The following is a 71,346-nucleotide window of genomic DNA, read 5'->3' as shown; positions in this document are numbered from 1 at the left end:
ACCGGTGCCTCCCTGTAACTGCAGGTGGTCCTGGAGGCCCTTCCCACCTGTACAGCTGGCTGCGGCTGACTGGGCCGCACAGGCATTGACGGAGTTTGGGGCGGGTCCCCCACAAGCAGGGCCCCTTCCCCGGATTCCTCTAGCTGCAGACCACCCTCAGAGCCTTGCCCCTTCCCTTCCTGCACCAACACTTCCTGAGGAGTTGTGCCTGGCTCCTGACAAGGTCAGCTGTTCTCAGACCTTCTGAGGCTTGGGCTTCAGGAAATGCAAGGTTTCCCACATTTCCAAGACAACTTTAAGACCCAAATAGTAATGCTCCAAGTGGGAAGAAGTTCATTTTCTGGTCTCACCCATGGAGTGGATAGTGCTTCTTAGACCTTCAAAGCACCCTTCTAGGATGAGCCCATTTGTGATGGAATATATATTCCCAATTAAAAATCTTCAGAGTGTAGGGATAGAGGAACATTCCTCAATTTCATAAAAAACACCTATGAAAAGTCCATGGCACATGTCATTCTCAATGAGGAAAAGCGGAGAGCTTTTCCCTTAAGCTCAGGAACACAACAAAGATGCCCCATTCTTGCCACTATTTTTCAACATAGTACTAGAAGTCCTAGCATCAGCAATCAGAAAACAACAAGAAATAGAAAGCATTCAAACTGACAAAAGAAGTCAAACTCTCTCTCCACAGATGACATGACACTATATGTAGAAAACCCAAAAGACTCCACCCCCATATTACTAGAACTCATACAGCATTCAGTCATGTGGCAGAATACAAAATCAATGCACAGAAATCAGTTGCTTTTCTATACACTAACAATGTAACTGTAGGAAGAGAAATTAGGGAATCAATTCCATTTACAACAGCACCAAAAACCATAAGATACCTAGGAATAAACCTAACCAAAGAGGTAAAGGCTATATACTCTAGAAACTACAGAACACTTATGAAAGTAAGTGTTGAGGAAGACACAAAGAGATGGAAAAAATATTGCATGTTCATGGGTTGGAAGAATAAACATTGTCAAAATATCTATGCTGCCCAGGACAATCTACAAGTTCAATGTCATCCCTAGCAAAACACCATTGGCATTTTTCAAAGAGCTGGAACAAACAGGAACCAGAGAAGACTCCACATAACAAGGGAAAGGTTGAAAAAGAAATCCGACGCTGAGATCATCACATCACGATGCCTGACTTCAAGCTGTATTACAAAGCTGTGAGCATCAAGACAGCATGGTATTGGCACAAAAACAGAACATAAATCAATGGGACAGAGTAGAGAACCCAAAAATGGATCCTCAACTCTATGGTAAACCCATTTTGGCAAATCAGGAATGAATATCCAGTGGGAAAAGAACAGTCTCTTAAACAAATGGTGCTGGGAAAATTGGACATCCACATGCAGAAGAATGAAACTGGACCATTCTGTTACACCATACACAAAGATAAACTCAAAATGGATGAAAGACCACAATGTGAGACAGGAATCCATCAAATTCCTAGAGGAGAACATAGGCAGTAACCTCTTTGACCTCAGCCACAGCAACTTCTTTCAAGACACGTCTCTAGGGGCACCTGGGTGGCTCGGTCATTAAACGTCTGCCTTCAGCTCAGGTCATGATCCCAGATTCCTGGGATCAAGCCCCACATAAGATTCCCTGTTCAGCAGGAGGCCTGCTTCTCCCTTTCCCACTCCCCTTGCTTGTGTTCACTCTCTCCCTGTGTCTTTCTCTGTCTAATAAATAATTTAAAATCTTAAAAGGAAAAAGACATGTCAAAGGAAACAAAAAAAGAAATAAATTTTGGGGACATCATCAATATGAAAAGCTTCTGCACAACAAAGGAAACAGTCAACAAAACTAAGAGACAACCCATGGAATGAGAGAAGATATTTGCAAATGGCATTACAGATAGAGGGCTCGTATCCAAGATCTATAAAGAATTTATCAAACTCAACACCCAAAAAAACAAATAATGAAGTCAAGAAATGGACAGAAGACATGAACAGACACTTCTCCAAAGAAGACATACAAATGGCCAAAAGACAGATGAAAAAGTGCTCCACATCACTAGCCATCAGGGAAATTCAAGTCAAAACCACAATGAGGTGCCACCACATTCTAACACCAGTTAGAATGGCAAAAATTAACAAGACAGGAAACGACAAATGTTGGCAAGAATGTGGAGAAAGGGGAACCCTCTTACACTCCTGGTGGGAGTGTAAGCTGATACAGCCACCTTAGAAAACAGTATGGAGGTACCTCAGACATTAAAAATAGAGCTACCCTACAACCGACCAATTGCACTACTGGCTATTTACCTAAACATATAGATGGAATGAAAAGAAGGGACATGTGCACCCCAATGTTCATAGCAGCGATGTCCACAATAGCCAAACTGTGGAAGGAGTCAAAATGCCCTTCAACAGATGAACGGATAAAGAATATATGGTCCATGTATACGATGGAATATCACCCAGCCATCAGAAAGGATGAATACCCGCCATTTGCATCAACATGGGTAGAACTGGAGGGGGTTATGCTGAGTGAAGTAAGTCAACCAGAGAAAGACAATTATCATACAGTTTTACTCATATGAGGAACGTAAGGAATAACATGGAGGACCATAGGGCAAGGGAGGAAAAACTGAGTGGGAAGAAATCAGAGAGGGAGACAAACCATGAGAGACCCTGGATTCTGGAAACCAAACTGAGGCTTACAGAAGGGAGGGGAATGGGATACCACAGTGATGGGTATTTAGAAGGGCACGTGTTGTGATGACCCTGGGTTTTATACACAACTAATGAATCATTGAACACTACATTGAAATCTAATGTACTATATGTGGCTAACTGAGCATAATAAATAAATAAATGTGCTTTCTACATGAAAAACAAATAACAATGGGAACAGAAGTTCAGATTTGTAAGATATAATGTTCAGATTGTACGATGAAATGCTCTCAAGATCTCTTTCACAGCAGTGTAAACACACCACTGCCAACTTTATACTGAAAATGCTTAAAATGGCAAAATCAATGTTCAATTCTTTATAATTTTTTAAAGTACATTCTGTATGATGCCATTTTTATATTTTACTCATTTATTTCAGAGAGAGAGTGTGTGGCATGAGAGTGGTGGGAGAGGCAGGAGGGGGAAGGGAGAATCATGAGCCCAAACTGCACTGAACACAGACCCTACACTGGGCTCGATCCCACATCCTGAGCCAAAATCAAGACTCCGTGGCTTAATTGAGACACCATCCACCCCCACAAGCACTGGCGTTGTTTACTCCGCTATCTCCACCACCGCTGTGTTGAACTCTGTTGGAAATACATCTATGAGGGGCACCTGGGTGGTTCAGTGGGTTAAAGCCTCTGCCTTCAGCTCAGGTCATGGTCCCAGGGTCCTGGGATCAAGCCCCCTATCGGGCTCTCTGCTCAGCAGGAAACCTACTTCTCCCCACCCCCCCACCTGCCCCTCTACCTACTAGTGATCTGTCTGTCAAATAAATAAATCAATCTTTTAAAAAAATACATCTATGAAAAACTGTGCCAGAGCTTACAGGGGTGAGTCGGAGTATAAGCACTGCCAGGTGACGGGTGCCCCTGTGGCCTAGGAAGGATGCTGCTCACCATTCTCCCAGACAGGGGTGTCCATCACTCTTCTCTCCGGGGGAACTGCAGGAGACCCTCTGTCCTCAGGCACCTGAGCTCCACCTGACCCAGGAATTCACCTTCTCTAGCAGAGGACAGATGGGACTTCCTTCTGTGATGTGTGCAAAAAGAGGGAGGCAGGGGTGGAGGCTTCTAAGCCACACCAGTCTCTCCCTTGGTCCTGAAACCAGCAGGAAAAGAGCGCTGAAGACAAAGACTCCAGGGGGATTCCCATCCAGGGAAAGGGGGTCCACTAGAGGGCACTGAAGCTGCCAGGCCCGCCGACCACAGGCCATTTGCACAGGATCACCTCTGGCACTTCCTTAGCATACTGTCCGTGTTCATGTGTGGCTAGTGATTGACCCACTGGTGCACTTCCAGAGTCAGACTGGAAAACTTCCAGTGCCTGCTCATGGGTCAGAGGACCCCATGCCCAGAGAAGCAGAGGATGTCCCTCTTTCTCCAGACCTGGAGAAGGCAGCCACCACCCTGGGGCAGGACCTGGTCCAGGCATATGTTCTTCCTGAAACCCCCACTTTCAGTGGGCATTGCTGCACCTGAGAAAGGCCCCCTCAGCCCCAGAGTCAGGAGCTGTAAGGGGCTGTCTCCCATTCTGGCCCAGGATCATGACGAGAAACAATCCTATCTTTGAGATGATGGGTCTTCTTCAGGAGCCAGAGAGAGGACTGGTCCCTCCCCCTTCCCAAGTCCAGGACGCCCAGGACCCTGCGAGAGCTCTTCATTGAAGGAGGAGGCATGGAGAGCGTGTGTGTCTTGTCAGCCCAGCAAGTGAAAGAACCAAACCCCAGTTCTCAGGTTCTAACAGAAGCAGATTTTCAATGTCCTGCTTGGGGGCAGCCACCTCCCCTCTTACATGGCCTTGGGGGACCCCAGGGGAAGTCTTCCTTGCTCTCCTGCCCTCAGAGTGAGGAGATGACCCCGTGTTCCAGGGTCCCACCCTGTCCCACTGCTGAGGAAGAGCCACGCATAGGGACCTGGTGTCAGGAGTGTGGTCTCCCAGGGGCCTGGCAGCTGTGTGGAATGGCTTGGGGAGGAGGGGTGCTCACTGGCAACACTGTGCACCATCCCCCGCAGCACTCTGCAATCCAGACCCTGTGCCCACAATAGGTCAATCACCAGCATCCCATATGTTCCTGCCACAGGAGTGATCGATCACTCAGGATCACTGCATTGCACAGAGGCAGAGAGTGAGGCCCAGAGAGGGGAGGCAAATGACTCCAGTCACAGGGCTGCTCAGCAGAGGGGCTGGAAGGCCAGCCCTCCCGAGCCACCATTAGCCCAGCCAGGGATTCCCTGAGCCCAGGGCGAGCTCTCCCCTGCCTGCCCGGCCACACACTGGCCCCTGAGCTGGATGATGGGCTGTTCTTGGCTCTGAGGGTGTTGCTGACCAACTGGGAGAGGGAGTCCCGCTGGCAGGACAGGCTATAGTTAAAGGACAGAGTGACAGTCTGAGCTAGCACAAGCCACACTCTGGTTTCCCTCCCAGAGCCTGCCTGGGAGCTGGAGTATGGGTGCCCTAGGGGCCAGCACACAACAGGGTCTGTGCAGACCAGGGAGCCATGGCCCCCAGGGAGAGTCCATTCTGCCCTCTCCCTGCTCCTGTGCCACATAACCTCTCCTCACTGTGGGACTCCAGGACCTAAAATCAGGCCCCATAGGGCTGGATTGGCTCCAATTTGTAATGAGTTTAAAGCCTCCTGGAGCAGCAGAATTTCCTGGGGCTGGAGGGAGGGCTGGCTGCAGACAAGGACTGGGCTGGGGGAAATGCGGGACCTCATGGAGGGTGAAGGATGGGGCAGGGGCCGAGTCCTGGGGCCACTGCTCATGGCTAAAAAGGGCTGAAATCCATGAGTGTCCACAGGGTCCCTCATTACGGTAACAACACCCTCACACTTGGGCATCCTGGTGGTGACCCCCTCCTTCCTGCCCTCCTTCCCACCCCTCTGACTCTAGCCAGGGCTGAATCCAGGGACAGGCTAGAACTCTGTCCCAGGCACAGCCAGGAAGACAAGCAGAAGGAGGGGAGGAGAACTGGAAGGGGTAGACTGATCTTCGCCCTGCCCTGACTAGGCCTCCACTGATGTCGCCAAGTCCTCTGGCTCAACCCCGCATTTAGCTGGGCCCTGTAATGGAGTCTGAATTCCAGACCAGCTAGGTGGGGGGAAATCAGTGACTTTTGCATCCCCAGATGTCCAACTGACCTGGCCTTGCACCCTGAGCCTTGCTTCCCAGGGTAGGCACGGTTCTGATGCTCAGCAGACTTTGAAGTCACAGAGCACTTGGCAGTGATGAGGGCACATGAGGGACCACTCAGGTACAGAGCCATGGGTCGCGTACACGTCCACTGCAAGGCTGGGTCATGGTACAGGGACTGTGTGCAGGTCTCCTGGGTACACCTGGCCCTCTCGGAATGGAGGTCTGTGTACCTGGTGCACCTTTCCTCCACCTCCGCCTACCCCTGGAGCAACGGCCAAGTTCAAGCATTTCCATGACCAATTCTCAGGGATAGTTGGGAACCTGGGCTCAAGAGAGGCAGGGACTGTCCCAGGACAAAAGACGGGTACAGAGTCCAAGGAGCAGAGCTTCCCTCCAGTCCTAGGCAAGCCCTGACCCTCTCATGAGGTTTGCTTTGAGGGTGAGAGCTCCTCAGATCCTTGGGGAGAGCTACCCACCCCATCGCATGTGGGGACATGACCTCGGGCATCTCCAGACAGCTAGAGGCATATGTGTTTGAGCACGCCCACGAGCGCACGCGCACGCACACACACACCACACTGCCCAGCTAAGGGTCAGAGGGGGAGACACCCTGGGAAAATGGTGGGTAACAAGGGGGAAAGAAGAAAGAGGTTGGAAACAGCTGGACCATGGGGTCAGGGGCTTCAGGACTCCTGGCAAAAACCGAGATCCATAGCATGGAGAGGGGAGACAGGAAGGGTTGATGGTCAAGAGGCCCAAGGGGCCCAGGGGCTTTGCCAGGGCACTGGGTGGGGACAGGGTCTGGGGCCTGGTGTCCATCACCACCCTGGACTACTGGAAGTAGGAAGAGGTACCCCCTCCCCGTGTGGACAGGGCTACAACACCGAGGGCCTCCCCTTACTCTTCTATCAATGGGGCCATAGAGACAGGGTGTCCCTAGTCTCCCACAGGCTTGTAGAAGAGCCTGTTGTCCTTGAATCTCTATCCCTGACCCACTGTGCTCCCAGTCTTGGGTACATGCTTTGGACTCCCTCGAGGTCCTTCTGAGCAGAAGACAGCCTGGAGGCTCGGGGGGCTGACCTTGTGGGCTTGCAGAATGTAGCAGAACACTAGCCCCCTGGTCTGGGGACCAAGGGCAGGACCCTCCTTGTTGCAGCCTCAGGGTCCCCACTGGGAAGAGGTTCCAGAGTCCGTGCCCTGCTCAGGATGAGAAGGCCTTACTTAGCAAGGAACCAAGCACCAGCCCAGGAGAGGGAAACAGGGACAAGGAAGACTTCGGAGGTTTCTCCCATCACCCCTGGAGCCCACAGATCCTGCTCCTGGGAGACACACACGAACAGAGACAGACGCAGGCACAGAGACAAAGACAAAGACAGAGACAGACACTGAACACAGGAGAGAGGGAACCAGAAGTCCCAGACTTTCCTCCATTGGCTGGGAAATGACAGCCAAACATTTTGTCCCCTTCTCAGTCCCACAGGCCATCCACCCTGGGAGGACGGATTCGGGAATGCCCGGGGTCCCCTGTGGGGGCTGGCCAGCACATGGGCGCAGTCGAGGCCCTTGGACCTCAACCTAATGGGAGCCCCGGGAAGTCTGTGTCACCAAGGTCAGAAGCCATGCACTGCAACCTTGCCACTGGGGATGGGACACAGGCAAGAGGAGGGTGGCTTTGCCTGGATCCCAGAGCAGATCCAGGCCCCTCTGGGCTGTGTTCCATGCCCCCGCCCAGCCCCTGGCTCACCCGTGCCTAGCCAAGTGTGTGCACCAGCCTCCTGGGAGAGCAGGGATGGAACGAATGGAGAGGTCCTACCCCTGATGGCATCCCTAGAAGGAGAAGCCAGAACAACCCCAGTGTGCAGACGTGGAGACTGGGGAGGCCCTGAGAGCCGCAGGGTGTGTGCGGGCTCACGGTCCTGGGCAGGAGCAGGAGCCCGGTCTGAACCCAGCTCTGTGCCCCCCCAGCGGGGACAACAGCTGCACCCAGGCCTCCCAGGGGCTGTGGGGAGGCTGTGTGGGGGTCACTGGATGGACAGGGCATGGGGTGGAGGGGGAGCCTTGAGCAGCTGGGGGAGGGGCGCCCTCAGGGAGCGCTGGTGGGAGCAGGAAGTCGGGTAAGGAGCCCCCAGGCAGTGGTGACCTCACTTCCTCGACGACAGAGCCCAACGGAATTGGAACCCACGTATCCAGGCACCCACATTCCAGAGCAAAGCCCCCTGCCCAGCTCATTTCTGGGCAGATCCTGAAGGAAGCGACATGTTCTGGTGCTGCCTACCGAAGCCCAGAGGATGCAGGCAGAGGAGAGCTCGCCCGCCCGACACGTCCCCTCACTGGGCGGGTCGTGTCAGGCTTCCCCGACGACTCTGGCCCTTTGGCAAAAAGAATCGAAAGGTGACCCCGGGAGGCTCCGAGTCAGACAGCCCCACACCTTCTGACCGACCCGTGTAGGCCTAGGTCTCCTCCCCGTGTGTGTGTGTGTGTGTGTGTGTGTGTGTGTCAAGAGAGCTCGTCGGGGGTGGAGACGTCCCGAGCTGGAGCAGGCTGATGAGGGTCAGATGCCTGGTGGGCAGGTCATGTTCACACCCCAGGTTAAAGCTGGCGAGGTGGGACGGGGTGTGGGGGCTGCACCCTTCTGCCCAGGGTTGATCCTGAGACCCTGCAGGGACGGGTCACCGACCCAGGTGCGGGGCTGTGCACACACAGGTCTGCTGCGTGGGATCTGGGAGAAGCAGGGGCACTGGGCAGCAGCACGGTGGGTATGGCCGGGCAGGGCTCTGACGCCTCTTGCACACTCCCCGTCTCTGCCTTGGCAGGCCACGGATGAACGAGGAAGGAGGCGGGAAGACACGCACTCCTCCCCGACCCCGGAGTCCCCGGTCCTGGGAAGGCCCCCGCTACCTCCCAGACCACTGCCCGCGGTACTCCACTGGACTGCGGTCCTGGACACGGAGCCCACGGAGGCCAAGTCCGAGGGTGAGAAGGCTGGGATGGGGTGCCTGTGGCTGTGTGGGGAGGGGTCGGTGCTGGGCCCCACAGGGAGAAGCCCCCACGGGCTGGTGTTCGGCCAGGAGCCCCGACTTGGCTCGGAGCACCCAGGGGGTGGACTGCAGTTGGGGAGACGTCCCCGGGAGGGTTACTTCGTGGCTGCGGCTTCTCCGGGAGGCCCTGGGCTGTGCTGTCTCTGCAAAGCCACAGGGAAAGGCAGGCCAGCGGGTGACCTTCTCTCCTCTCCCAGCTTCTCCAGCAGAGGAGCTAGACCCACTCCCAAATTCAGCCAATCCGGAGGGGCAGATGGTGTCTGGAGACACTTCAGCAGGAGACCGCGAGCCGACAGGTGCCCGGGTGCCTGCCCACGGAGATGCTGATGCTGTCCAGGGAGAGCTGGCTCCTGCTCCTGCCCCCACCCCTGCTCCTGCCGCTCCCCCTGCCCCTGCCCCTGCCAGAGCGACTCCCACTTCCCCTGCCCCTGCCTGTGCTCCTGTTCTGGCCCTTGACCCAGATCCTCCCTTGATCCCACCCCTTCCCCGACCCCTCCCTGAGCCCCTGTTCCTGCCCCAGACCCAGCTCCTGCCCTTGACCTCGCACAGGCCATCACCCCTGCCCTTGCCCAAGCTCCTGCCCCTGCCCCTTCCCCTGCCCCTATCCCTTCTCCTTTCCCTGCCAGGGCCACTGCCCCGGCACCTGCTCCTGCCCCTGCCCCTGCACCTGCCCCAGACCCAAGTCCTAACCCTGTTCCTGCCCTTTCCCTTGCCCCTTCCCATGCCCCTGCCAGGACGGCCTCCCTTTCCCCTGCCTGTGCCCCTGTTCCTGCCCCAGACCCAGCTCCTGCCCTTGACCCTGCACCGGCCATCACCCCTGCACTTGCCCCAGCTCCTGCCCGTGCCCATTCCCCTGCTCCTATCCCTTCTCCTTTCCCTGACAGGGCCAAGGCCCCTGCACCTGCCCCGGCATGTGCCCAGACCCAGGTCGTGCCCCTGCACCCGCCCCAGACACAGGTCCTTCACCTGTTCCTGCCCCTTGCCTTGCCCCTTCCCGTGTCCCTGCCAGGACAGCCTCCCCTTCCCCTGCCTCTGCCCCTGTTCCTGCCCCAGGCTGAAATCCTGCCCTTGACCCTGCACCGGCCATCACCTCTGCCCTTGCCCCAGCTCCTGTCCGTGCCCCTTCCCCTGTCCCTATCCCTTCACCTCTCCCTGCCAGGGCCACTGCCCCTGCACCTGCCCCAGACCCAGGTCGTGCCCCTCCACCTGCCCCAGACACAGGTCAGGGGCACACACAAGGCCCCTTGCCTTGCCCCTTCCCGCGCCCCTGCCAGGACAGCCTCCCCTTCCCCTGCCTGTGCCCCTGTTCCTGCAAGCCGAAATCCTGCCCTTGACCCTGCACCGGCCATCACCCCTGCACTTGCCCCAGTTCCTGCTCCTGCCTTTACCCCTGCCCCTGCGTCTGCCCCTGCCCCTGCCCCTGTTTTTTCTCCTTTCCCTGCCAGGGCCACTGCCCCTGCACCTGCCCCAGAACCAGGTCCTACCCCTGTTCTTGCCCCTGCCCCTGCCAGGAAGGCCTCCACTTTCCCTGCCTGTGCCCCTGTTCCTGCCCCAGACCCAGCCCCTGCCCCTGCGTCTTCCCCTTCAACTGCCGCCATCCCTTCCCCTGGCCCTGCCAGGAACACTGCCCCTTCCCCTGGCCCTGCCTAGGCCCCTGTTCCCGCCCCAGACCCAGTCCCTATCATTTGCTCCTGCTCCTTTCCCTGACCTTGCCTGTGCTCTTGTTCCTGACTCTGACCCAGCTCCTGCTCTGGATCCTGCACTGGCCACTACTGCTGACCCTGTCCCCGCCCCTAGCCCAACCCCTGCCCCAACACCTTCTCCTGCGGGGCCCCCAGACCCGCATCCAGAGCCCACAACTCTGCGGGGAGATCTCCCATTAAAAATGCCGGCAGTTCCATCCCCTGACCCCAACATCCCCCCAGAATGTTTCATGCCTTCTCCTTGTGTTCTTCCTCTCCTGTATGGAGTCACCGTTATCGTCGCCGTCCATCTCCTGTATGCCGTGTATTATTTATTTTAAGTAAAAGTTCTTGTTTTCCCTTGAACACGTCATGAGCATGAAGTGCATTCCCAGCGCTGGGCCACCACGCCACGGAACATCGTTGCAGGCTATCTCCTTCCCCAAACGAGACCCTGAGCCCAAGCCCTCCTGCCCTTTGTTCCCCCAGCCTGGCCCCTCGCAAGCCCTAAGCTGCTTTCTCTTTCTGTTCCTGCACGTGTTCTGGAGGTTTCTGGAAGTGGAATCCCTCAATAGGTGCCTTTGTGTCTGCACCTATTTTCAAAGGGCCCTTGTTTGGGGTTTGGTTTGGTTTGGTTTGGTTTTTGTTTCTTCTCTGTTTGACATAGAATTTCCCTTGTTGGATGTTAGAACGCCCAATGGATTACAGAGGAGATGATATCCTAGGGACCCCTTTAGGAATTCTGGGCACAATCTTGGGGCCAAGGCCCCTGTTCCTGCTGGGTCACCACAGTCGGTCCCCAGACAGGACACGGCTCTTTCCTCCTGTGGCCCACACAGAAACCAGGGAAATGCAGAAAGCTGGAAGACACTCCGCAGAGGGCAAAAGCATCGCTCACAACCCTAGGCCAGAGAAAGGTCTCCCATGGGTCTGCTCCAATCCATGCTCCAAGTCACTGGGTCCCACAGGGACAGAGACAGGGACAGAGGCTAAACATGTGCAAGTTCAAGGGGGAGGAGAGGCACACAGGGAGTATGTGTCAGGAGATGCGGGAGCTCCCGGGAGAGGACTCGGGCAAAGGAAACCCTGGGGAGGTCACCCTCGGACTGGCAGGTGTCTGGTCTGGGGACCAGCAGCCCTGGGCAGACCGTGAGGAAGCAGAGGTCCAATGCAGGACCCCTGGAGAGAAGGGGGACACGCACCCCTGTCTGGGACAACAGTGAACGGCACCCATCCCAGGCCACAGGTGCACCTATCACCTAGCAGGGCTCCGCCTGGGACTCACCCCCCAAAACTCTGGCTCGGTGGGTCACAGATGTGTTTTCAGTAGTATTTGGCACAGCAGTGGTGGAGACAGCAGGGAATGGAACAGTGTTCATGCCGGAGGAGATGCAGGGGATCCTCATCCCAGTCCTCATGACACAATGTCCTGGGGCTCCTTTCTCAGTGTTGTCTGGGGCACAGGATCACGGCAGCCCCTCCTGAACCCCACTCCTGCCACCCTACCCCTAGGGACACTCATAATAGTTGAAGGAGGAGGTGGAGAGGATCCAGGATGACAGAGGGCCAAGGAGAAGGATGGTCAGCACTGGGAGGACAGATAGACCAGCCCCGAGCCACCATTCAGGGCCTAATACTAACCTGAACCAGAACCCTAATACTAAGGCAAATCGGAACAAGAACACGAACCCTAACCCATAATCCTAACCCCGAAATTGAAAGCGAACCCAAACCCTAACCTCGATCCTAAAAATGAACCCAAACCCGAACCCTAACCCTAAAGCTAACACTAACCCTAACGCTAACACTAATGCCTAACCCTGACCCAGACCCTGACTGTGAGCCAGAAACTAACGCTAACCACACCCTGAGCCTGACCCTGGCCCTAACCCTGACCCAAATCTGACTCTACCACTGACCCTGACCCGATCCCTGACCCCAACCCTAAACCCAAAACCTAACCCTGACCCTGACGCTAACACGGACAATGACCCTAAACCTAACCCTAATTCTGACCCTAACCCTGACCCTGACCCTGACCCTACCCCTACCCCTAACACTAACATAACCTGACTCTAACCCTAACCCCTACCCTAATCCTAACCCTGACCCTAACCCTGTCTAACCCTACCCTAACCCCAACCCTAACACTATCCCTAACCCTAACCCCGAACCCTAACCCTGACCCTAACCCTAACCCTAACCCTACCCTGACCCTAAACTTGAACCTAAACTGAACCCTGACCCTGACCCTAAACCTAACCCTGGCCCTGACCTGAACCCTGACCCTGACCCCGACCCAGTCCCTAAACCTAACCCTGATCCTAACCCTAAGCCTGGCCCTGACCCTGACCCTGACCCTAACCCTACATCTTACCTTGACCCTGACCCAGTCCCTAACCCTAACCCTAACTATAACCCTCACCCTAACTCAAACCCCTAACTCAATCCCTAACCTTCCCTGTCCTCCTTCCCACCCACTGACTCAAGCCATGGCTAAATCCAAGGACAGGCTGGACCTCTGTCCCAGGGAACAACCAGGAAGACCAAGCAGAGGGAGAGAGAAGTTGAAAGGGCCCACTGATCTCCTTGCCCTGATCTGGCCTCACCTGATGTCTCCAAGTCCTCTGGCTCAACCCCGCATTGAGCGGGACCCTGGGAGGGATTCTGAATTCCAGGCCAGCTGGGTGGGGGGTGCTCGATGACCTTTGCATCCCCAGATGTCCAACCCACCTGGCCTTGCACCCTGAGCCTTGCTTCCCAGGATAGGCACGGTTCCAGTGCTCAGCAGACTTTAGGCCACAGAGCACTTGGCAGTGGTGAGGGAACATGGGGGACCAGTCAGGGACAGTGCCATGGTCGCGGACACATCCACCACAAGGCTGGGTCATGGGACAGGTGCTGTGTGCAGGTCTCCTGGGCACATCTGGCCCTCTCGGAATGGAGGTCTGTGTGCCTGGTGCACCTTTCCTCCACCTCCACCTACCCCTGGAGGAACGGCCGGGTTCAAGCATTTCCATGTCCAACCCGCAGGGACAGTCGGGAACCTGGGCTCAAGAGAAGCAGCGACTGGCCCAGGACAAAAGACGGCTGCAGAGTCCAAGGAGCAGTGCTTCCCTCCAGTCCTAGGCAAGTCCTGACCCTCCCATGAGGTTTGCTTTGATTGTGAGAGCTCCTCAAATCCTTGGGGAGATACCCACCCCATCCCATGTGGGGACGGTCCCCAAATTTGGTCTGGTTACCCGAGGAGAATGGGCTGTGCGGGATAGGACAGGGAGACCCTAACCGTATGGCAACCATAACCCTAACCCCTAACCCTAACCTAACCTCCATCCTAACCACGAATACCAACCCCAATGAAATCATCACAAAATCAGCGAAATGCATTCCTATACCTTTCTTTAAGTAAATGTAAGGAGCCTGGTCAGGAAAATTGCAAAACCAAGAGCTTGCGGACACGCCATGCGCCATAAGCAAGTGTCTGTTCACAGAGTGAAACAATGTTGCGCAGCGCAATGAATGCGGGAGTGAAGCCGTGCGGTCCTATAAGTGACGCGGAAAAGGTTCTGACCCAAATCCACGTCTGCTGCGGAGACAAACTCTCACGAAAGCAGGAAGAAGGGGTCGTTTTCCCGTAAATCTCCGGCGAGCACCACGCGCACGTCTGAAGGCTGCCGGCTGCCCTCGGAGTCCGGAACGAGGGCGGTCGCTGGTGACCACGGAGGGACAGACCCCAGGACCGCACTCGGAGGCGGCGTCCGGGACACACGGTCCGACGCGGCTGCGGGGCAGAGGGAGGGACCCGGGAGCTGGTGTGTCGCGCACACAGTCGCCCTCGGGGACAGCGAGAACGTTCCGGAGAACGACGTGCGGCAGGTGACCTCGGCTGGGGCTGCGAACTGCCACCCGCCTGAAGCGGTCCGTGTCGACGTGTTTACTCGCTGTGAGAACGCGAACGGTGACGCCTGTCCCCACGCGCGTGGACCCCGGGAACGGCCCCAGGGACACAGCCCTGTGGAAATGCCCCCCAGACGGGACCCTCTGCGCTCCGTAAGCCCGTCCGGGTCGTGCACACGGCGGAGTCTCGGGAGCGGCTCCGGAGGGAGAAAACGGGTCGGGACCCGAGAAGACGGCGCGGACGGGGCGGCGGGCGGTGACCGCCGACGTGAGCCTGCGGTCCGGGGGCCACTGCGGGCGCCGTCAGGGTTTCCTCACCTGGGGTTCCGTGGGGTTCCGCGGGACGGTGTCGCTGTTCGGGGTCAACCGCCCAAAGCAGCCCGTGTCACACGACAGACGCGGTTCGGAAGCGACGGCGGGGGCTCTGCGTGCGGGGATGAGCGTCTCTGTGAGACCCGCAGGTCCGAGGTCACCGCAGAGGACGCGGCGCTTCCCGACACCCGCGGCACCGCGTCGCAGGAGCAGAGACGACGTCGGACTCCGGGAGGGAGGCCGCGCCCGCCGGGTCCAGGTCCCCCGCGCGGACGGGCCACTCGCCCTCGCAGGAGGCCGCGGCCGGCCCGAGACTCGCGGGAGGACGGAGTCGGGGCGCGTCAGACGCGGCGGGACTCGGGGTCCCGGGTCCCCGCGGCGCCCCCACAGCCCGGTCGGAGCCGTGAGGAGGCGGGTCGGGCCTCGGGCGGCGGCCGGGGAGCCGGAGCGGCGGCGGGAAGGGGGCGGCTCGGCGCGCGACAGACCCCGCGGAGGAGACGCGCCCGCCCCAGCCCGGAGCCGCGGTTCATTCCCCGAGGAAGTCGCCGCCCCCGCAGCTCCGCGGGAACCTCCGACCCCCGGCCCCCGCCTCTCTCCACGGACGCGCCCTCCCGGCAGCCCTCCCGGCTTCCCGCGCCTTGTCCGGGACCCGCCGAGCCGCTGACGACGGACACGGCGCGGGACGCGCGGGGACGGGAGAAGCTCGGGCTCGGGGACAACCGCGCCGGGACACACCCGCCGTCCCCGCCGCCGCCCGCAGAGCCCGCGTTGTCGCTCCCGGACGCCCGGACTCCGGCCCCGCGGCGGGTGTGGACGCGGGAAGGACGCGCGGGGCCGAGGCGGGCGGGGCGGGGGGAGCGCGAGCCCCGAGGGGCGGCCGCGCCCGGACCGTCTGAGGAGCCGCAGGAGCCGCGACCGCAGCGCAGGGACAGAGCCGCGACCCGGGGCGCATCCGAGCCCGGACCGGGGCGACCCCACAGCCCCGCGCTCAGCCCCGCGGGACCACCGCGCCGCCCACAAAGCCGCGGAAGCCGCACCGTCTACACAGCGCGCCCCTCCTCCGCGAGGCCCTGCGAGCCCCGCACCCCCTCGGCAGTGCCCGCCCCGGCGGCTTCTGCTCACCTTCTCCCACGACGGGGCCCGAGGGGGCCGGATTCGTGTCAGCGAGGACGCGGCCCCACGGCCCCACAGCGGCTCCTGTCAGCGTGGACGCGGCCTCACGGGTCCTATCAGCACATTTGCGGCCCCAAGTCCTCCACAGCAGGTCCCGAGGGTGTGGACACGGCCCCATGTCTTATCAGCATGGAGGCTGCCCCATCATCTCCTGAAGTCTCCACAGCAGGTCCTGAGGAGGCCCGACTCCTGAGCAGGACAACCTTACCTAAAACAATGCATCTTTTGCTAATGATTTCCTTTCTTCAATCCTGTCCGCTTTTTTTTTTTTTAATGTTATTTTTTCAGTGTTCCAATATTCATTGTTTATGCACCACACTCAGTGCTCCATGCAATACGTGCCCTCCTTAATACCCACCACCAGGCCAACCTAACCCCCACCCCCTCCCTTCCAAAACCCTCAGTTTGTTTCTCAGAGTCCACTGTTTCTCATGGTTCCTCTCCCCCTCCAATTCCCCCCAACTCACTTCTCTCCTTCTCCTAATGTCCTCCATGATATTCCTTATGCTCCACAAGTAACTGAAACCATATGATACTTGACTCTCTCTGCTTATTTCACTCAGCATAATCTCTTCCAGTCCCGTCCATGTTAATACAAAAGTTGGGTATTCATCCTTTCTGATGGAGGTATAATATTCCATTGTATATATGAACCATATGTAGATATCTGTTGAAGGGCATCTTGGCTCTTTCCACAGGTTGGGGATTGTGAACATTGCTGCTATGAACATTGGGGTATAGATGGCCCTTCTTTTCACTACATCTGTATCTTTGGGGTAAATACCCAGTAGTGCAATTGCAGGTCATAGGGTAGCTCTATTTTTAACTTCTTAAGGAATCTCCACACTGTTTTCCAAAGTGGCTGCACCAACTTGCATTCCCACCAATGGTGTAAGAGGGTTCCCCTTTCTCCACATCCTCTCCAACACTTGTTTCCTTTTCATCAAGATAAGCAGCTTCTGCACAGCAAAGGAAACAGTCAACAAAACAAAGAGGCAACCCACAGAATGGGAGAAGATATTTGCAAATGGCACTACAGACAAAGGGCTGATATCCAAGATCCTTAAAGAACTCCTCAAACTCAACACTCAAAAAACAGATAATCATGAGGCACCTGGGTGGCTCAGTCAGTTAAGGCTCTGCCTTCAGCTCAGGTCATGATCTCAGGGTCCTGGGATCGAGCCCCGCATTGGGCTCTCTGCTCAGCAAGGAGCCTGCTTCCCCCCTATCTCTCTGTGTGCCTCTCTGCCTACTTGTGATCTCTCTTTCTGTCAAGTAAATAAATAAATAAAATCTTTAAAAAAAAAAAAACAGAAACAAAACAAAGCAAAACAAAAACAGATAATCATGTCAAAAAATGGGCAGATGACATGAACAGACACTTCTCCAAAGAAGACATACAAATGGCTAACAGACACATGAAAAAATGTTCATCATCATTAGCCATCAGGGAGAGTCAAATCAAAACCACGTTGAGATACTACCCCGTCTGCTTTTAAAAGCTTTTCCTTCCATGCAGGGCAGAGGAGGTCCTTTCTATTTGCTACATGGGATGCTGCCCAATTGTTCAATAAAACCAATGTGATCTTTTAGATTACTCAGTTGTATGATTTTATTAATAGATTTCACAGTATTTTTTTTCACAACTGGGTTTGAATAGGCCTCTTCTAACAGAATTCCAAATAATAGATGTAGACACTGTCAAGACCTGTGAAGGAGAAGAAGCTAACTCCCCTCTCCTAAAGTGTGTGAGCTCCACACAGTGTCTTCCTGCCCACAAAGACACACCATACACACATGGGAGAGAGTAATTTCATGGTGGGGAAGCATGACCAACACCACCTCAGCCAGATGACCATGTTAACACAGACAGTGACAAGTGTTCCCTTGTTATACAGTGATGACAGAGCACTTTACTCTATGATCTGCTTCTTCAAAACCTACAACCCCATCTAAACATGAGAAAAACAAGTAAATCCCAATGCTATGTACAAAATGCCTGACCAGTCCTCCTCAACATGGCCAAAGTCAGTGAAACAAGACAAGTCTGAGGGACTGTCCCTGCCAAGAAAAGCCTAAAGAGACATGATGTCAAGTGGTGCCCTGCCTGGGATCCTGCCTGGGAGCTGGTGTCGTGGCCAGCGCGACAAATCGATCAGGAACGTAAGGGTAAGAGGATGGTGAAAAGAAATTAAGAGACAAAGAGATGGGGGCAGGAGGAGCACCAAGGAGGATGTCCAATAGTGCCGAGTTTATTCAAGGCAGCAAGGCATTGTATGGCTAACAGAAACAACTACAAAAAGGTAACTATTTTTAACTGATTACAAAAAAGCTTGCAACATGCACAGAAAATCCTTCAAGCTTTCCCATTATGTATCTCCCAAGCACCAATAGCAGACCTTCTAGAGCCAGATGTATTGGCTTCAAGGCCACTCAAGACACAGTTTATGTAAGCATAGCACAATCTTACAATGCTGTAGTTTATGGCCTGTGCAAGGATAGCAAGGACCAGCCAAGAATTTATGACCCCGACCAAATCGTTTCTATCTGACGAACAAACGTGTGGGAAGTCACATAGGCGAGCGCACAACACATAGCACAGACCCTTTCCCAGTGCTGCTCGACTTTATTGACCTAAGCCTTTTGTTTGGCTATTCAGCCTTTAAAGGAGGCACAAGTCAGGGCCTGGTTTGGTCCTCGTCTCAAGCCTTATCATGGCCTCCCACAAGCTGGAAAATGTAGAACAGAAGGAACCTGAGTTAAGTATGGACTTTAGTAAATAATAACATATCAATATTTGCTCATTAATTGTGCCGATTCTGATGAAAAACAGGGAGGGTGGGAGTGATGGCCCGGCCGGTGACGGACATGGGGAAGGTACATGCTATGGCAGGTGCTGTGAATTGTGGAGCTGATGAATCCCAAACCTGCATCCCTGAAACAAATAATACATTATATGTTAATTTTTAAAAAAAGATTCATCCATGTTAAGAAAATAGAAAGAGAGTAGAAATTAAAGGTCAAGTAAGAGAATCTTAATTGCATCGGACAGGGAGCCTAGAAGAAATGGGTAATTTCCTAATAAAAATGCACATTAACAAAATGGACCCTGAAATAAGGAAAAAACAAACAGACCAATTAACCGTCCAGGGGCCTCTCCCTCCTGCTGGTTCTCTCCTCACTGTTCTGGGGTTTTCCTCTCCTGGGACAGAGAAGGAACAGGGACAGAACCGTTCCAGAGTTCCCCTGAGGCCTGACCCCACTGTCTTGTCTTGCCCCAGCCATGGCCTGCCCAGTGAGAGCACAGTGCATGGGGAGTCTCAGATTGTCAATCCTGATGCGTAAGCCAGCACTTTTTGAATGGCAAGGGACTGGACACACTTACCAAAGTAAAATAAATCAGTATTTTTTTAATGGTAAAAATACATTAATACTTGCAAGAGACAAGTTAAGAGTGGGTTTGGACCTGGCAGGCCCAGGGGCTCGCATTCTCAGTGTGAGCTGGACCCTCTCCAGCCCTCCATCCTACTAAGGGCTCTGGGGAGGCCCCATTCCCAGGCACAGTCTCTCTCACGGCATCTGGGGCCTCCCACAACTCCAGGCTGAACATCCACTCACCATCCATTCTACTGGGAAGTGCTTCCCTCTCTTGGGTTCCATGAAAAGTCAGGCTTTAAGTGTTTTGGGCCTGGCTTGAGTCACACTCTCATCCTTGAAGCCATCAGAGCACCCAGAGGAAAGAGCACAGGGTTGGGTATACTTGGATCATATGTCTATCTTTGAGGTGAGTGGAATGTGGGGTCTGCCCTCTGGAACTGTTTGGATGGGAGGCAGGCAAGAGGTGGTTTCCAAAGCGAAGCTGAGATGCTGCATTTGGACATGAGAACAGATGCTGGGCTAGAAAAGCAGTAGATTCCACATCACTGGTGGGTGACTCCACAGCTGTGGTATCTGAAGCCCGAGGAAGGAAGGGGTGCATTTAGGGTCAGGGGCTGCAGCTGCCATCTAGTACGCTTCCTGTCCTCCCACAATGGCAAGACACTCTTCCAACTGCTGAAAAAGCAGCTTTGCTCTTGGTGGGAAACTCAAGGCTCCTTCCCTCGGCATTGGGTCCTCGCATCTCAGAGACTGGAAAGCACACAGACCTCATTCATGTCGCTGGGAGGAGGGAGCACAGGAGTCACATCCGCCACCACCATCCCTGCCAACATTAATCACCCATCCCCAAAGAACACACCGGCTCATTTTCCAGTTTCTTCTCTCTCCTTTACAGAGTAGAGACCAGATGTGAGGATGATAAGGAAATTATTGCTCAGTGAAGCCATGGAAGATTCAAGATCATTCCACAGCATGAAATCCACACTTGGCAGGCTTTGTAGGGTCATGCATGTGGCTGTCCAAGACCATGCAGCCTCAGCCAGAAACTGCCCACTGGGAGACACAGATTCTCCTATAGCCTTAATTCCTAGCAAACATGCACATCAAATACTTCCATTATAACCAGAGGCCAAAGGACTGCAGGGCCAGTGTGCTGTGTGACTGTTGTAGCCACAGGCCACATTCAAAGTTTGGAGGATTATTACTCTTGGAATGCTGGGAGGACATGAAGGAGGAGTTGCTGGTCTCAACCACACAGACATTGGGAATGGAAACATCCCCAGGGGCTGTCTACAATGCCCATGGACCTTTTAAACTGTCAAGAGCACAGTCAGCTCAGTGAATGATCATGGGGTTACCAGGACCTAAACTGGAGGAACAGAGATCCTGCCTGGATGGTCACAGGCCAAAGACAGTCTTGAGACCTAACTGCCTACTGCTCTTGCTTGGCTGGGACAAAGGATCCAGCTGTTGCCAGGAGGGGACCACCAGCCCACAAGAGGGCTGTACATGGGGGCGGTAGGCCACTGTAACCAGTCATATGTAAGTCCATATGTGTCTACTGAGTGCCCATGCGGGTCAGGGCCATGTTGAAACCTGGAGCTGCCCAGGCAGAGTGGGGCCAGTGGCATCCTTCCCAGGTGAGAGGGTAGAAGAACCTTGTATGACCTCTAAGGCTTTCCACACTCTTGACTGCAGTTGAGTTGGATCTGAAACAGTCAGTGACCGGACAGACACCTCACACTTCTCCTGTTAATACCCAGGAGTGAGGGGCTGAAGACCAATGCTCCAACTCAATATCTGATGCACATGTGAGTGTGAGTCCTGCCCAACCAGGAGGGCCAGAGAGATGGGGAGAGGGTGGAGAAAGCCAGCTATGCTAACCCTGCCCCTGACCCTGATCTTCAGTCTGGCCCTGACCCTAACCCATAAACCACAAAATCTTAACCCTAAATCTTAACATTTTGTTTACACATTCACCACATAAAGGACATTTGCATAGTTTCTACATTTTGGCTTTTGTTAACATTGCTAGGGGTTAGGGGTTCCAGGTTCAGGGCTTGGGTTTGGATTTGGGCTTCAGGGTTCAGGTTCAGGGTTGGCATTAGGGGTTTCGGTTTGCAGTTCAAAATTCATGGCTAGAGGTTTAGATTGGGGTTTGGGTTCAGAGTTCAGGATTCAGGTTAAGGGTTGGGGTAAAGGTTAGAGGTTACAAATTTTCTCCGGTTTGTCATCACAGATAAAAATTTCTTCCTAAAGTCTAAATCTGAAATCTATTTCCTCTGGGTGCCATAAGCAGGTTCAGAATTAGGGTCCCAATAAGTCCCTACCAAAAGTGTCCTGATGCTCACCTGCCAGGTGCACAGAGGCTGCCTCTTCTCTCAAACACACCTGTTGCAGAGAGGGATGAGCCAATGCTAAACCCAGGATCATTATGTGATTCATGGAGGTGTGGAACCAAAACCAGGAATCGTGGAATATGAAACAGGAGACAGAGAATTCATGGACTCTATTCTTCCACAATAACAAAGACCAAGTTTAGCTCCAAAAGAATCTGATATTGTTTCTCAGGAAGGACTATGGTACTATTGATGAAAAATGAAGAAACCCTTTTAAAAACTTTTAAAAAGAAAGAAAAAGTTTTTATTTGAGCCCAAGTTAGGACAGCTGCCAAGCATATACAATCTTCACAAAGAAGAGTGTGCTGGGGTGGGGGGATATTTGGTGTGGGGTTACATATGTCTTTTACATATGTTTTTTACACTTACAGATCATCATGACCAAGGACATTCCAGACAGTTTTACCTTTATCTTGTGTTTTTAGTAGATGCCAGATTGTGTGACTTTAATTTTATGGGAACCAGGGAAGTTTCTTTTTCTTATCTTGTGCTCGGAATGCTCCTTTTTGGTTGGTTGGTTGTTTTGTTTGTCTGATGAAGCAGATGTACCATGTGTGCTCAGGGCAGAAATGGAGCCCATGCTTTGAAGTTCCACTAGGTCATTTCGACCTTGGTAAATGTGAAAGTGTAGCTTCTCTGGTAGTCCAAGAACAAGGCCCACAAACATTTAAAAGGAAAATTTCCTTTATCATTAATCACTCCTTGTACCAAAAGAGGGTCACCTCCCCCCCCCACCACCACCTCGCCTTAAACAAAGAATCACAGGAGGATACTTCTTTTGTTGTCAAAAATAAAATTTTATTGGGTGCCTGGGTGGCTCAGTGGGTTAAGCAATTGCCTTCAGCTTAGGTCATGATCCTGGACTCCCAGGATCAACCCCATATCGTGCTCTCAGCTCGTGGGGAGTCTGACCCTCTCCCCTCTCATGCTCTCATGCTCTCTCTCTCGCTCGCTCACTCCAATAAAGAACGAGAAAAGAAAAGAAAATAAATAAAATAAAATTTTATTACTAATAATTAGATGCCAGTGTACAGTGTGTGGGGGTGTCACCAACATTTTCAATATGCAAATCCATACAATGCAGGTTGTAACACGGCGCTCACTGGAGTACCGACTACAAGGAGGGCTAAGAGAAGTAATAAAAATACATTTACCCTTACACTCAGGAAAAGCACGTTTATGGGCATTTTATGAGGACACGTATCCGTAAGACCCAACATCTCACCATAAGGCATTCATCCACGACAAGAGCCTGCTGCCGTCTGCAACCACTTACCTCCAGGCTTGTAATACACAGTCCCATCACCGGAGAGAGATGCACGTCTCAGCAACACAACAGGACTGGCCCACCCCAGGGAACCAACCCTTCCAGGTATCTTACAATCCCGCTCCCGGAAACTCCAGCCGTTAGAACGAAGTCACGGAAACCACGCCCCAACTTCAGAAAAAAGAGCGGCATCTCCCCAGCCAGACGCTGCAGATCACGAAGCAACTCCAGAGTGGACCCAGTCTGTCCTGTTCCCAGGGTCCAGGGGGCACCACATTCTTCCAGGACGCCATCCTTGAACAAGACTTGGTATTACTCTCGTCAGTCCTGTGTGCAGCCAGCACGGTCTTGAGCGCGTCAGCCTCTCACGCCGACCCGAGCACGCCTCCCCCTCACTGCTCACTGCTCGGCCAGCTGCGAAGCATCCGGAGCACGTCCGGCCATACCCGCCCCCCCAAAGGCATCTCCTCACGCGGTGAAACGACGGGAGTCCTCGCGAACTGCACATCAGGTTGGCCGGGGCCGCAAACCCACGCCTTACCTTATCCCTTCCGGCCCGGTTTCCACCGCGTCCTTCTCAGCTGCGGCCGCTACAGGCTGCGGAGCACGAAGCCAACACCGGGAGCTCCTCCGGACCGTAAACCCATCATCATCCCACGGCCTCCAGGCACCGCACCCGTCCCCACCCGCACCGGCGCCCCTGCGTCGGGCACCCGGGACAGAGCCCCGCGGGGGCGCCGTGTGCTGCGGGGGCGGAGCGCTGCTCCCCATCCTCCTGCCGGCCCTCGGGGGAAGGGGTGTGGGGGTTCCACCTCGCTCGCCCTGCGACCGCACGTCCCCCTGCCGCACCCCGACAGGAGCGGAAGATTAAGTGACCTGGGAGGCCTCGGGTGAATTCAAAAGCGCTTTCTGAGCCATTAAATCCCATCACCGGCGGCAGTTTGGGAACGCGCTCAAGTTGTCACGGCGGCGCGAATCCGCGCGTTCCCGCCAGCCGGTCCTTCCGCGCATACGGGACTCGGGTTTCAGGGGAGCCACCGCGTCCAGGACGGCCGAGGCGCAGCACGGATGCTCGCCATACTCGTCGCTCCAAAGTCAGCTCAGACAGCACCACGGGGCCTCGCGGTACCGCTGCCAGAGCCCTGAGCGCATTTCCAAGAAGCCTTCCCTCCTCGGCCGTCTGGCAGCCAGACCGATCGCCTCACGCAGGAAACGACCTCCCCGAGCGCAAGTCCGCTCACTTCCGAGTTCCAAGGCCGCTTTCGCCACCGCCTCGCAAACCTTCGGGACGACGTACGTCTCTCCGGCGGGCGCCTCATTCCCGGGCAGCAGCAACCGTGCGGTCCCCTGGGCGCCCGGGACCAGGCCTGAGGCCGGCCCCGGGCCCCAGTCGTCCGGGACACGCCCCCCCCCGCCCCGCCCCCGGTCGGGAAGCCTCGCTTCCCGCGCACCATCGCCTCAGCCCGGGCCGAGGCTGCACCACACGCCCCGGTCCCCGCAGGCCTCGGCTCGGTGGTACCTTCTGCCTTTTCAACTCTGAGAAGACGTCGGCGGCCTCGGCCAAGAGAAGAAACACCCCCGGACCTTTTCCTGGACTGCCTCCCGCTCCCGGGACAGTGAGGGAGCCCCTTCCCGCCGGCCAGGCCGCTGCTCACGGCCACCGGGCGCGACGACGCGGGAGAACGAGCGGCGGCCCAAACACCCGTGAGAAGGCCAACGGGCTCCACCCGCTCCACGCACAGGGCTCCCCGAAAGGCCCGACGACGGAGAGGGGCGGCCTCCTAGCTACGTCAGCCACTCGTTCCCTGAAACCCACCCTCGGGGTCTGGAGCGCTTCCCTCAGCGCGGCCGGACTCAAGCAGGGCGACAGCCCCCCGCCGTCCGCGCCGCCCAGCGAGGCCTCCGACCCAGCACTTAGCCCGGTCGGCACCCAGGTACCTCGGTGTGGGGCGTGGGGAGGAGGGGGGGAAACAGGTTACGTCACTTCCGGAGGCAGGGCGGGCCGCTCGACACGCTAGCGTACTTCCGGCAAAGCGGCGCCCGGCGATCAGCAACCGGATTGGGCCGTGCCGGAGAGCGCGGGACGCCAAACTCGCTTCCCATCAGCCCCCGCCAGCCCGTCCGGCGGCCGCGCGCACGCCCGCGCGCCCGCAGCCCGCGCCTGCGCCGTGCAGCCATTGGGGAGGCCGCCGTGCCGCCGGGCCTCGCGGAGCAGCCGGGGAACGCGAGCGCGGCTCCCGCCGTCCTTCCCGAGTGTGGACGCCGCCGCGGCCCACCGGTGAGGAGCAGGGCGCGCGGGCAGGGGCGTCGCGCGGGCCGGGGCGTCCCGCAGGCCCGGGTCTGAGGAGGCCCGCCCCGGGCGTGCACCGAGGAGCAGGCCTGCGCCGGGTCCGCCGCGGGGTGGGCCTCGGGGCGGGGGGCGAGCCGCGCGTGGCCTGCGGCAGGCGGGAAGCACCGTGCGGGACGCCGCGGGGAGGTCGGAGCTGGCTGCTCGAGGGAGGCGCTCGTTCCGCTTCAGCCCGGGACGGGGTTCCCGGTGCCCCTCGTCGGCGTCGGCTTTTGTCATTGTTGCTGCTTAGAAATGAGCTGGGCAGCCCGGAGGGGGAGACCCGAGACCCCGGAGCGCGCCCGGGGCTGGCGTCCGGGTTAGGGGAAGAGCTCCCGCCGGCCAGCGACAGGAGCAGCAAACGGGTCTTCTCCGCCGGAGGCATCCGGGCGGCCCGTGCGCACAGCGCAGGGTGCGCGTCAGCCGTCGGAGTCCGGGAAATCGAAGCAGAGCGAGGGGCCGCGCCACACCCACGGGGGTGGCTGCGAGCGGAGACAGATCGCAGGGGTTGGGGAGGGCGCGGGGCGCGGGGCTGGCGGCCACGAAGAATGCTGTAGGAAAGGGGGTCGTGGTTCCTCCGATTTCAGCGCAGAGTTACGTGGGATTCAGCAATTCCGCTCCTGGGCTTCGACTCCGAAGGGTTGAGAGCAGGGACCCGGCGCGTTCGTCGTACGCCGTGTAACCAGCAGCTTTGTTCAGAATAGCAAGGGAGGCAGTGCTGCGAATACGTATCAACAGATGGGCGGAAAGTAAATTGTGGCTGCACCGTGGGATGGGATTCATCCTTAAAAAGGAAAAGGATTCGGGCGCCTGGGTGGTTGGTTACTGCCTTCGGCTCAGGTCGTGATCCCAAAGTCCGGGGATCGAGTCTCGCATCGGGCTCCCAGCTCCGCAGCGGGGAAGGACCTTCTCCCCTCTCGTGCTCTCTCTCTCAAATAAATAAAATCTTTAAAAAAGAAAAAAAAAAAAAGAAGACAGTTCTAATGCATGCTGTGGTATAGACGTTGGACGTGAAGTAAGCCAGAACACAGGACAAGTGTGTGATGCCATTCACTGGGACAGAGAATGGAATAGAGATTACCGGGGGCCAGTGGGAGTACGGGAATGGGGCGTTCTTGTTTAATGGGTACAGAATTTCTGTTTCTGGTGATGAAAAGTTCTGGAAATGGGTAATGGGGATAGTTGTACAGCATTGTGATATACTATACCACTCAGTTGTGCATTTGAAAATTGTTAGAATGGTAAACTTTGTTGTATTTTACCATAATTTTTTTTAAGATTTTATTTATTTATTTGACAGAGAGACGCACAGTGAGAGAGGGAACACAAACAGGGGGAGTGGGAGAGGGAGAAGCAGGCTTCCCACAGAGCAGAGAGCCCCGTGTGGGGCTCGATCCCAGGACCTGGACTGGACCCAGGTCCTCGATCCCTGAGATCATGACCTGAGCTGAAGGCAGACGTTTAACAACTGAGCCACCCAGGCACCCTATTTAACCATAATTGTAAAAATACATGGGGGGAGGCACCTGGGTGGCTCAGTCAGTTGAACCTCTGACTCTTGGTTTCTACTCAGGTCAGGATCTTGGGGTGGTGGGATCAAGCTCCACATCAGGTTCTGTGCTCAGTACGGAGTCTCCTTGTCCCTCTCCTTTTCTCTCTTTCTCAAATGAATATGTAAAGTCTTAAAAGAGTGACGGTGTCAAAACCAGAGACAATAAGAAGACCTGTGTTTATGAGGATCACAGGGAATTGTTCTGGCTGTGAAATTATTCTGTTCCATTGTGTAATGCTGGGTATGTGACACTGCATTTGTGGAAACCCATAGGCTTGTGCAGCAGATAGAATGATCCCCTAACTGAATTCTGCACTTCAGTAAATAGTAATATATCAGTATTTCTTCATCAGTTGTAACAAATGTACTAATACAGGATGTTAATAATAGGAAAAATTGTGTGCAGAGGAGGAAAGAAGGTAAATAAAGGTAGAGACTTTTCCTTTCAATATTTTCTTTAACCTAAAACTAAAAAATAAGCTTACTGATTTTTAATTAATTAAGTTTTAGTGGTAAAGAGCAATGCTAGTGGGTATATACTAGTTGAACCCAGTTAGCCTTAAACATGCTATCCATACTGAGTTTTTGTTTTTTTTAAAGATTTTATTTATTTATTTGACAGAGCGAGATCACAAGCAGACAGAGAGGCAGGCAGAGAGAGAGGAGGAAGCAGGCTCCCCGCTGAGCAGAGAGCCCGATGCGGGCCTCGATCCCAGGACCCTGAGATCATGACCTGAGCCGAAGGCAGCGGCTTAACCCACTGAGCCACCCAGGCGCCCCTGAGTTTTGTTTTTAAAAGCTAGAGCATCAAAGTCTTTAACGAGGACCAGGTGTTAGACTTAAAGGAAGCTACTGAATAGGAGATAGGTGTGAAGTGGTGATGGCCTGGCAAACCACTTAGCACTTTTTTTAGGGACACCGTGTAGTCTGTAGAGGCAGAAGGTAGGGTCAGAGAAACTGTTCTTAGTCTGAACTGTGTAGAGTTTACTTTTATATTTAGGCTTAGGAGCTCTGAAATTTAGTGGGGCGTGGGGAATGGTAGGATCTTAAAGCTGGGAGGAATCTCAGTGTCTAGCCTCTACCCAGGAGCCGAATTCTGGACTCACTGTTGCAGCGTGCCCATGGGAAAGACCTCATGATGTTTCAGCAGAGATCCAGAATCAGGAAATCAGGATCTTCTGTGGCTTCCTCTGACCTAACTGTTGTGATCTCAGGCCCACTTTTCTCCATCAGCATCAGTTTTCACAATTGTAAAGTGAAGAGTTTGGACTTGAGTCCCTTGAGGGTTCTTTCAGTCCTGTACTGGCCATGGCCTTATAATTACAGAGGGCTCCTACCTGGCAAAGCAGCTCATTCTAGTCCATGATTGAGTAGTTTGTAAAACTTTATCTTGAGCTAGAATCTGTTTTCCTGCTAGTTTCCACTTGTTGCTCCTAGGACACATTACGTATTATCCACAATTCTTCCAATTTTGAAGTTGATCGGTTTCTTTACTCACAAAAGACATGTTTTTAAAGACTGGCTGCCATCCTGGCTACTTTCTTTTGCATGTTGCTCAGTGTTATGAACTCAAAGTGTCCTTCCTGCCCAGAACTGGAGACCGTGATCCATTGGGACATTCTTTCCCGGTAGACTGTGGAGTGCAGTTTTCTGTGGACTCATCTTCTTGATTTTGCCCATTACACTGCCTTGTCAAGGTCTTATAGATTCCAGTGCATTAGTTTAGTCAAGATAAAGTAGAAAGAACATAGATAATCCGGTCCTCTGTCAGAAGCTGATTATTTGCTTCATCCTGATCACTCTACTTAATGTCTAGGTATGCATTTCCTCAGCTATGAATGAAGTTTTGAAGTAGGTGATCCCTGAAGTCTTTCTGCCTCAAATCCAGTGATTTGAAAACTAGACGGTAGCTCAGGTCTCTTTGAGTTCTAAAACCCTGTGAATCTAAGGTCAGGTCTCCAGTCTTCATGACGGGATGTTTAGAGGTAATAAACAGGTACTTTCTGAGCATATACCATGTGCCAGGGATGTGCAAGGGTTGCAGGGATGAACGGGTAGTCCCTGCCCTCTAAGAGCCGGACGCTTAGAGTACCAAAGAGTGATGGCTACACTGGGGGTGTGCACACAAAGAGGGTTGGGGACGGGGGGACCGAAGAGGGACGGTACAGGGAGCAGAGCGTGTGGGCCATTTTTTAAGAAGTAATTCTGCCTGAAGGATGGAGAGACTTGCTGGAGGGCTGGGTGGCAAGATGGGGAGTGTAAAGAAGAGGAAGTGCCTGTGTGAAGGTCCAGGGGCTTGGTTTGTAACGGGATTATAGGTGGATCCTTATTTAGAGAATGTGGTCCAGTCGCGGCCAGACAGATGGTGAAGAGCTCTATATGCTGTGATATTGGGGATACTTTGAGGAATTGTGGGTAGGCAGATGCCGTTAGGTTTCTGTGTTTGGGACATGGCTAGAAACTGTACGGAGTGGATTGCAAGGAAGGGAGACTGGAGGCGGGGAGAGCACAGCTATCAGAATGATCACAGGCTGAGAAATGTGCCGGAACTTCCCAGCAGAAGTGTGTTGTGAGCTATTACCTAGCTTGCTTGTGGCCAGTTTTCTTCCTTTCTAACCCTAACCCTCACCCAGACCCTGATACTTTCTCTTTGAAATCCACGTGTGAAGAGACTGGAGGCCTTGAGTCGTCACTGAAGCACCAGTCTCCTTCCTTCTTGCTCGAAGCCTTTTCCTTTGCCCTTTAGTCCTGTTGATTATCTTGTCCCTTCCTCGCTGCCTGGTACTTTGCTGCCCTTCAGTGTAGTGTGGATAACGGACAAAACATCAGCGGTTCCTGTAGTCTGTGATCACAGCAGCAGTCTGCTGAGTGCTGTCCTGCCCCTGAAGTGAACAGTGGGTTTGAGTGCCGTGGCTCTGGACAAGGACGTTAATTCCATAGTAGGTTTTCAAGTAGAGTTAGATGTGCTTGGTATCATGGTAGGATCCATGGTCATCTTTGGGTCATTGCATTAAAGCCAGTGGATTGGATCCCTGCCGCTGTCGGGGGGAGCAGAACAATGAGAGAAATGGGCAGAATTCTTCTGCAGGGCTGTGGATTAGCACACTGTAGTTTTGGTTACGCTTCCTTTATTTATTTATTTATTTATTTATTTATTTTTCAGGTCCAGCTCTCATCTTTGTTCTTCATGTACTACAGGCTATTTTCTGTAGTTCACTCAGAAGCCATGTAGACTTGCCTGCCCTCTGAAGACATACTCTTAAGACTTCTGGGAAGAGACGCTGGTAAGTCTAAGTCTGCCGGAGAAGAGCCTGCGGTTCTTCATCTCTTTCCCGCTCTGAATGTACTGGTCCTGGATTTACAGTGTTACTCTTCTTTTTTAAGATTTTATTTATTTATTTGACAGACAGAGATCACAAGCAGGCAGAGAGAGGGGGGAAGCAGGCTCCCTCCTGAGCAGAGAGCCCGATGCGGGGCTCCATCCCAGGACCCTGGGACCATGACCTGAGCCAGAGGCAGAGGCCTAACCCACTGAGCCACCCAGGCGCTCCTATAGTGCTACTCTAACAATTTTCCATATGTTTTTGTTTGCCTTTTAACATTTAGGAGAATATTTTTAAGATGTGAACATTTTTTGAAAGTGCTTATACTCAAGGAAGATGCATGCACTCCTACCTAGTAGTACGTGAATGTGTACTAGATACGCACATATATGGTAGAGTTCGGGGTTTGAGAAGTGGATTTTGTTCAATTCCTGTTTTTGTTTTAAGTAAGAGGTTATTAGGGTATGATAATGAGGCCTGGGAGTCGGCAGGTTTGGGTAGACTGGCCGGAAGAGTTGATGGTAGGAAGAGGAAACAGGGAGGGACAGGTGGAAGAGATGAGGAACACGGAAGTCTGAGGAGTCATGGGGTTTAACGCAGACTAGAGGGAACAGGATGGTTGAGGAACTGACTGAGTGGCACTAGATGAAGGGGTGAGAACGCTGATGACTCAACGCGCAGTTGGTTGGGCGGCTGCCTTCGGCTCAGGTCATGATCCCGGTGTCCTGGGATCGAGTCCCGCATCGGGCTCCTTGCTTGGCAGGGAGCCTGCCTCTCCCTCTGCCTCTGCCTGCCACTCTGTCTGCCTGTGCTTGCTCTCGCTTTTCTCTCTATGACAAATAAATAAAATCTTTAAAAAAAAAAAAAACCAAACAGTGATTGAGAACAAAAGGAGTCCTTCCGATCTGAGAAGCTGGGGTAGCTGGAGGCTGCCGGAGGCAAAAGCAGCAGGAATTAGCCCAAATGATATTCATCAAAGATAGAGTAATTTACAGGAGCAGCTGTAAAATGTAGGGTTAGCGTAGAATTTCCGGAGAGGCAAGAAGCAGATACAGCCAATGGAAAGTAGAAATAGGGAGAAACGGGCTAGAGCTTTGCCTGTAGAAAGGCACCATAACGCTTGGGCAGCAGTCGGGATGGAGGGTGTGGCTGAAGAGGAGACCAGCTCTCTGCTTGTCGCACTTCGAGAGAGGTCCGTTTTTCATTGGATAAGTTTGCCAGAAAAACCTTCCTGATGATAGAATAGTGTGCCCAGTAATTTCTGTGGGAATAAAAGAAAATGCTTTACTCTTATAGTTCATGATCTGATTCCTATATTGTGCTTACTGGGCTTATTGATGACCCTTTATTTTATGAGTTAGTATTGGTAAAAAGTTGATGAGTTAACATACAGGAAATGAAAAAAGTTGTTTTGTTGATGGGACTTTAAATTAGGCAAAGTGAGGAAAGAGGTCACTAAGTAAAAATACTTTCTCCTACTGTACACCAATTTGTCTGTTTCTTTCTTTTTAAGATTTTATTTATTTGGCAGAGAGAGAGGACAAACGGGGGGAACAGCAGGGAGAAGCAGACTCCTGCTGAACAGAGAGCCCAACCTGGACCCTGGGATCATGACCTGAGCCAAAGGCAGCCACTTAAGTGGCTCGACTGAGCCACTCAAGTGCCCCTATACCCCACTTTCTTGAGAAGGTGGGGAAAGTCTCCTTAGTTAACAGTTCATTTAAGCTTAAGAAACTCAAATCATGAAAGTACAAAGCCTTGCTTCCTGTAGTGGTTAGGACTTGAGTATATTTCAGATGAGATACTGCGTGTTGGTCAGCCCGAACTTTACCATGGTCATTGTGGAGTATTTACTTACCAGAAAGTAAATTATTTGTTAGATGCTACCCTTGTGGTTTCTAGTTTAATAATCATAACTGACACTGAGGGCTCACCACCAGATACTGTTCTAAATATGCTACAGAACCATTGAAGAGTCCAGGAAACTGAAGCATAGAAAGATTCAGCAACTTAACAAAGCCATCGAGTGAAACAGGACTCACTCAAACCCAGCAAGCATGAGGTCTTAACCTCTGTGTTTCCATATATTTGATGTAGGGCTTATTGTAATATCATGATGTGCTTTAATATCTAATGTCCACCTTATTTAATAGGAACATCCCTCGACTGTTCATTATGGCCACTTATGGCCAGATGGGTTTATTGAGATATTGCAGCCTTTTCTTTTAACATTCTTCTAGTTTTATGAGACGTTGGGCCTGAGGGGCATCATTCACCTACATGTTCTTTCTGCACATTTTCCTTGCTATGTTTGTTAGTTGAAGATTCTTTTCAGAGATTTTTCTTCGGTACTAAGTGATCATGTTCTTTTTTTAGTCTGTATAGCCCTAAAAACAATTTTCTAAAAGCCAGGATGGTTGCAGGGTAATTCAGAAGGTCTAGTACTTTCTGAAAAGCACTTGTTTCCTCAACTGTCTTCTCGCCTTTTTGAATTTAGACCCCAAAGTGCAGATGAAACACCAGTGATACGGGTGATAGAAAACAATGTCAATAATAACATCTTAAAAACAAGTTATCAAAATTAGAAATGTTAAATTTTTTAAGTTAATATTTTTGAAATTATTAAAGCGGGAGCCGCTGAATATAAATAAGCGTCTCTAGTCTTTACTGTATTTTGAGGAGCAGTAATGTGGAAGGAACACGTTTTAACCTTGTAATTACTATTAGCACAGAAAACAGCGTCTGCTCCTGGTGGCAGCTGATACTTTTGGTAAAGGATAGGACATAATTTAATGAGGAAGGACTTCGTGATTCATTCCCTTGGATAAACTCACGGTGTGTGTTCCAGAATCTCCTTTGGCACTTGCTGAGTTCCCATGCTGAGGGGAGTGCACCAGATGGAACCGGTAGAGAATCGAAGGGTGTCCGAGGTACCTGGCTGGCTCAGTTGGGAGAGTGTGAGCCCCATGTTGAGTGAGTGGAGCCCATGTCGGGGATAGAGATTGCCTAAAAAAAATTTAAAAATAAAACAGAGTCCAGAATGGATTCCTAAACACAAAATATAGTAATGCTAAAGGGAACATTACAGATCAGTGAGAAAAAAAGTTGCAGAGACAACTGAAGTATCCATTTGGAGTGGAAAAAAATGGGCTGAATCCCTGTCTCTTTTTACCAGATAGAGTAAAAATACAAATATAAAGGGGTACCTGGGCAGCTCAGTCGGTTAAGCGTCGGACTCTTGGTTTCAGCTCAGGGCATGATCCCAGGGCTGTGAGACTGAGCCTCAAGTGGAGCTCTGCCACCCAGGGCATGGAGCCTGCTTAAGGATCTCTCCCTCTGCCCCTCCCCCCCCAAAAAGTACAGATATAAAAAGAATGAAATCCTCCAAATCATAGGAAAAAAATATTGACTGCTTTAAAAAGTAATGGAGCGGGAAAGCCCAATATATAACCGTCATAAGAAAAATACCTTTTAAGTTTCTAATTTTTACATAAACTAGCTGTGTGTGGAAAAAAAGCACATATATATGTACACATACATACCATAAAGTCAAGAGACATGATAAACTAGGAAAATACTTACAGTAAAGGGATAACTTCTTTTATGCAGACTATTTACAGATAAGTAAATGGACAAGGCACATCCTACAAAAGAAATACACACAGCTAATAAGGGAAAATGTTCACTCTTACTAAAGAAAAGCACCTTGGGGCGCCTGGGTGGCTCAGTCGTTAAGGCCTCTGCCTTTGGCTCAGGTCATGATCCCAGAGTCCTGGGATCGGCCCCCGCATCGGGCTCTCTGCTCAGCAGGGAGCCTGCCGCCTCCTCCTCTCTCTCTCTCTCCCTCTCTCTCTCTCTGCCTGCCTCTCTGCCTACTTGTGATGTGTCAAATAAACAAATAAAAATCTTTTTAAAAAAATTTTTAATTAAAAAAAAAAAAAGCACCTTAAAATAATGCTGCAACTCCAGTTTTTACTTAGAAGTTTAATAATGCTCAGTATTGATGAGGGAGTTGGGGAATTGTCCCTGGTACATACACTGTTGCTTGGTATGTAATAGTACTACAGTACTTCTTGAGAGTTTTATGAAATGTATCGATTTTAAATTAAATCACCTTTGAACCAGGTAATTCACTTCTAGGAATTTTCCTCCAGAAATACCCCCAATTCAAGATATGCAAGGAAATTTAGTGCTTATTCTCTATATAAGTAGAAACATACAAACTTGGCCTACTTTGGTTTCTAGAATCTCTGAAACCTTCTCCTCGCCCTGAAGCCTCAGGAGCCTGGTATTTCTCCAGAGCCACTTTCTCTTCCTTAAATGACAGCAGTGTGTTTAATGCCTCATATAGTGCAAGATAGTGTATTCATAGAACAAGTGATACTGTGTACGTATGTTGTTCTGCATAAATGACTACATTTTTAACTATGAACTCCTGTACTTTCCACCACCCTCGAAGACTTGCTTTAACTTCTAATACTGGCAGGCAGGCTCCTGCCTCAAGGGTGTCATCCATCCGAATTGCCCTTTGCCAGACAAACTGCCTTTACATCGTTCCGGATCTAGGCTTGAGCGTCTTTCCTTGACAGCCATCTGTGCACATGTGGCTAAGCACCATAGTATAAGACCTCTCTTTAAACCCATGTGCCTAGAAAAACAGGGCACAGAAAATAGTTCATTTATTAAATGAATAAATAAAATACTTGATATTAGGATGGATAAAACATTACAAAATGCGTTGATATTTTTAAAAAGTCATATTTTCATGTTTTAGTTTTAGTTTAACAAATGCTCTCTGAAGTGGAGCTAGTTCCTTGCTCAGCCTTAAATTGCCTACCGTTAATTTCGGTGTTGGCTAAGCTTTATATGCTGACAGCTACCTTGTTGATGCTGGGGTTCAGAGTCAAGATGTAAGGCACATGGTAGGTGATTCTGGGGTCAGGCTTGGGCCACCGTTATGACCTGGGTGAGGCATCTCTCTGAACCTGTTTCTTCATCTACAAATAAAAACAATACTGAGTCATGGTTTTAGGAGGATTACATGAGGTGATACCTCTAAAAGTCACAGTTCCTGGATCTCAGTTAAAGGTTAGTTCCATGTTTCCTTTCTCTTCAAAATCTTTATTGAGGTATCTGATAAATACACATGCCATTCCAGACTTAAAATTATGCAGTTACAGAAGGGATAGAGAACAGCGTTTTTTTTTTTCAAAGTTGTATTCCCTGAAAATAATTTATTTCTGCTTTATTGCAGTACTGTTGAAAGGTTTTACAGAATATAATCGTGTGTGTTGTGACAGAAAGAGAAATGGAAGTATTCCAGGAAATCCGTAAACCACCATCACGCTTGGAGTGCGACCACTGCGGTTTCCGAGGCGCAGATTATGAAAATGTGCAGATCCACATGGGCACCGCCCATCCAGAATTTTGTGATGAAATGGATGCTGGTGGGTTAGGTAAAATGATATTTTACCAGAAAAGTGCAAAGCTGTTCCACTGCCATAAGTGCTTCTTCACCAGCAAGATGTACTCCAATGTGTACTATCACATCACCTCTAAACATGCAGGTCCAGAGAAGTGGAATGAGAAACCAAAAAATCAGCTAAACAAAGAAACAGATCCTGGGAAAAGCCCTCCTCTTTCGGAACACCAGAAAACACCCTCTAATTCAGAACTCCCAAAACCCATACCTGCCCTTTCCATAGAAACACAGAAACTTGGCCCAATTTTATCTCCAGAATCCCCAAAACCTACACCTCTCACTTCCCTGGAGCCTCAGAAGCCTGGCACTGTTGTTTCTCCTGAGCCACAGACACCTTCTCTTCCTTCTCCTGAGCCTCCAAAATCTTCCTCTGTTTCTTCTCCTGAACTTCCAAAATCAGTCCCTGTTGTTTCTGAGTCTCAGAAACTAGTCCCTCTTCCTTCTCCAGAATCACAGAAACTTGCCCCTGTATCTCCTGAGCCAGTAAAGGCCTCTCTTACTAAACCCCAGAAACACTCCCATTTCCCAGAAACACTGGGCCCACCTTCAGGCTCATCTCCAGAGTCACCAGTTTTGGCTGCTTCCCCTGACCCTTGGGGTCCATCCCCAACTGCATCTCCAGAGTCTCGGAAACCAGCCCGGACTATCTCCCCTGAGCCAAGGAAGCCATCCCCATCGGAGTCTCCAGAACCTTGGAAGCCATTCCCTGCTGTCTCTCCAGAACCCAGAAGACCAGCCCCAGCTGTGTCACCAGGTTCTTGGAAGCCAGGGCCACCTGGATCCCCAAGGTCTTGGAAATCCAGTCCTTCAGCATCATCAGGACCTTGGAAGCCAGCTAAACCTGCTCCATCTGTGTCTCCTGGTCCTTGGAAGCCGATTCCTTCCATCTCACCTGGACCATGGAAACCAACTTCCTCTGTGTCCCCCGCATCCTGGAAGTCTTCGTCAGTCTCGCCGGGCTCCTGGAAGTCTCCCCCTGGGTCTCCTGAGTCGTGGAAGTCTGGCCCTCCAGAACTCCGAAAAACAGCTCCCACCCTGTCACCTGAACATTGGAAGGCAGTTCCCTCGGTGTCCCCTGAGCTTCGCAAAGCAGGTCCGCCCTTGTCTCCTGAACTTCGCAAACCAGGCCCACCGTTGTCCCCAGAGATCCGCAGTCCAGCGGGATCTCCAGAGCTCAGAAAACCTTCAGGGTCTCCGGAGCTTTGGAAGCTTTCTCCTGATCAGCGAAAAACTTCCCCTGCTTCACTTGATTTTCCCGAGTCCCAGAAAAGTTCCCGTGGTGGTTCCCCTGACCTCTGGAAGTCTTCCTTCTTTATTGAACCTCGGAAACCTTCTGGACCGTCTGAGTCCCCTAAGGCAACCTCCGATATATGGAAACCTGTTCTCTCTCTTGATACCGAACCTAGAAAACCCGCCCTGTTTTCTGAGCCCAGCAAAACAGCCCCTCCAGCATCTCCTGAACCACGAAAACGTGCTCTTTTTCCCGAGCCCCGGAAACACACCCTTTTCCCTGAACTTCCCAAATCTGCTATCTTCTCAGAATCTCAGAAGGGAGTTGAGCTTGGTGATGAACTACAGACAGATGCCATAGATGATCAAAAGTGTGATATTTTGGTTCAGGAAGAACTACTAGCTACACCTAAGAAACTCTTAGATTCTGACACCTTGTTTCCTTCCTCAAAGAAGCTCAGGAAGGACAACCAAGAGAACTCCGATGCTGAGCTGAGTAGCAGTGAGTATATAAAAGCAGATTTAGATGTGCTGGACAGCAAGGGCCAAGAATCCAGCAGTGATCAAGAACAGGTTGATGTAGAATCTATTGATTTTAGTAAAGAGAACAAAATGGACATGACTAGTCCAGAGCAGTCCAAAAATGTCTTGCAATTTACTGAAGAGAAAGAGGCTTTTATCTCTGAGGAAGAGATTGCAAAGTATATGAAGCGTGGAAAAGGAAAGTATTACTGCAAAATTTGTTGCTGTCGAGCTATGAAAAAAGGTGCAGTTTTGCACCATTTGGTTAATAAGCATAATGTTCATAGCCCTTACAAATGTACAATTTGTGGAAAGGCTTTCCTTTTGGAATCTCTCCTTAAAAATCATGTAGCGGCCCATGGGCAGAGTTTACTTAAATGTCCACGTTGTAATTTTGAATCAAATTTCCCAAGAGGCTTTAAGAAACATTTAACTCACTGTCAAAGCCGGCATAATGAGGAGGCAAATAAAAAGCTGATGGAAGCTCTTGAACAGCCACTGGAGGAGCAGCCAATTTGATTTTTACACATGGTGTGGGTATGTGATCTACAGTTTTGTTTGTTGAAACTGTGTAAAGCATAGTTAGATAGCATAGTTGGATCAGTAGTTGTTGATGTGTATGCTGTACTGTGTTTAATTGTCTCAGTAGTACTACAGAGAATGAACATTTTGGGTTTGTTTGGTTTTTTTTCATGTCTCTGTGGCTATCTTGTAAGTCAATAAATTTGTAACTTTATTCCAATGGATAAAATTTCTCTAATTTCTTTTGAATATATTTGAATAATATGAAGATGTAGGAAGCCCACTTACCAAGAGCAAGCTGTACTCAATTTAAAACATCTAGTCAAAGTGTATCTTTTTGTGAAACTAACTTCAGACAGTGGAAATTATTAGTTGGAATGTTTGGGAATTAGGCATGGAAAATTTGAGAAATTTTTTTCTCTTCAATATATTTTCAGACCTTAAGTTCCTTTTTGATCATATAAAGTTAGTTTATAAATCTTGAGCAGTTCTAGATGTTTATTAGCTTTTATGTCATGGAAAATTGGAGTCTCAGGGTTGCTGATTTTCTGCTAAAAGAGATGTTGAGTAAGTTTAAAGATTTGTAGCTTTCTCTAGGAAACTGGGAAAGATGAGTGTGACTTAGGTCCTGTCCTTAGTTGTTTCCTTCTGAGTCTTCCATTCTGCACCGCCTTCCCCCGTGCCACCCCACTCCCGGGTCCGTCTCTTTGCTTCCCTGTGAGCTCACACCAACAGATGATCTTTAACTGCCAAACGTGTCGAACTGCACTTCCTGCTCCTGGGCCTAACACGCCTTCTAGGTGGGGTTCAGACCTAGTAATGAGTAGGACCTGAGAGTCTTCCAGATTCACAGTAGAAACTTCTGTAAGGAGACATTTCTGTTTGAGAGTATGTCGATTGTATGTTTTCCACAGTTGTTGCCGTAAATACCTTGTGCCTGTTTGTGGATCATTTTGTTCTAAAATATTTTGTCAAATGTGTATCAACCAAATTAAAAACCAAGGCTTTCATGTCAGCAGCACCCTTATGTGTGTGTTTTCTTTTGTGTAATTTTCCTTGTGTGATACCGAGAGTCCGTGATTCTCCCCTGTTCTCAGCTAATTTCCCATCTGGAGCAGCAGTTTCTAAGCTGTGTTTTCTCAGCTCTGTGGTCGGGTACATGAGGGAAACACTACATTTTGTGGGAACATCCTGGCTGACCTGTAAAACCCATGTGAAGCATTCAGTGCCATAAGAGTTCTCCTATGTAGCCAAGGGCTGAGAGACTGCCTTTAATGAAGCTGTTCCCAGACATTTTTGAACAGCAAGCACTTTTTTTCATAACATCCAAGTTAATATGCCAATTGAGAAGACACTGTTTATAGAATCCTGGGAAGATGTTGGTGTTTATAGATTCCTGGGAGGATGTTACAGGCTCCAGGCCGCACCTCTTGGGTGAGTAGTTGATGTCAGTTTACATTGGGCCCCTTGAGAAAAACCTTCCAGTACTGGAGTTGCCTTCTAGGCCAACAAGAAGGAGAAGTAGGATTCCTTGGATAAGACGGTGGTCTTGTTCTCATCTAAACTGACTCAAAATGAGGACTGGAAAAGACAAAGGTGTGCAGCACCCAGAAGATAAAGATGTTACAGATATATATATTTGGAAGCCTTCGGTCTCAACCAGCTGTTAAGTGTAACAGATTGTTTTCCTTAGGACTTTGCACTTCTGGTGCAAACTTCTCACAGAATCCTTCCTAGACCTTTGCTCAAGGTGGAGCCAACCAGATCCCAGATGACTTGCCATCTACTGTGGGTTTTTCATAATACAGAAGATACTATGCCAAAGTAGGAGATGGACGAATAGTTTTGGCCTTTGGTTAAGCCGGTGTGTCCTTGGCTCACCTCACTTATGTCTTTCCACTTTTTTCTCATTTTACCTCAGGATCAAGATTACCCCACCCCTTTTTTTTTTAACCTTGGCAATTTTGCCTCCTATACAGTAGCTTTAGTCAATGTGACCCTCTAGTCATTGTGACCCTATCTACATTTTCATTTTCTAGTCAATGTGACCCTATTTTCCTCTGTAATTACAACTATTTTAAGTGAGCTCAGTCCAGTGAGTTTTATATAATATGAAAGATTACTAGACTTCACTCAACATTCATGGACCTGACACTTATATTTTAGGTGACCTATTGACTTATCTGGGATCTGTCTGTAGCAGATACTGTTTTTAAGATTTTTTTTTACATTTTTAAGGTCTACACCCAACGTGGGACTTGAATCCTTGATGTAGAGCCTCATGTTTTGCCAATTGAGCCAACCAGGCACCACACTCATTTTGTTTTTAATATTCGTGTGGATTCTACAGCTTTGTCTTAGATGAAGACAGAAGGATGCTTACCAACTCAGCTCTGAATTCATTTGGAATGAGAATCAATGAAAATCTATTTTTGTACATAAATCCTTTTAAAAATTAGGAAACTAAAAATCATCTTAACCCTACCTGCAATTACTATTAAATTGTGGTATATTTCCTGTATTTTTCCTAAAAGCTTGAGTATTTTTATGTTTGTACCTCTTAACCTCCCTTCACCCATTTTGCCCAGCCCCTCCAGCCCCTTCTCCCCTCCGGCAACCACTGGGAGTCTGTTTCTGTTTGTTTTGTTTTTAGATTGTACATAGAAGTGAAATCATTTGTATTGCTTTTGTTCTGATTTATTTCACTTAGCATAAAACCCTCTAAGTCCATCCATGCTGTCGCAAATGACAAGATCTCATTCCTTTTTTGTGACTGAGTAATAATCCATCGTCTGCATATATACACGCTTGTGCATGCACACACACATATATATATCTGTAACATCTTTATCCATTTATGGATGGACACAAGCTCCTTCTGTATCTTGGCTATTGTAAATAATGTTACAATAAACACAGGGGTACATGTATCTTTTCAAATTAGTGTTTTTGTTTTCTTTGGGAAATTAGCCAGCAGTGGAATTACTGAATTATATGGTATTTCCATTTTTAGTCTTCTCGGGAACTTCTATACCATATTCCACAGTGGCTGGACCAATTTACACTCCCACTAGAGCAGTGCACAAGGGTTCCCTCTTCTCCACATCCTCTCCAGCTTGTGTTACCTCTTGTCTTTTTTATTCTACCCGCTCTGAATAGAATCTAAATTTAATAGAAGTGTGATCTCGCTTTGTGGTCTTAATTTGCATTTCCCTGATGATTGGTGATGTTGTGAACCTTTTCATGGTTTTTTTGTTTGTTTGTTTGTTTGTTTTTTTGAAGATTATTTGTCAGAGAGAGAGAGAGCGAGCACACAAGCAGGGGGAGTGGCAGAGGGAGAAGCAGGCTCCCGGCTGAGCAAGGGGCCCAAGGTGTGTGGCTCAATTCAAGGATCCTCGGATCATGAGGTCCCAAAGGCAGATGCTTAACAGACTGAGCCACCCATGTGCCCCCTTTTGACCATCCATGTCTTTGGGAAAATGTCTTCTCAGGTCTTCTGCCCACTTATTAATAAGATTGGTTGTTTTTCTCAGAACTGATATAATCTTTATGTATTTTGGATATTAACCCCTCATCAGATATGTCATTTGCAAGTATCTTCTCCTATTCTGTAGGCTTTTTGTTTTGTTGGTGGTTTCCTTTGCTGTGCAGAAGCTTTTCATTTTGGTGTCATCCCAAGAGTTTATTTTTGCTTTTGTTTCCCTTGCCTGAGATGCAGCACCCACCAGTATGTTGCTAAGGCTGATTTCTACAAGATTAATGCCTATGGTTTAGGAGTTTTATGGTCTCAGGTCTCACATTTATGTCTTTAATCTGTCTGGAGTTTATTTCTGTGTGTGGTGTAAGAAAGTGGTCTGATTTCATTTTTCTGCCTGCAGCTGTCCAGAACGCAGCACTATTCATTGGGGAAATCTTTTCCCCACTGAGTATTCTTACTTCCTTTGTTGTAGAACAACTGACCCTCTACTTCACATTGGTACACATCTTTTCAGATATTTTCTAGCACACAAACATCCAGTGTGTTTAACATTAAACATCCAATGTGTGTTTTCTTAAAGCACAGCTTGCAATTCTAACTTTGTAACACACTGTGGACATTTCAGTGTCAGTATTCTGCCAGCCAGACATTTCCCACTTCTCCTGTTACAGCAGGGTGTAGGGACAGCCGGTGTGCTTACTGTCTGTACTTGTGTGGGTCTGTATGTAGGATGTGGTGTTAGGGAGCTCAAATGCTAGCTGGAGGACATTTCCATTTTATGTTTTGATGTGGCACTTTTGCCTGAGGAATTTTCTTTGTAACACAGGAATGACCAAATCTTGTTGGGATGATCCAGGAGAGGGGAGCCACCACTGGGTTCCTTCCTGCACCCTCTCAGTCCTCAGGTTTCCTGGGACAGGCCTGTCTCACTCAGCTCCAGCCACTGTTAAAAGACCACGGATGGGCAGCTTCAGACACAGATACTTATCTCACAGTTCTGGAGGCCAGAAGTCCAAGATCAAGGTGCCAGGTATTTCGGTGAGGACTCCCTGGCTTGCAGACAGCCACCTTCTGGTGTCTCCTCTTACAAGAGCACTAATCCTGCCAGATCAGGGCCCCATCCTCATGAGCCCATTTAACACTGATTACTTCTTCACTCCAGATACACTCATACGGGGGAGGGAGGAGAGTTAGGGCTTTAATACATGAACTCTGTGGGGACAAAGTTCAGTCCATAGCAAGGCTTGAGTCAAGATATCATGGTTTCTACCAGTTGTTAAGACATCCAATAAATGCCAGAGTTTGTTACCCAAACATCTCCTACATTGGCCCTCACACCCTAGAGTGGCACAAGAATCCTTTGTCAAATCAGTTGTTCCACTTTTTAGTTCGGAAAAGTAGAGTCCAAGTGATGTAGGAAATGGCTACCTCAAGCGTGTGTGGCCAGGTAATTATATGTAGGCACACAGCTCTCAGTTTGGCACCTTGACAGGACAATTTCTACCATGACAATAATTTGAACTGTTTTACTAAAAATGCTATTCTTGTTGAAAAATGCCATTCCTCTAAGGGATAGACTGCTTAAGTCTGCCAGGACATCTTTTATTGCTTTTGTGATACAAAGTTACTAATGTAATTATTTTTCCTATAGATGTGTAACAGTGAAGAATTTGGGGAGAAATTTAAAACATTACATGATAAACATGCTTCTGATACAAAGGAGAAGCACTTACAAGAAGCTGTTAGCTTTCCACCAAAATGCAGCCCAACAGAAGCTCACACAGAGAAGACAGCATTTTTCTAAACTTCACTGAAGTGACAAAATTTTAAAAATAAAGATTTAAAACTGAATCTTCATATAGCAATTACTATCATTCAAACTTGCTATAGCTGGGACTGGGTTGAAGCAATGAACTGGTGGACTGAAGTAGGCTAATTTGCTTTAAAAGAAAAAAAAAACCAAAACCCTGTTGACTGAATACTGTTCTGAAAATAAACTTCTTTTCTGTCATTTTTCTCTCTTTTTCTTGCTATTAACACAGATCAAACAAATCAAATACCTAATTCTTCACTTTACTTACTTCTTCACTTTAATCTCTGACATGTCCTTAATTCTAAAGATAGGAAGAACAGAATAGCAAACAAATCCACTTAAAGTGTAGATAATTCTCCCTCCTTTTATCAGAGTTGAGAAAACAGATACAAATGAGAATTCCATGACAGGCGAACCTAAAAGATCCTTTCTTGTGGTGTGATGTGAAGAAGCTGACGCTCTTCACCAGCTGGGTCCCCTACGTGTGCAGGACGCGGCCAGAGGTGCCCCCAGGCCACAGCCACACACCCCACTTTCCTTGTGGAGATCTGTACAGAGAACCTGTTGCCCATGAGCTGCCTCATCTTACCCCAAGGGTCTCACTGTCACATGACTCAAGAAGTGGGAGATGATGCCTCGGTAAGCACTATTATCAAGCAAGTGAAAACTTGTTTCCAAAGATGTAAATGAGATTCTTCAGAATGCCTAATTCATGTCAGATTTGAGGAATTCCTTCAGTTAGCTGGTGTTTATAATTTACTAGCAACACTGAGATCCATTAAAATACTGAGAGTTAATGTTCTGCTTTGCTAGGTTCACATTTGAATATAATTATTAAAACTATTAGATAGCCAAATAAAACCAGACTGGAATCTAAAAGGAGAAACAATAGAAAAAAAAAAAAAAGAAAAATTTGAAAGGCAAATATAGAAGGCAAACCAAAGGGTGGCCAGCCCCACACCGCCCCTCAGTCACACTGAGCACTGTATCCCCTCCCCGTGATGTAGGCTGCAACTCCCATGGGGTATGTCCATATGAAGAACGTTTCTACCATCTCTTAGACATGTGGCAAACTCAGAAACCTTTTTTTCTGGGTAATTATTAATAAAAACTTTACAGATATGAAAGCAGCTTCTGACTTTGCCAACAACAGGTGTTAGACATCTCTAAACCTGTTTCCTAGTTTATAAAAGGGAGTTCATCTATGTCCTACCCAACCAATCTTAAAAGTGAGTCTAAGCCAAAACTGGGAAGTGTATATAGAAGTGTTTTATACCAAGGTAACCCATCATACAGATGTATTATTGTTTTAAATCAGTAATCTCAAAGTGACTTTCGGGAAGCCCTGGGGACAGATCTCAGAGGGAGTACTGCGCTTTTACCTACTTACTTTCCAGCTTTGAGGTATAACTGACAGATCTGTAACAGTTAAAGTGTACAACATACTGATCTGTAACATGTATACATTATGAAAGGATTACAGTGAGTTTGTGTCACCTCGCATATTTGTGTTTTGATGAGAAAATTCTACTCTTAGCAAATTCCAATTATACAGTACAGTGTTATCAACAGTCATTAGGTCGTACATAAGATCCCTGACCTTAATCTTATAACTGAATAACCTAGGACTTTCACTAACCTCTCCCTATTTCCCTCACACACTAGTCCTGTCAGCCACCATTTTACCGTTTCTAGGAGTTGGACTTTTTTTTTTTCCACACTGTACCTGTAAGTGACACTATGCAGTATTTGTCTTTTTTGTCGGGCTTACTTCACTTCGCATAATGCCGTTCAAGTTCATCCACATTGTTGAAAATGGCAGGGTTTCCTTTTATGAGGCCACATAATATTCCATTTTCTTTATCCACCCATCCATCGTGGACACTAAGGTTATTTCCATACGTTGGCTACTGTGAATAATGCTGTGATGAACGTGTAAACGGTGCCCACAGTGGTACTGCTGGATCATATGGTAGTTCTATTTTTAATTTCTTGAGGAATCTCCACACTGCCATACCGTAGTGACTTTACTACTTGGCGTTCCCATTAATGGTGCACAAGGGTTCCCTTTCCTTCACAACCTTGCCAAGACTTGCTCTCTTGTCTGTGTGATTTTAACTACTCTGACAAGTGTGAGGTGATACTTCCTTGGGGTTTTGATTTCTATTTCTCTGATGAGCAATGGTGTTGCGCACCTTTTCATGTACCTGTTGGCCATCTGGGATGTCCTCTTCAAAGAAGATCTATTCAGGTCTTTTGCCCCCTTTTTTATTGGGTAATTTGTAGGTTTTTTGCTGTTGAGTTGTATGAATTCCTCACATATTTTGGATATTAACCCCTTATTAGGTATCTTGTGTTAAGATATTTTTCTCTCTCAGTGGGCTGCATTTTCATTTTATAAATGGGTTCCTTTCATGTGAAACTTTTTTTAGTCCTAATGTAGTTCCATTTTTTTATTTTTATTTTTGTTGTCTTTGCTTTTCATGTCAAATACAAAAAATGATCTCCAAGACTGGTGACAAGGATCGAATCCTCTGTTTCTTTCCAGGAATTTTATGCTTTCAGGTCTTATGCTTGAGTCTTCAGTCCACCTTGGCTCCACTTGTGTTTCCAGATCAAAGCCCTATATATAATAAGCACTGAGAACACAGCGGCTTACTCACTGGGAGTTCCACTCTGATCCATACTCTAAGTAGGAGTCAGCAAACTACGGTCCACAGACGGCCTACTGCATGTTTTATAAAGAAAATTTTATTGGAACACAGCCCTGTCCATTATGTATTGCCTAATGGCAGAGTTTATAACTTGTAACGGAGACCAGAGAGTATGCAAAGTCTAAAATAGTTACTACCTCTCCCTTTTCCATCGGTGCTGGCTGTGCTGGGTCACATGGATGTCACTACATCACAGCAAGTCCTTCTCACCCCTCCCCCACCAAATTCTTAGGAGTCCCAGAGTCAAGAGCAAGAGCACAGCAATGCCATGGGACAGAGTATATGTCCAAAAGCCAAATGTCTTTAACAATAAATGAGTCTCAGGTTGTTTTTATTTTATTTTATTTTTTAAGATTTAATTTACTTATTTGAGAGAGAGAAACAGGGATAGGAAGAGAAAACACAAGCAGGGTGGAGGCAGGGAGAGAAACAGCCTCTCCACCGACCAGGGAGCCTGACACGGGGGTTGATCGCAGGACCCAAAGTTCATGACCTGAGCCATCAGGTGCCCCAAATTCTCAGTTTTTTGATAAACATTTCATATTTAGTTAGGAATAATCAACAAAGTACTCAGGTAATTAAAGCTACATTTTGAAAAGCAATATTTTATTATGTAAAATTCAATGTAGGAAAAGTACTGGAATTCAAATCCATAGCAACTAAAATTATTTAATATGTGGTCCAAAGCATAGTACCAAAATACATTAATGTTTAAAAATTTCACAAACATTAAAAAATACTGTGAACACATAATTGCAGAAAGCTCCATTAAGTCCTTTTGAAAATAAAATGGCCTCAGACTGCAAAAAGGAAAACCCCAGATGCTGTACCTAAGTTGTCCCTGTCCCCAAATAATGCTCTTATGTTACCTCAGCAGCCCTTACGTAACAGCGGTTACACACCACGAGCAGCACACCCATCAGGAGACTGTGAAAAATGTCAGTGGCCAAACTGTTGAAGGGGCAATACTTCAAGCTGTGGACTTCACGTGGGGGCAACGCTCCTGTCCTAGGGGCTACAGCACGCAGACGTCAGAGAATGCTCCTGGCACGGGGCACAGGTGTCTGGATCACCAGCTTACAATGGCATGAGCGCGGCTCCCTCCCCTTTTTTAAACTACAGCGGCGTGCGCACGCACACACACACACACACACACACACGCGCGCGCGCGCACGCACACGAGATCCAGATCCCAACAGACCACTTACTTACAACTGTGTAGAACTCAAATTACAGGTTATTCCCACAACATGTTTCAAGTGCTTCAGAGTGCACACTGGTACAATACTAATTTTCTTCCCTGTTTTAATCATACTTTCTACTTTTCAAAACAGATTATCTGTTCTGTTTTGGCTAAACAGTATATACTAGTTTATACTAAAAATGGTAAGATCTATGACAACTCAATTTTCAATTTTTTAACAGATTGCTTCTTAAGAATGGTTTCTAAATGTTTCTATACCACATTTATATTTCTAGTTTCTGATTTCTTTATAAGGAGTAAATATACCTTGCGAGTTTTACTCGAGGCTAATTGATACACTTCTGGATGCCCTTTCTAACCCATAAAACGCTGAATGGGAGCTTCCCAGCAAGCATGCGCGCTGACTCACCCTGCCTCTTCACTCTTCTGGGAACCAGCCCACGCCGAATCTTCAGCCTCGCCCCTGCTCCCATCATGGCCCTCCATGGAGACTCCCCCACCAGTTTCTTGTGCTCGGATGCGAGCTCCTGGCTGGTACAGCTGCAAGGCTGGCCGGTCCTGCCAGGACAAGGAGGGGGGGCAGTTACCCTTCCAAAGGCTGGCAATATAGGAGGGAGCAAAATGTCTCTACTTCCAGGATCTGATGATCCTAATTAGCTAAAGCAAATCAGTCTTGCGGCTAAAAATCTGCCTTTTTCACATCACTATCTCAGACACCAAGCATTTTGAAGCCAAAAAAAAAAGCCATGAAAAGGAAGACAGTTAATATTTAAAATAACCTGAAAGAAGGTAAAATTAGTATCTGGGAAAATGTTACGCTCAAACCCAGAGCACCCCCAGAGCCAGTGGAGTCCTGGCGTTCCCCTCCCAGGTGAAGATTTACACACACGTCTCAGCCCCTCCAACTCATCAGGCAGGGTAAACACTCAGCCTGAGACAAAGCAAGGCATGGCCAGAGGTGGCTTTTTAGGGCCATGAGCCGAATTAATAACATCTATAAAGAGCACTTTCCATGTGGCTTATTCCTGAACTGTCTCCACCTGACTGAACTCTGAGGTAGAGGAACACAACAATGCTTGAATAAAGTGTGTAAAAGGGGCGTCTGTGTGGCTCAGTCACTGAGCGTCTGCCTTCAGCTCGGGATCCAGGGTCCCGGGATCGAGTCCCATGTTGGGCTCCCTGCTCCCTACTCCCCCTGCTTGTGTTCCCTCTCCTGCTGTGTCTCTGTCAAATAAATCAATAAAATCTTTGAAAGAAAATAAAGTGTGTAAAATATTACTGAACTGTCTTAGGACACCAGGACGGTGAGGCCAGCGAAGGACCAAGGGACACTGAAGGTTAAGAATCAGAAGCAACAGCGGGAAGCCAGCCAGCTCTGTCCTGTAGGAGAGGGGTCCAACCAACCCCTGGCTCAGGGGAGCCTCCTGCACCTGCACCCCTTCCCTTGGCCACCTGGGGGCCCAGGCACATCCCACAAGATGTCGCTCACCAACTCACCTCTACCCGCCCGCAGGCCCCACAGTCACCCCCGGGACATTTGCCGGCATGCCCTTTGCCTTAGTGGAAGCCTGGCCGGTGAAGAGAGCGGGAGAGGTCTGGGTTAGGGTTAGGGCACACAGAGGCACAGGGGTCCCATGCTATCTCCTGCCTGTGGCCAACACACACGGTCCTGCTTTTCCCCAGGACAACACTGGTTGCACAGACGGAGAAAGGACACTGTAGCCAGCCAGGCCTCATACAAAAGGTGCCATTATGCACAAGGCACCTTATTACCTCCAGAGCCTCACAGTTAGTGGAGGAGTCCCAGCACCTAAAGACATGTAAATACAGACCACTCACTGCCGCATCAGCAGGCAGCTGAGCCAGTGTTCACGAAACAACTTCCACCCAAAAGACCCACGGCTAGACCTGCTGTTCCTGCACTTCAGGTAACTACAGAAACCTCTGAGCGATACAGATGTGGTTAGTCAAGGCTGCAGATAGATCAGACGGCTCCCCTCAGGGCGCCGGGGGGCTCCGTCGTTGGGCATCTGCCTTCAGCTCAGGTCATGATCCCAGGGATCGAGCCCTGCGTCAGGCTCCCTGCTCTGCGGGAGGCCTGCCTCTCCCTCTCCCATTCCCCCTGCACATCCCCCCTGTGTTTCCTCTCTGTCTTTATCAAATATGTTTTTAAAAAAAAAAAAAAAAGGCTCCCCTCTTGGCAGTAGCTCTACCTTGCCTTTACTGGGAACATTTAAAAAACCACATTACTGATACCAGCAACACCTTGGGTGGATCTGAAGGGAATTCTGCTGAGTGAGAAGGCCAATTTCAGGTCACACACTGTGTGCTTCCACTTCTAAAGCACCCCTGAAATGACAAAATCACGCAGACAGAGGACAGCGTGCTTGTTGCGGTCGGGGATGGGTGGCAGGAGGGTGTGGACAGCAGCCCGGAGAGCCTCGGAGCCCGAGCGGCACTGGTCGCACCATGGGGCCTGGCCCTGGAAGGGAGGGGCCCCATTAGTAGTGCTTCTCTGCAACACTGTGATCTGAATAAAAATTAACCTCAAACTCTTGGGGGGAAAGAAAGCCATTTGGTGGACTAAGTGGACAATTCCAACCCTTCGCCAACTACACGCATCTGACGCATATTTATGAGCCACTGACTGTCTCCTGATAACCAGTTTGTTACTAGTAACATAAGAGAAAGCTCCAGAGTGTCACGAAATGCAAGCCCCTGGGCAATGCACTCCCTGAGAGCGCAGAACCCAGTAGGGGCAGATTTTCCACTGTCTAAGAGTGTGTGATCCGAAATCTCAAGACTCCTAATGTAGATTTCTCTGTTTCGGCTAAACAGAGGAACTTCTGTTTGGCAAAGCAGGTGTAAGCCTACAGATGTGCAGTTTATACTTTTAAGGTTGATGAATGAACGAACAAAAGAACCTTGTTTCCCAGACGCTCTGCTTTGGGTGCTGGGCCGCCTTCACTCCTGTGCTCTCTCCCGGGCCACTCTGCTGCCTCCACAGGGACGCCACTGTCCTGGTTCCCCTTCTTCCCTGTGTCTGGGGGGTCTCCTTTCCCCCATTTTGGCTCTTCTTCGTTTCTCCTTGGAAACTTGGCTACCTCACAGGGAGCTCCGTGCTTTGTGCTGTCGTCCACGTGGCATCTCTGTGTTTCAGGCTCTTTTTCTCGAAATCTGCTCTCCAGCTCCCTTTGCTCTTTATCACTGTCATTCTGTGACCTGTGATTCAAGACAAATTCTCAGTAACCTTAGTTAGGTACACTGCTTGTCGAGTACCTATCTTCCCATCCAGACTAAAAGTTACCAAAGAGGCAGGGAATACCCAAGTCTGCTTGTCAGCGCATCGCAGACATGCGTGTAATGGGCACGGCACAGGCATTCAAGAAAAAATTGTTGCAAGATGAATCGACAATAGTAACCACGGTATCTACTGTTAACCCTAAACGACATACATAACAGGCATATGTACTTAGTTTTCTAATTCTCAGTAACCCCCCAAAGTAAATATAACTCCCCCCTTTACAGATAAAGTCCAGGAGACCAAACGGCTCAAGTGACTTTCCTAGTGGCCCAAGTCCATGTCCATCAAGACACAGAGCTGATACTGATGGCTTGGTTTCTGCTTCAGGTGTAACTCAAATTAACTGAAATTTACTCCTTTTTATACATATATTACACTGGTAAATGCACAAAAAATAAATAAGTGTCTGCTTAGCTCCTTTGGTTCTTAAAGTCTTTCCCTTCACAGCCCACAGGTAAAAATCCTCACATGCTATCTGTGGCTTCCCCTCAAAACAAAAGCAGCAGGATTGGTGGGGAGAAACAGATCCATAAGCAAATGTAAATTCATGCCAGAAACATGACAAAAGGCACTGCTACAGTATCATAAGCAATGATACAAACACCTCCAGCAGAAACCATAGTGCTAACAGATCATAGATTTCATAATCATGTATGAATTAATTTTACAAACAAACTAATAAACCAGAACCCCCCAAAAGAGGGAAACTTTTTTCTTTTTTTAAATCACAAGTCTGTGTGGAAGGAAGACAGTAAGAAGTCATTCAGATTGCTGTTTCTAGGAGGCAAACGGCAGCCTAAACCCATGACCCTGCCATCCCGCCTGCAAACGTAAATTCCCTTCCAGACACCTCAGAAGCAGAGCAGCCCTGGCTCTGGGAAGCTCCAGCACGTCCGGATGCAGGGCATGTGCAGGAGCCCTGGGCCAGGGGAACAAGGAGCCTCCATACACTTGCCCCATGGACTGTGGAGGTGACCGAACCTTGAGGCTCAGGGGCAGGCTCAGAGGCAGGAGGGAGGGGCTCCACCTGACAAGGTTCGGACGGGTCTCTCTGGCGCCTGCGCAGAAGCTGTCTGTCCCGCTCCCACAGAAGCTTGAGCTCCTCACAGAGCAGCAGGCCTCAAGCAGGCTGAGAAGTACAAGCCAAGGACCCACAGCCTGAGACAGGCAGGGCTAATGGAAGACCAGGATCCACAGCTGCTGGTCAGAGTCCACGGAAGGGCCACGGGGATGTTAACACCAACAAAGGAATCCCAGCACTTGGACAAGAGAGCGCGAAGGAGATCCTCAAGACCTAAAGGGTGATAACGGGAATCCAAAGGAAAAGGCCAGGCCAGGCACAGCTAAGGAATCAGGAGAAGGACGTGTCCCTGCTTCGAAGACCTGAAGCTGCAGATAAAAGGAACTAAGTTCCTAGTATGAGCAAGGAGAAATAAGAGTGTGGAGGAGCAGATCGTGGTAAAATCCCTGAATTCCATAAGCAGTGTGAAACACAAGCACTTGTACCAAGACAGGACAGTCTGAGATCCTTCACGTGGTCAAAGCAACAGAAGCGCGGGCTTACTTTTCCCTGGGCTCCTCCACCAAGCTCCCAAAGGGCGTGGGCTTCAGGACAGCCCAGGGCTCCCGTTTTCCATCTCCGATATCCACTTCCTCTGCTCTTTCTTTTGGCTTTTCAGTTGGTTCCTCCCCCTTTTCCGGTTTCTTAAGAAGCTAAGAAATTATAATGTCAGGAGAATGTCACTTTTGGAGTATTTTATAAATGAAGATGTTTAATAATAAATTAAAAATAGAAAACAACATTGAGCGCAAATGTCTGGATAGCAAAAAAATGTAAGCTAAAGGTGCAGCAACCGGGTTTTTGGTTAAATACTGAGGGGAACATTCAGTCAATGAAATACTCTAGTTATGAAGAACAACTTAGGACAGCTGATGTGATGAGAAGATGCTCTTATTGACAAATGAATGCCCTGGTCTCTGTTTACACACACAGAGAAACATCTAATGCTGGCAACGCTGTGTTAACAATGATGACTTTCAGGCGGTGGTGGAACGGCAGTGATCTTTCCTTTTGTCACCAAGTTCTAATTTTTCCTAAAATGAACAAGTGCTGCTGCTGTAATATGTAAAAATATATTGTTTAAAATGTTGCTTCTACACCGATGACTTTGAGAATAACCTTTTTGAAAACACGTCTTATTCTTTCTTTAATCAGCCTGAGCAGGTTGCTATCTTTGAATCTGGGCCTTCCCCCAATTCTCTGCATACTTTACTCTTTGAAATTCAAGTGCCACAGGTAAGTCAGTTTATAAAACAAAAGTAAAAGGCATACTTCTGAAAATTTTTTTCAAACTTAGAAAAGTGAGCATATTTTAAATTGTACTATAGCAAAATTACACACAGATAAATTTCAACTATATGAGTTCATTTAAGAATGAAACAGAAAAGGTAAGACCAAATATGGAAATTTGCTTCTCATCACAGATGTGCACTATGCTAACATACATGCTCTTCTTCTGCCTGTGGGGTCTGTGAATTTAAACATCTCCTTTCAGGTATCTAATGATATTTACGTTTTAAGGTTTTATTTATTTATCCAATAGTGCACGCACATGGAGAGGGAATGGCAGGCAGAAGGAGACACAGACTCCCCGCTGAGCAGGGAGCCCGTACTTGCAGCTAGATCCCAGGGCCCTGGGATCATGACCTCAGCCAAAGGCAGACACTAAACTGAATGACCCACTCAGGCGCCCCTATTGACATATATATATATTTTTAAAGATTTTATTTATTTGACAGAGAGAAAAACACAGTGAGAGAGGGAACACAGAAGAGGGAGTGGGAAAGGGAGAAGCAGGCTCCTCACAGAACAGGGAGCCTGGTGTGAGGCTCAATCCCAAGACCCTGGGATCATGACTTGAGCTGAAGGCAGACGCTTAACAACTGAGCTACCCATGTGCTCCGACATATTTTTTAATTAAAAAGGTAACATATGCTGGTAATAAAAGTAAACCACAGGGAAGTATAATAGTTTATGTTTCCACCCATCCATCCAACAAATAATTTTGTGCACCTGTGAATCGTTTTTACCTCCAACACCTCTGAAACCAAATGTGTGGTGTCCTTTCCGACACCATTTCTCCAGCCCTCCAACACAGACTTGGGCGTCCTATAATTCTATTCAGTTTTGACACTAGCTAGCTGGAATTAATGTCAGGTTACACAAACCTGTCCCCACTTCAGACGTCTGAAGGTACCCGTGGCCTCAGCCACCTGTCATCTCACTGGCATATGGAAGACACTCCAGAGATGGCAAGGATTTTAAGAGCTATGTGCCAGGAACCGGGGAAAAAGACTATGTCGGGTACTAGGAATATAGTTGTGAATAAGAGACAAGTGCCCACCATGAAGGAATTCACAGGACGTTCCAGCTGAGTCAGTGGTCGCCATGGGGGGAGGGGAGTATGCAGTAACAAAATAGAAAAAGTGAACCAGATATTCTTAGGTGTCATGCTACAAACATCTACCAAAACAGAAAAAAAGGACAGAGAGATGTAGGGTGAGGAGTGATGGCTTCTCAAGGGGTTCAGGGAGGCTCTCTCTATGGAGGTAAGACAGGATGAGGAAACACTTTTAAGAAAACTTAAGTGTTGGGAGAAAGCTCCCGGTGGAAGGAAGCAAGCAGAAGCCTAGCGCGAAATCAGACTGGCAAAGGGAGGAGGAGACAGGGAGGAGACAGGGAGGAGACAGGGAGGGAGGAGGAAAGAGGGAAGGAGGAGGAGGGACGAGGGAGGGAGGGAGGGGAAAGTGGGGGAAGGAGGTAAGAGGGAGGGGGGAGGAGCCAGGCACCGGAGGAGGTGGAAGCAGATGCCATGTTTTCTGTGCGTCCACCCAGCCCACATCTGTTTTCAATAAGTTTTGTGAAAAAGGTCACACAAGGGGCGCCTGGGTGGCTCAGTGGGTTAAGCCGCTGCCTTCAGCTCAGGTCATGGTCTCAGGGTCCTAGGATCGAGCCCCGTGTCGGGCTCTCTGCTCAGCGGGGAGCCTGCTTCCCCGTCTCTCTCTGCCTACTTGTGATCTGTCAAATAAATCTTAAAAAAAAAAAAAAATCACACAACTTTGTTAATAATGTAATCTATTTCCTATACGATGTGTATATTCAGGAATTTTTTTTGTAACTTTGGTAAACTAACTTCCTACTTCAACTTAAGCTCATTACTTGGAGTCCTCAGAAGAAAATAAAAACAGCTGGGTTGCTTATATAATGGTTTTCTTTACTGTTAAAAATAGCCATGAGCCTCACTCTCTGCAGCTGTCATTTTTATGATATTAACACAAACTCTTTTAGCATTTCTTCACTGATTTTATTTTTCAGGTTAAAAAAATTTTAATTCTCAAAATGATTTGTATTATCAGACATCCCTCCAGCTAGTGAGCCCCATGTGACCAACTATAAGGAGAAACTGATTTAGAAGCAAAGGCCTAGAAAAAAGCTTCACTTCCCTTGAAGAAATGGCATGTTTTTTCCTCACAGATAATGAAACTGTTTCCCATCAAGCACATCAGAAACTAATCTATGATGGATAAAGATGTAAAGCAAATATATATACACGTATGTATGTATATACACACACATATATACAAGTATACATGTTTATATACACATATATATTACATGAATATATGCACACGTTTATATAATCATATATATTCATATATACATTCAATATACATGTATACATGTTTATATACACACGTATATAATGTTATATATACATGTATATATACATTAATATATGTATATGTGTATTTATATATAATTATACATATTCATACATACATTTAATATATGAATACATGTTTATATATACATGTATATATGCATGAAAATATCTATCTATCTCCAATGCAATACTATGCAGCCATCAAAAAAGAATGAGATTTTTGCCATCTGCAACAATGTGGATGGAACTAGAGGGTATTATGCTGAGCGAAATAAGTGAATCAGAGAAAGACAATTATCATATGACTATATAGTATCACTCATAGGTGAAATTTAAGAAATAAAACAAGATCACAGGGAAGAGAGGAAAAAATAAAACAGGATGAAATCAGAGAGGCAGACAAACCATAAGAGTCTCTTGATCATAGGAAACAAACTGAGGGCTGCTGGAGGGGAGGGGGTGGGGAGGGCTAACCGGGGCATGGGCAGTGAGGAGGGCACCGGATGCAACGAGCACTGGGTGTTATTTAAGACGAACGAATCACCGACCTCGACCTCTGAAACATAATACACTATATGTTAACTGATTAAAATACATATATATAAAAAAGAAACTAAACTGTGGCTCAGTTATGCCGACTCTGACCTCTTCCCCATCCTCTCTTTCTACTCTACCTTCCCTCAAGTCCTGATCTTTTATTTTCTTTCTAAGATACAATTTTAATAAACCCCTAAAAGTACTTCAAAGTCTTCTTGAAATGAAGGAAAATATATATTAGGTTGAAATCTAGGTTTGTTAAGGTCACAAGGAGGGGGGACTCACACTGAAGCACCCTATTTTCTACTACTGTGCACTAACCCACCCTTCTAAATGAACACATTAGTCAAAGGACAAACTGGGCAAGAGAAACCACTGCTGGTACTGTAAAAAAAAAAAAAAAAAAAAAAGGTAAAACCCAATCCCAAGAGTGAACCTTCACGTAGAAAGGCCAGTATACACTGAGCCAGTAGTTTCCAAATGTGTGCATTTTAGGCAGGGAGTCTTTTCTCTAAAAGAAAATGTAAGCAGAAGCCCAATCGGTGACAAGTAAGTGTGGGGTTCCTTTGGATGAAGTGCTGCCATCACACCCAAGAGGCCGGGCCTCCGCCCCAACAGTATGTCCAAAGAACCCCCCAGGGCTCAGGGAATCCAGTTTGAGAACCACTGCTGTACTGCAGAGAAATGGAACCATAATAGCAAAAGAGGAGGCTAACTGAAAATGTCCTTACAAGTTAGAAGAGCTAAATACCTGAAAAGCACAGCTGTAGCAGAACTAGCTTTGGAAAAAAGAAATGAGCTGTTTCCTCAGAATTACCTTAATCCTTACTTCTCTCTCAGCAGCTCTCTTCTGTCTGTCCGCCTCCTTCCTCTTACACCTCTCCTCTTCTCTCTTTTTTCTCTTTTCTTCTTCCCGTAAACGCTTCTTCTCCAGCTCCCTTCTCCTTCGCTCTTCTCGCTTCTCTTCTCGAATCCTCTAGAGATGTGGAAAAGCATGTGTATAAATTATCTCTGTGGACACGGCAGGGACAGGAAGGGTCCTCATCAGGTAAAGGGTGGACCTACCTGCTTCTCTAATTTTCTATTTCTAATATATTCCAAAAGAGGTGTGGTTCTTCTAGCTAAAACACAAAAATTGTAATATAGTATTGAACTTTAAAATAAGATTTCTTTTCTTCATCTTAAATACTTGTTTCCAATTTAATCTTTAGTCAGCCTGGCTATTTCGGAAGAGCATGCGACTCTTGATCTCAAGGTGGTAAATTCAAGCCCCATGCTGGGTGCAGAGACTACTTAAAAATATAATCTTATAAACCAATAAATAAAATTTAGATGAGCATACATTGTATTGGGGGGAGTTCCTACTTCATCACTATAAAGTCAAGTCAAGTCAGTGTCAGAGGCACTGACAACTCTACAAATAGTAGGCAACAAATTCCTGATTCTCAAGGGAGTCTCCATACTACTTACAAAGATGCTATAAAAGCAAAAAAGAAGAATGAGTACCACACATTAGACTTCCCAAACACTATGAGCATCTTCCCATTTTTGCAGATATTTTAAAACATTACATAACATGGTTATAGATTCACTTTGATTCAACACATATTCTGGAAGTTTCTTCCTTTTCTGCTTTCCAGACAATGATGTTAAACAATGTAGATTCTTGTCATCTCTTGTATACACTCCACAAACCAAAATAACCAGATGTAAAAGTTTAGACAGTGACCCCACAGGGTACTTCATCTAAGCAACACTAACTACCCAGGAATAATCTCTCTGTAAACTCAAACTCAATGCTCAGCTTTCATGCCCCGGATGTGTCTGATCTGCCCTGGAATTTGGTGCCCAAATACCAAATATGGCAAGCCTCAAGGCAGTCTCTTGGGGAGAGTGGTTTTGAGAAACATGTATTCTCCATGGCAGTGGCTCACAATGCAGGTGGGAAGGTGGAAGATGGTGTAGGTCTCCTCCACAGCTCTTTCAAGACCTTAGATTAAATGAGGGAAGAAGAATCCCTGGATGCACTTGAAGACTGGCCATGACATTTCTCGAATTCTGAGGATCAGGAATTAATCAGGAATTTTATAAGAGAGCCCTGGGCAGGGATTCTTAACTTGGAATTAAGGACTCCTAAACAGCTTGACATAATGTGTCAAATGGCCCCAGATTTGGGGCTGTGTAAATGTCCACATTTCATCACAGGTGCAGAGGCCAAGAAGAGCCCATTACCTCCCCGGATGTCTCCTAAGCTAATCACGAACTCTGGTTCAGGATGAGCACAGCTTACGCCCTCTGGAACAGGCAGCTGCCTCAAATTAGGGAGGACTCTTGCTCTGCACCATGGGAGTTTGGGACTTGTCGGCAAAGAGCAGGAACCAGACCTCCCTGGGTGACTGGAGGAGCTGACAAGACGCCACCCGTCTACTCCCTTCGCCAATGAACTACCTGCCTTGTTACCCCAAAGGATGAACAGGAAAAGGGTAAATGAGACCCTGTATTAGAAAGTGCTTTACAAACCATAAAAGTGTATCATTTGTTAAAGAGAAGGTGCCTGGCCATGTAATACAACGCTAATTTAACTAACAACCTGTTACCACTTACAGACAGCTGCTGCATCCTGGGCACTGTCACGATGACCTAGGAGGACACAGGGATGCTAAGTCTCAAGGCAGGAAGCTGAGCCCAGGTCTGTCTGCTCTACAGACCCTGCTATGCCACTGCATTAACCTGCAGCTTCAGAGGGAACTAATATTTCCATTTATTAAATTAATAAAAGAAAATTATGGAATTTCAATTATGGAAGTTAGTATTTCCAACCCTCATTGCTCTGACTAGATCACTTACTGGATTCTAACTAGAATCCAGTAAAGACCAAAATTTAAGAAAAGGGCAATTTGCCTTGAATTGCCAGATTAAGATCCAAACTTTGATGGGCAAACACGATCACAGAAACAAAGCTCCACAGCCTCATTCTGGGCTACTAATTGTGAACACTTACTTATCCCATAAAACACTACAATGCACCTACTGTGCACCAGGCACTGGGAAAGGGGCTAGGGAAGGGAGAGGATATCCCTCCAGTGTGGGGGTGTCTGGCCACCAAGGACTATCTCAAAACTGCCCAGAAGTGGAAGACCCTGGTCCTTTTCTGTGATTATCCTGTACAAGAGAATTTACAGCAAGGCGTGGGGCGGGGGGGGGGGGTACTATAAATAATTTCTAAGCTGCTTTTTTTTAGCTCTTCTTAAATTTAACATGTTCTACAGTGATCTCTTTTTTTTTTTTCCAATTTATTTATTTTCAGAAAAACATTATTCATTATTTTTTCACCACACCCAGTGCTCCATGCAAGCCGTGCCCTCTATAATACCCACCACCTGGTACCCCAACCTCCCACCCCGCCCCCCGCCCCTTCAAACCCCTCAGACTGTTTTTCAGAGTCCATAGTCTCTCATGGTTCACCTCCCCTTCCAATTTACCCAAATTCCCTACTCCCCTCTAACGCCCCTTGTCCTCCATGCTATTTGTTATGCTCCACAAATGAGTGAAACCATATGATAATTGACTCTCTCTGCTTGACTGATTTCACTCAGCATACAGTGATCTCTTGATTCACTTCCAGTACTGTTTCCTCCCTCCCCAGTCTGCCCTGCCAGTAATGGTGCCTCCACCCACTGATCCGTTCAAGTCAAGCTCCTGGAGGCCTGAATTCTTTCTGTTTCCTTTCTTCCCACACCTAATCTGCCAGAGCATAGGCAGACTCTGCCAGCTAGTGTAAGAAGCCCTCCCTGGACTGGAGCAAAGTCTCCCCACACTCCCCAAAGCCCGGTGTCTCCTCAGGCATGGAGTGCCTGGAGTGATGCCTGGAGTGATGCATGGGGAAAACTAATCAGGCTCCCTTAGCAGTCTCAGCTATCTCCCAAACTCCGAATCTCTTCCCCACCTGCCCCCGACCCTGTTCCTGTTCCTACAGGCCCGCAGCTCAGCTTCCAGCTGTCTCTAGTCCCTTCTCCTTCCATGTCTTAGCGGGGGCTTCTCTCACAGGGCCTCTCCCTCCCTGGACTGTCTCATCACACTGTGGCACTGATCACACGGACATGCCCTGGCTTAAAGCCTGATTACTGCTGCAGGTGTTAACTTCAGTTTTCCCCATGAGCAGGGCAGATACCTGACAGCACAGGCCTCGTGTGTCCCGTTCATGCTCACTCTGCACACCAAGGCTGAGTCAGTATCCACTCAACATGTGCTGACCAAAAATGATCACATGCATGCTAAGCAAATCTTTGTAAATATTAACTTTAGCGATTAAAAGATCCTTTGCACTACACACGCAGTAAACCAGCTGCTACAAAATATAAAACTCCATTCTCCACTCCTCACCTGGGAGCATCATAACTGTGAACAAATAAATGGAGCTAAAACCTCTGGTGCTCTCCCTTAGTAGACTGGACAGATGCTCAGAAATATTTTTCCAGGTTGCCATAATTTTTACAACCGGAAAACACTCTACATCCCTGCTAAGCCTGTCACAAGTGTGAATTTTTAAATAATCCTGAAAAGGAAGTAAATATACATCTCAGTCAAAGAAGAGAAGAAATGAGCAAACAGACCAATAAGTTCTCTAGTCTTTGCCTCTATGTCTCCCAGGAGAGTTTCAGGATTGGCATTAGGTTTCTCTTCCTCCACACAGTAAGTTTCCAAAAACTTCTTATATTCTGGATCTGTAAATTAAAAAAGAAAAAAAGAAAAGAAACACGTTCCTTCCCACATACGGGAGAGGAATTCTATTTGATAGGTGTATTTACTCTGGCAGTTTCATAATGCAGCCTTTGTAAAGGGACTCACCGTCTTCAATGCTTCCAGTTTTGGCATCTTTTTTCTTTATTTTCTTTTTGGCTATCTTCTGGAATGGGGCAAACTCTACCACCGCAGGATATTCTAGGCCTTTAACAGAAAAAAAATTGCAAAAACCACTCTAAAATTCCACTATACTCATTTTGGAAAATAATGATTTAGCTTTCTTTCTTTTTTGGGGGGAGATGGGGAGGCAGAGGGAGAGAGAATTTTAAGCAGGCTCCATACCCAGCAGAGCCCAACATGGGGCTCAATCCCATGACCCTGAGACCAGAGCCAAAACCAAGAGTCAGATGCTTACCTGACCGAGTCACCCAGGTGCCCCGTGATCTAGCTTTCTTAAAGACTGACCATAACAACATTACTGTTTAAACTATTATTTTCAAGTACCTGCAAACTTAGCATATCAAACTCCAAATATGAACAAAGGACGAGTACTTACTTATTAAAGAAAATGATTTCTCATGTTGCAGTAGTGGTTACATAACTGAATGCATTCAAAATTCATCAAGCTGCATACCTTAAATGTCAATAAACCCTTCTCTCCATTCCTGAAGAGTTTATCATAGAATTCCTTTAACTAGGTTCCTTAGTCACATTTTTTTTAAATTTTAAAAGGTTAATTCAAATCATCAATCTGTTATAGGAGTTCAAGGGAATTATTATGCTTAGAAGAGATACTTGGCTAAAAGAGGGGCCTCAGAGGGGACACCCAATACTCAGACAAGGTTTGCTTCAAACAGAAAAGTTCAGAACAAAAGCCAAGAGGAACTGATTTGGTTATTACGTGTGGGTGCATGGGAGTGGGGTCCAGGAGCATAACGAGAAACATTCACTATTTACTTAACTGATGGAACACTTCCATGTTGGTACTGAATCCTTTATCCTTGTCAGGAATGGTCAGGTGATGACGATATTGCAACTCTTATTCATCTGGACAATAATTTTGTGTTAACCTTAAGTATTCAGAATAAAGTGAAGGACCAGCAGGAGAGCAGGGCTTTGGACAGACAGGAACAATGTCTGATCCCCTGCTGCACCCACACGACTAGTACATAGATATTTGCTAAGTAGGAGTTGACACACTTCCTGACTTCAAAACTTCTTACAAAGCTATGGTAATCAAAACAGTATGGTACTGGCATAAAAGAAGAAACAGATCGATGGATTAGAACAGAGAGCCCAGAAATAAACCCTCACATACATGATCAAATGGTTTTCCATGAGGGTGCCAAGACTATTCAATAGGGAAAGGACAGTCTTCTTTAACAAATACTGCTGGAGGGCACCTGGGTGGCTCAGTCAGTTAAGTGTCTGCCTTCAGCTCAGGTCATGGTCCCAGAGTCTAGGGATCAAACCTTGTGTCAGGCTCCCTGCTTACTATGGAGTCTGCTTCTCCCTCTGCCCTTCATATTGCTCATGCTCTCTCTCTCTCTTGCTTGTGTGCATGCTCTCTCTAATAAAAAGAATCATTAAAAAAAAAAAAATACTGCTCAAGAAACTGGATATCCACATGCAAAAGAATGGAGCTGGACTCTTACCAGATACCACAGACAAAAGCTGACTCAAAATGGGTCAAACACCTAAACATGAGACCTAAAACTATAAAACTCTTGGAAGAAAACATGGAGGAAAAGCCTGACATTGAATTTGGCAATGATATCTTAGATGTAACATCAAAAGTGCAGGCAACTAAAGTAAAAACAGAAAAACTGGACCACATCACATTAAAACCATCTGTCACAGAATACAATCAACAGAATATAAAGGCTACCTATGGAGTGGGAAAAAAAAATCATACATCTGATGAGGTGTTACGATCTATAATATATACCAAAAAAAAAAAAAAAAATCTACAACTTAACAAGAAACAAATAACTCAATTTAAACATGGGCTTTCCTCCAAAGACATACAAATGACCAAAAAGCACACAAAGATACTCAAAACCACTAAGCATTAGGAAAACACAAGTCAAAACCCCAGTGACATGCTATCTCATACTTATTATGAGGTCTGCTATCGAAGAAACAGAAAACAGCAGCAGGTGGGAGGAGAAACTGGAGGCCTCATGCCCAGATGGTGAGGGTACAAAATGAAGTAGCCTCTAAGGAAAACAGTATGGCAGTTCCTCAAAACATTAAAAACATACTTACTATATGATCTAACAATTCCACTATGGTTATACCCAAAAAACTGAAAGCAGAGTCTCAAAGAGATACTTGTACACCATGTTCACAGCAGCACTATTCATAACAGCAAAGAGCTGGAAGCAACCAACGTGTCCACTGACAGAAACAACATGTGGCATATACCCATAGTAAAGTATTTTTCAGCCTTAAAAAGGAAATTCTGAGACATGCTACAGTATGGGTGAACATAGAAGACACCATGTGATGTGAACTAAGCCAGTCACAAGAAGAGAAATGCTATTTGATTCCACTTATATGAGGTATGTAAACTAGTAAATTCATTAAAAAAAAAGAAAGAAAGAAAGGAGAATGCCAAGGGCTAGGGGTCAGGGAGAGGTGGGGAATTATTTAAAAAGAGTCCAGATCTTTAGTTTTGTAAGATCTGGAGATGGTGTGAATGTACTCAACACTCCCGAACTGTGAGGAATGCCTGGGTGGCTCAGTCAGCTGAGCACATAGAGCATCTGACTCTTGGTTTGGGCTCAGGTCATGATCTCAGGATCCTGGGATTGAGGCACCGGCCTCTGCACTCAGGCACAGAGTCTGCTTGTCTCTCTCCCTCGCTTCTGCTTCTCCCTTCACACGTGTGTGCTCTCTCTCAAATAAATGAAATCTTTAAAAAAAAAAACTAAGATGATAAATTTATGTTATCTTTACCATAACTTTTTGAAAAATAAAGGAAAAAGGCACTTGAATAAAGAAGGATTCAACACAAACATTGAATAGTTCAAGATTAGATCTGCTTCTCCTTACAGGAAAGACTCCCTTGGCCTCAGCCTAGTCAGTCTTCAAGGATATTTTGTTAGCTCTCAGTGAGGAAGAAAACACTTATCACCAGTGGGGTTGGGTGGAGTGGGAGGAGTGTGGTTGGTGAGGCAGATACAGAGAATACGGTCTTACAGGTGTAGAGGCTTGGTCACAATGGACAACAACAGGTGACAGTCTGACGGGAAGGAAGGCAAAGGCAAGATCCAAAAACCACAGAGAACCAGAACCATTTAGAGTAGAGGTAAATGTCCCTGTCTCAGCAGGCAATGCTGTTCAACAGAGTCAGAAACTTAAGTTCATTATTACAATCCCCTCCCCCATGACATTGTCCAGTAATGGTATAATTATGAGAAGTACTCTGTTTAACATTCTTATTTTTTAAATTTTTTTCAAGATGTAAGTTTACTTATTTTACAGGTGCTGGATTGCTCTGTCAGTTAAGCCTCTGCCTTCACCACAGGTCGATCCTGGGATCGAGCCCTGCATGGGGCTCTCTGCTCAGTGGGGAGCCTGCTTCTCGCTCTCCCTCTGCCTACTAATTCCCTTGCTCGTGCTCTTTCTCTATCAAATAAATAAAATCTTAAATAAAAAGATTATTTACTTATTTTAGTGCGGGAGGTGGGGCAGAGAGAGAGAGAGAGAATCTTAAGAAGCCCCCTCATTAAATGCAGAAGCTGATGCTGACAACATGACCTGAGCCAAAACTAAGAATCACATGCTTAACTCACTGAGCCACCCAGGTGCCCCCAAATTACTCTGTTTAAAAAGACAGAAATGTAAGTGAATAATACGCTTTAGAAAATTTGTTGCACAAGAGTAAAGTGATTTGGTTTTGGAACATAAGAAAGTGAAGTTCACGTGCCCAGAAAACTCACTTATATGAAAAAGTTTATATAAAAAAAATATATATATAGATTGTCTCTGATACAGGGAATTGATGGGAGTTCTTTGGTTTATGTATCTTAATTTTCAAGGTAAGCACATAACCACAGCAATACAATTGAAATTTATGAGCTTATTTTACCCTGGTGTCTGAGAACTTATTTATAACTCACAAACATTTCCAGCAAAACTTAATTAACTTGGAGATCATAGTAAAGAGTTTAGAAAGCCAAAGATCCAACCTTTACTGTCGATGAAGATATAGCCATCGAAACGATCTCTAAAAAGAAGGATGTCATCAGGATTTCTAAAATTAATGTATGCTCTTGAGTAAAGATGAGGATAAAGACTGAAATAAGAGATAACAGTGAAAACAGTCAGTAAAAAATGTAAGACTTCTTTAATTTTGCTTCTTTTTCTTTTATAGATACAACAAGCGGAAACCTATGTCACAGAAACCTCTCAGCTAATTATAATCTGGGTAATCTTTAGCAAAAAAACAAAACAAAACAAAGCAAAACCCACAAAAAAATAAGGAAAACATGACCCAAGATCTTTTTAGTGACTTGGGAAAGACGCTTAAGGTTAGTATCTTGACTACAAAGAACCGGCTTCAAATACTGGTTTTCCAGGGCTGAAAGCCAAAGGCAAGGTCACTCAAAGGTCATTCCTTATCACACATCAGGACCGGGCGGGATCACTCGTAGATGCAAACGTGGCACCGCACCCGGGAGCCTGCGCGGACGCCGCGGACCCCGTCAGGCGCTCGACACGGCGGCTGCGCACGAACCGAGCTTTCTCCTCCGCCTCACAACCCACTTCTTCGTCGGCAGAACTGCCCGCCCCTTCCACCGAGGAGAACACTGAGCTCAGACAGGCTCAGCACGTGCAAAGGGGCCGCCGCCTGCCCTTCAGCCGCACCCGTCTTCTCAAACTCAGTCCTGCAAGTCCCCCCACTAGTCCTTCGCACCACACCTGCCCTCCCCGTCAGTGCTGCGTCTCTTCGACGGGACCGCGCGTGTCCCTTGCGGTCCGCGGGGCTCCCGCGGCTCCGACGAGAACAAGGCACCGCGACGGCCCAGGGCGCGGCGACACCACGAACCGCACAGTGCGCCGCCCGACCGCCCCTGCGGAACGTCCACCCCGAGGTCTGCGTCCTCTGCTCGGGAGAGAAGCCGCGGGCGTCCGCGTGTCCTCGGCGGCCCCTCCTCCCCGGCGTGACGGGGAGCCCGAGAAGCCGGAGCTGTGGGGCGGGCGTGGCGGCGGCGGCACTCGGCTCCGAGCCTGGCCACGGGCGCCCGCTCCGGAGCCGCACGCTCTGCCGCGGGAACCGAGCGAGCGAGCCCAGGTCGGGCCGGCGCGGACACGGCTTCCGCCGCCCCCGCAGCCGCCCCGCAGCCGCCCCCGCAGCCGCCCCGCAGCCGCCCCGCAGCCGCCCCCGCGGCAGGGCCGCCCGCGTCTCCCTCACGCCGCGTCTCACCTCAAGTCGGCCGTGAAGAACTCGAAGTAGTCATGCGCGGGCAGCGGGTGCAGCTGCTCCTCCAGCTGCTCCTTGGTGAGGCCGGGCGGCAGCCGCCGGATCACCACCTGAGGAGACGACGGACGGGGGCTCGGCGTCCGTCCCCGCGCGTCCGTCCCGGAACGCCGCCTGCGCTCGGGCCCGCGGGGCGGAGACGGCCCCCGTCGGGAAGGCCCACAAGTCCGCGCGCGGCCACGGCCACGGCCGGCAGGAAGGGCTGCGCCTCACATAGCCCCTGTCTCCGGAACCTCGACGACGGTGCGCAGGACCGGACCGGACCGGACCACGCCGCGGACCGTGCCTGCCCCGGGCGCAGCTCTTCCTCCCCACGCCAGGAAAGGCCGCGTCAGTCCGCTGTCCGCGGTGCTGAAGCCGCAGGCCACAGCCTCGCCCCCTCGGCTCCTCCCCTACCCCAAGTCCTCCACGCCTTCGCGCAGGACCGTCCCTCTTCTCGCGAGGTTTGCGCGCTCACCCGTCCCCGGAACACACCACCCTTAGCTCCGCCTCCCGCCTCCAGCAGCATCCCGCCTCCCTTTGGCCCCGCCCCACCCCGCTCAAGATCACCCCTCTTCTCGCGAGGTTTGCACGCACCTCTCCGTTTTTGCTTCGACCCACCCTCTTGAAGACCCTCCTCCTATCGCGAGGTTTGCCTGCCCCGCCCCTTCCCCCCCAACCTTGCTCAGAACTGTCTTCTTCTCCTCGCGAGGTTTGCTTGTACCGCCCCCACAGCCGAAGGCCGAGGCTGGTGGCGCCTCTGGTTCCCGCCGCGGCGACTCCCGGCGGAATTGGACTTCCACAGCAGATACCTTTTCCCTCCCGCTCGGGCCCCGCGCGGCAACGGCCGCCCCGGAGCCTCCCACCCCCTCCTTCTCTGAGCGCATCTTGCACCCGCTGCGGAGTCAACGCTGCCTCCCACCCGGAGCCGAAACGTCGCGAGAACTGGGCCACCGCCCCTCCCCCTGGCCCATGATGCTCCACGTCCAGCACCCCACCCCCCTGCCCCACCAACGCCCCAGAGCCTCGGGCGGGCCCCGGACCCGAACTTGCAGACCCGGAGTGCACGGAGCCAGAGAGCCGCGAGCGGCGCGGGCACCCGGGTCTCGGGACGCTCTGGGAGCGGCTAGGTGTGGGAAGGCCTCGCCCAGGAGCCGGTCAGCGGGAAATCAGTGACCAACAAGGGGAGGGGGGGGGACTCGATCCCAGGACCCCAAGATCAAGACTCCCGCCGAAGGCAGACGTCCGACTGACTGGGCCGCCCCGGTGCCCCTCATTAACAAGGTTCTTAAGAAATGCTTTCACAAAAATCACAGAATTTTAGAATTGAGGTTTGACGAAATTCTTCTGAAAATTAAAAAAAACTAATACAAATTTCAAGATCTAGTGAATGAAATATACTTGTACAATAGCTTAAGATTTTATATAAGAAGTAAGTACATCACAAAATCTAGCTTCCTAGACGTCATCACCAAGCCTGTTAAAATGTTTTACATACCCTTAGAACAATAGACAAAGCCAAAAAGTCTCCAAATGTCAGAATAAAGTGAATGAATAAAGTAGGTTAACTCTGCCACACGTGAATGTGGTCCTGGAGTAAATGCTGGTCACAGTTTCCTTGGGAGCACATCTAACTGGTCCGGCAGTGGGAACCACATTCCTCTGAAAGTCGCAGTACCGTCACTTTGAAGCTGGCCAGAAGGATGCCTGTTTAGGAAGCTATCATTGTAAAAGTACAAAACTGGACAGTAATAAAAAACTACTTGACAGTACAACTACACATTACCTTTCTCTGACACTCTCTGAAGCCTAAACATTGGCATTGACTGCTGATCTGAAAAACAGCTTGGCTCCTGCCTTTTATTTCTTAAAGCACTGACAATATGGTAATGGCCCCTTTATCAGGACTGTGGTTTTTCAGACACCTAAAAAAAATCGTACCACATGATCAGTGAAGAAATTACACAAAGAAATATTTTGGTCTGGAAGGCAAAAAATGTGAAAACAGTATTAATACCTTAATTTTTATCTATTTTAAAAATTACTATTTTAAATTCATTTGATTTTCTAGCCCTAGTTAAAGAGGAGAAGCCTAACAATAAGCGCATGTGATCTCTGACAAAGAAACCAAGAAGTCATTAAATAAAGATGAAAACTCAAAACCTCCGTATTTGAGTCTAAAGTGCAAGTGCATTATCATTGCATTAAACCGACATTCACTGTGGTAAGCTGAAATAGAACAGCCTGGATGCTGGGCTCCAGAATCATTAACAGCTGCATTCGGACTCGTCAAATGTACAAAGCCTTACTGAAAGACCTCCTGGAGTCAGCAGTTGGAAATCTCAAGGAACACAAGCCATTATCTTTCTGCCTTGGCTTAAGGTAGATGTATACAGAATACATTTTAGGTGAAGATGAAAGTTGTGGTGTTTAAGGGAACATTTCAGATGCCAGGAAAAAAAAAAATTAAGTGGGCTCCACTCCCAGCATGGAGCCCTATATGGGGTTTGAACTCATGACCCTGAGGTCAAGACCAGAGTTGAGATCAAGAGTTGGTTGCTTAACCAACCAACTAAGCCACCCAAGCGCCCCAGAAAATTCATTTCTGTACAATACTTTGTTAATCATGCTCTAGTAAATGTCTCAGAATCCATTAAAAAATAGATACTGTAGATGCTGAAGTCAGAATGAGGGCTTGCAAGATTTCGACAAATGAACCATACAATCCTATCTCTAGTGGATGACGTATTAGATGAATGAGAAACACTGTCAACCAAAAACTTCATATCTGGCAAAACTGTTCAAGAAAGAAGGAGAAATTGAGCCATCCCCAATAAATAGAAGTTAAGGGAGTTTATCACTGGTAGACAAGTAAAAGTGCCCTTCAGAAAAAGCTAAAGGGAGCCCTTCAGGCTGAAACGAAAGAATGTTAAACAAGAATTTGAAATCCTATCAGGAAATTAAGAACAAGGGTAATGAAAACTACACAGGTAAATATAAAAGCCAGTATTAATGTATTCTTGGTTGGTAATTCTTTTTTTCCTGTATGATTTAAAAGGCAAATGAATAAAGCAAAAATTATAAATCAATGTTAATTGGAACAATGAATAAAGATGTAATCTGTGACAATAGCACTATTAAAGAAAGGGGGAAAGCAGGGCGCATAGCAGCAGTGTGTGGATGCTATTAACACTCAGTTGGGATTACTCAAACGAGGTGGTTATAAATTTAAGATAGAAAATGTAATCCCCAAGGTAGCCATGAAGAACAACAAAAATACAGAAATACACAGAATACACCAAAAAAACCAACTATAAAATAAGGCAATGAAAGAGGAACTGAGGAACCAGAAATACACAACACACATCAAAAACAGCTGTGTGGGGGCGCCTGGGTGGCTCAGTGGGTTAAGCCACTGCCTTCGGCTCAGGTCATGATCTCAGGGTCCTGGGATCGAGTCCCGCATCGGGCTCTGTGCTTGGCAGGGAGCCTGCTTCCTCCTCTCTCTCTCTCTGCCTGCCTCTCTGCCTGCTTGTGATCTCGCTCTGTCGAATAAATAAATAAAATCTTAAAAAAAAAAAACAAAAACCCAGCTGTGTGGCAGCTTAGTTCCTTATCAGCAACAACTTCAAATGAAATGATCAAACTCTCCAATTAAACCCCAAAATAGATTTTATAAATAGGATCCATTTGTATGCTGTCTGTAGGAGACTTGCTTAGATACAAAGACACAAAAGGGTGAAGATAAAAGGATGAAAAAAATTTCCCATGTAAATATTAACAGAGAGAGCTGGGCTGGCAAAACTGTTTTAAGAGATGAAAAGGACATTATATACCGATAAAAAGGTCGATCCATCAAGAAGCTGAAAGTACAACAAAAATGCATCCAGTAAGAGAGCCCCAAAATACATGAAGCCAGAATTGGCACAATGGAAGGGAGAAAGACACAGTTCTACACTCAATAATTTCAGACTTCAACACTCCATTTCAGTAACAGAGTAAGGAAGCAGAAGATCAACAAGGAAATAGAAGACTTGAAAAGTACTATAAACCAAACCATGCCACCCAATAAAAGCAGAATACACAATCTTCTCCAGTGAACACTCTGTTCTCCAGGAAGGACAATAAATTAGGCCATAAGAAAAGTCTTAATATGCTTAGAAAGGCTGAACTTACACAAAGTATCCTTTCCCATTACAATGGAATAAAACTGGAAATTCTTAAGAGAGGGGTCACCAGAAAACTCACAAATATGTGGAAAATTAAACAGCCAACGGGTCAAAAAAGAAATCACAAGGAAAACTGGAAAATACCTAAACACAAATGAAAACAAAAATACAATATAACATGGAAGGCAGCAAAAACAGTGCTCAGAGAGAAATTTATAGCTCTAAATGTTTATCTTTTTTTTTTTTTTTTTAAAGATCTTATTTATTTGACAGAGAGAGAGAAATCACAAGCAGGCAGAGAGGCAGGCAGATAGAGAGGAGGAAGCAGGCTCCCCGCGCAGCAGAGAGCCCGACGCGGGGCTCGATTCCAGGACCCTGAGCCAAAGGCAGAGGCTTTAACCCACTGAGCCACCCAGGCGCCCCTCTAAATGTTTATCTTAAAAAAAAATAATCTTAATTCAATAATAAAACTCTACACCTTAAGGAACCAGAAAAAGAATAGCAAACTAAACTCAAAGCTAGCACAAAGAAGGAAATAAATATTCAAGTAGAAATGAAATACAAACTAGGAAAATAGAGAAAGTTAATAAGTACAAAAGCTGACTCCTTGAAACAATCTACAAAATTGATGAAACTTTAGCCAAAATTGATGATGGACTGAGGAGAAAAAAAAACTCCTATTACTAAAATCATAAAATGGAGGAAGAGAAATTGTTACAGATAACAGGATACCATGAACTAACAAACTGAATAACCGAGATGAAACAAATTCTTAGAAACATACAAACTACCTAAATTGACTCAAAAGAAAACAGCTGTAACAAATGAGACGGAATCAGTAATCAAATGAGACGGAATCAGTAATCAAAAATCTCCCAACGCAAAGGCCTAGTGCCAGATGGCTTTACCCATAAATTCCACCAAATTTCTCTAATTTAAAGAATTAACACCCCAAAAAATGAAGAGAGAATACTACTTACCTCATTTTATGAGGTCAGCATTACCCCAATACAAGATCCAAAAGCACTACAGACCAATAAATACCTCTACGAATGTATATATAAATTTAACAAAAAATATTTAAACTGAATTTAGCATTATACTAGAAGGGCCATACAACATGACCAACTAGGATTTATCTCTGGATCTCAAGGCTGGTTCAACATAAAAAAATCAATCAGGCTAGTATATCACGATAACAAAATGAAGGAAA

At 48.2% G+C, this 71,346-nt stretch overlaps 2 protein-coding genes across 11 annotated transcripts; one reads left to right on the top strand and one right to left on the bottom strand.

The window, feature by feature from the left end:
* The first annotated feature begins 25,200 nt into the window (after positions 1–25,200).
* Positions 25,201–39,001, top strand: CHAMP1 (chromosome alignment maintaining phosphoprotein 1). The gene is made up of 3 exons (XM_044250177.1): positions 25,201–25,301; positions 30,065–30,185; positions 35,479–39,001. The coding sequence occupies exon 3, from the start codon at positions 35,533–35,535 to the stop codon at positions 37,975–37,977; it is 2,445 nt and encodes an 814-aa protein (XP_044106112.1). The 5' UTR covers positions 25,201–25,301; positions 30,065–30,185; positions 35,479–35,532; the 3' UTR covers positions 37,978–39,001.
* Positions 31,411–66,873, bottom strand: UPF3A (UPF3A regulator of nonsense mediated mRNA decay). Of its 10 annotated transcripts, none has more exons than XM_044250178.1 (12): positions 66,645–66,873; positions 65,932–66,038; positions 64,694–64,800; positions 60,603–60,701; positions 60,368–60,478; positions 56,820–56,875; positions 56,572–56,730; positions 52,058–52,206; positions 50,114–50,411; positions 47,599–47,747; positions 33,059–33,230; positions 31,411–31,485 (listed from the first exon to the last, which is right to left on the bottom strand). In XM_044250178.1, exons 1-12 carry the CDS (start codon positions 66,849–66,851, stop codon positions 31,426–31,428), a joined length of 1,674 nt encoding a protein of 557 aa, XP_044106113.1. In that variant the 5' UTR covers positions 66,852–66,873; the 3' UTR covers positions 31,411–31,425. The 10 variants fall into 10 exon arrangements, 8 of the variants coding, with proteins under 8 accessions (XP_044106113.1, XP_044106114.1, XP_044106118.1 ...); XM_044250179.1 differs by having other exon boundaries at positions 56,584–56,730; XM_044250180.1 differs by lacking the exons at positions 31,411–31,485; positions 33,059–33,230 and adding an exon at positions 33,820–33,868.
* Positions 66,874–71,346: the final 4,473 nt, after the last annotated feature.

This window comes from Neovison vison, chromosome 5 (assembly GCF_020171115.1).
Source record: "Neovison vison isolate M4711 chromosome 5, ASM_NN_V1, whole genome shotgun sequence".
NCBI classification, from domain to species: domain Eukaryota; kingdom Metazoa; phylum Chordata; class Mammalia; order Carnivora; family Mustelidae; genus Neogale; species Neogale vison.
This window is presented reverse-complemented; position numbering and strand designations above follow the sequence as displayed.

Bases quoted from the DNA above. Each gene is read 5' to 3' on its own strand.
- UPF3A (XM_044250178.1), bottom strand. From the start codon at position 66,851: ATGCGCTCAGAGAAGGAGGGGGTGGGAGGCTCCGGGGCGGCCGTTGCC. The intron at 52,207-56,571 runs GTAATTCTGAGG...ATAATTTCTTAG, and splicing joins AGAGAGAAGTAAGGATTAAG to CTTCTTAAGAAACCGGAAAA. The intron at 31,486-33,058 runs GTGAGTTTATCC...TTATTCCCACAG, and splicing joins GAGATTCTGGAACACACACC to AAATTACTGGGCACACTATT.
- CHAMP1 (XM_044250177.1), top strand. From the start codon at position 35,533: ATGGAAGTATTCCAGGAAATCCGTAAACCACCATCACGCTTGGAGTGC.